Raw genomic sequence first — 61,931 nt, forward strand, 5'->3', positions numbered from 1 at the left:
TTTTCAGTTATCAATATGGAGAGTTAAAGGGCCTCATTTAAAAAATATTAAACCAATTTTGCATTCCTAATACATATCTCATTTGATTCCACTGTATTATTATTCTAACATATCGCTGAATCGAGTGGCTAATTCTGGTGAGGATTTCTCCATCTGTCCTAATGAGGAATATTCTTTTCTTGTGATGTCTTTGTGTAGTTTGGATATCAGAATAAGGTTGGGAAGTGTTCACTTCTCTTCTGGAAGAGTTGATGTTGAATTGTCCTTATTCTTTCCTTGAATGTTTGCTAGGATTCACCAGTGCATGTGTCTCTGCCTAGGATTTTCTGTGTTGGAAGATTTTTACCACAAATACAATTCCTTTAATGGATAAAAGGGTGCTCAAGTTATGAGTGAGCTTTGTTAGTTTGTATCTTTCAAGGAATTTATCCATTTCATTTGTTATTTCTTAACATCTGTAGGACACGTAATGATGTCCTCTTGTTCATTCCTGATATTTTTATTTATGTCTTCATTTTTTTCCAGGCGTTTATTAATATTGTTAATATCTTCAAAACACCAACTTTAAGTTTTATTGATTTCTCTTATTGTTTTTGTTTTTTAATTTATTGCTTTCTATGAACATTTATTATTTCTCTTCTACTTACCTTACATTTACTTTCTTTTTCTTTTTCTGTGTTCTTAAGGCGGAAGCTTAGACTAGGGATTGGATAGGGGTTAGAGACCTTCCTCATTCCCAGTATAAGCGTTTATTGTCCTTCATGCTCTCTCTATACCACAGTAGTTATACCCCACCAATTCTGGTATTTGTGCTTTTATTTGTATTCAGTTCAAAATATTTTTCTAATTTATTTATAATTCCTTAATTTCTTTTTCACCTGTGTGTTATTTAGAAGTATGTTTAACATTTCCAGGTATTTAAATTTTTTTCTCAGTATATTTTTCTACATATTTTAAATTAATTTTGGGGGGATGGTGCAGAGAACATACCTTGGATCATCTCACTTGTTTTAACTTTGATGAGATTTGTTTCAGCATGTCGTCTATTTTGATGAATATTTTATGTCCACTCGAAAATACTGAATATTCTGTTGTTGGATGATGTTTCTATCCTACAAATGTCAATTGGGTCAAACTGGTTGAAACTGTTGTTGAAATCTTTTATATCCTTAGCTCATCTTTATGCACTTACTTCACATCTCACTGAGAGGTGAGTGTTGAAGTCTCCAATTCTAGGTGTGAAAATTCCTATTTTTACTTGCATTTCTATGGTTTGTGTTTTACATGTTTTTGAAGATCTGTTGTTTAATTGCTGTGCCCTCTTGATGTAGCAAGTCCTTTCTCATTCTGTAATGTCCCTCTTAATCCCTGGCAATGTTTCTTGCTCTGAAATCTACATGGTGTCACATGAGTACAGTCTCTTCAGCTTCTTTTGTGTAGAGTTTGCATGATTAACTTGCTCCATCCTTTTGCTTTTAACTCATCTATGCCTTAATATTTAATGTGAGTTTCTGGTAGATTGTGTAAAGTTGGTGCCAGTCTTTCTAAAAAAAAATAAAAAATACTCGTCTGAAAATGTCTACCTTTATTTTGCGTCTTTTCACTCGTCTGCCTTTAGTATTTAATGACACGATTGGCGTGGAATCTAGCTTTCTGCTCTTTATTTTCCATTTGTATTAGCTCTTCTTTGTTCCTCCTTTCCTGACTTCTGTGGGGTTGAGTATTTTTATGACCCTATTTGCCTGTCGGTTATTCATGGCCGTTCTCGTTCAGTTTAATTTTTGGCACTCGCTTCAGGGCCTCGGTGTCATCTTGAACCCATTATAGTCCTTCTCGACATTGTGCCAGTTTTTGTGTTATTAATGACCTTCATTTTCTTTCCCACTTTTCCTATTGTTTTACAATATTTTACTTTCATGTGCTGTGTACTCTACAATGCACTGTTGCTGGTTTTGCTTTGGATAAGTTGTTATCTTTCAAGGGGACGACGACATGTCAGGAAAGAATCTTTTATACACACCGTCAGTTTTATTACTTTGAGCTTTCTTCCTTGCTCTGTGTAGATGGTTTCCCATCTGATAACATCTCTTCTGCCTGAAGAACTTCCTTGAACATTTTTTGTAGCACAGATCTTCTGGAGGTAAATCCTTTCAACTTTTGTTTGTCTGGAAAAGTCTAGTTCTCCTTCTTTTTGGTAATAGCTTTAATAATCTGTAAGTCATCCACTTAAAGTGTGAATTCACAGGGTTTTAGTATAGTCACAGGGTTATGCAGCTGTCACCGTAAATTTAGAACATTTCTGTCACCCCAAAAAGAAGCCCTATGCCGTTAGCTGACACTTCTCACTTGCCCTGTCCTAAGCCTGCGGTGCGGCAAACTCTCATCTACTTTCTTAAGTCGCCTTTTCTGGCCATTTTATAAAAATGGAGTCATACAGTATATGACCTTCTTTCTTTCTTCCTTTCTTTTTTTTTTAAGATTTTATTTATTTATTTGACAGAGAGAGATCACAAGTAGGCCGAGAGGCAGGCAGAGAGAGGGGGCGAAGTAGGCTCCCTGCTGAGCAGAGAGCCCGATGCGGGGCTCGATCCCAGGACCCTGAGATCACGTCCTGAGCCAAAGGCAGAGGCTTAACCCTCTGAGCCACCCAGGCGCCCTAGTATATAACCTTCTATGTCTGGCTTCTTTCATCCTGTCCTGTTTGCAAGGTCCACCCATACTGTAGCCTGTATCCCCATCTCTCTCCTACTAACTGCTAAATGATGTTCCATTGTACGGCTAGACCATGTCTGATCTGTCCGTCTGTCAGATGAATATTCGTGTTGCTCCACTTTCTGGCTGCTGTGAACTTTGTGTGGATGTGGTACATCCTGGGGTACATCCTAGGAATGGGAAGGCTGAGTCGTATGGTGAGTGTTACACGGTGTGAGGACATGGCAGACCGTTTCCGAAGCAGCTACACCACCCGCAGTGCACGAGGGCTCTGATTTACCTGCCGCCTGACTTGTTATTTACTAGGTTTTAAAAATACTTATTTTAGGGCGCCTGGGTGGCTCCGTCGGTTAGGCGTCTGCCTTCAGCTCAGGTCATGATCCCGGGGTCATGGGATTGAGTCCCACATCGGGTTCCCTGCTCACAGGGGAGTCTGCTTCTCCCTCTGGCCCTCCTCCCTGCTCATGCTCTCTCTCTCCAATAAATAAAATCTTTTTTAAAAAAATAAAATTAAAAATGTATTTTAAAAATACTTCTTATAGCAGCCATCATCCTGGATGTGAGGTGGTCAGCTCCTTCATTCCTGCAAGATATGTTTGCTAAGGATAGAATTCTAACTTGGTAGGTGGTTGGTTTGGTTTGGTCTAGTTTTTCCAGCACTTTGAAGTCGTTGCTCCACTGTCTTCTAGCTTCCTTCATTCTCGTCCTGTTCCTCTGAGTGTCATGTGCTTCCTACTCTCCTTGGTTCTGTTGAAGGTTTTTTTCCAGTTCTGGTGTCCATCAGTTTGACTATGGTGTGTCTACACTTCCTCTTCCTGTTTGGGGAACTGTGAGCTCCTTAAATCAGTGAGTTGTTGTGTTTCACTAATTTTGAACAGTTGTTGATGTTTTCTTTCTTTATGTATTTCTTCTCCCTGTTCTCTTGTTTTACTCTGGGACTCCACCCCTGCCTTCTCTTCCAGGCTGCTTGATTCTGCCCGACATGGTTAGAGACTCTGTTTTCTCTCTTCTCCTTCGTTTCACATTGGACAGTATCCTGTCTTCAAGTTCTTGGAGACTTCCCTCAGCAGTGTCAATTCTGTGGGTGAGCCAGCCAAAGGAATTCTTCACCTCTGAGGTCAGGATCATTGTTTGCAATGTCTCCATTCGAATCTTTCTCATAGTTCCCATTTCTTGGCTGGTTCCTGTCCCTTCAGTCATCACGTCCTTCCTTTCCGTTAGACCCTTGAGCATATTAGTCACAGTTCTTTAAATGTTCCGTCTGGTAGCGGCAATGACTCCTCACCTCTGAGTCTAGTTCTTCTGGTTGCTTGACAGTGGGTGGTTTTCCTTGTATTTTGTTGTGTTTTTCTGTGTCTTGTAATTTTTTATTGAGTATCAGTCATTGTCTGTAGAGGAACAGTAGAAAATATTTGAGGAAAATATCTAAGCACAGGTATGGATACATCTCTTCTCGAGTTCGTGTGTGGGTTTGAGTCGACCCAGGAAATTGCTGACCGGGGTTCGGGCTTTGTAGTTTTTGTCAGTATGTCCTGGCTGACAGGGGTTCAGATCCCTCATGGCGGGCTGCCAGCACACTGCAGGCTCACACGGCCACAGGCTCTAGTCCGTGTCTCTGCCGCATCTCAGCTTCCAACACGCCCTGCACAACTGCGCCGCAGAAGGGGCTGTCTCTGCGGCCTTGCCCCTCCCCCAGCTAGACTGCCATTGCTTGTTATTTACTGTGAGGCTTGTTTTGAGGAAAGGGGGTCTCGATTTCTTCTGTGTAGCCTTAGATGAATTGAGGCATCTGTTCCTGAACTTGGACGGTCAGCCTTCTGAGGATCCCTGCCCTCCTCCCCAGCAGCCAAGCTCTGTCCGTGTCAAGGGGCTTCTGTCTTCCTCCCCAGGGGCAGGGGTTTGGGGTTTTGCCTCTTACCCTAGAGGCATGGATACTTTTCTAGATCCTGGGGCCAGAAGGAAGGAGGGATCTTGCTTTTATCCTTATCCCAGTGACCTTGTAGACAAGAGGGCTTGCTGCCCTTCTCCCAGTGGCTTAAGACTTTTGCAATATGGGTTCTGGTGGTGGGGAGAGTCTTGTGCCTGTCCCAGGCAACAGACAGCCTCTTGCAGATCCACACCACATGGGGAGCCCCTCCAGCTTCTGCCCTGCCCTCAACCTCTCTTGTGTCTGGACTTGAGCAATTCCCAGCCGACCTGCCAGCTCACATCCGGCCCTTGGAATCATGTTAAACTTGGAGCTGAGTTCTTCTTACCTATTTCTTTCTCCTGTGCTCCGCCTAAGGCTGCCTTAGGGGCCTTAACTCTTTAACTTGAGTTAAAGGCTTGAGGAAAGATTGGATTTTATAAATTATGGCTGGGACATTCTCTTGTGATTTTTTACATCATAAGCAGAGGAGATTTTTTCATGATTTTAAAATCATTTTTTCCTTCTTTTAAATTATCTCCTTTGATAGTTACCCATTTATCTTGTGAGATCATAGTATTTTTATCGAGTTTCATGATCTCCTGATACAGTGAAGTTATTAACTTTTTAATTGAATTTACTGCACACACTGTTTCAGCTTGGTTTTAGCTCCTTAATTGCATGGCATCTGTAATAGAGAGATGTAAATTTTTAATGTGTTGGAATCTGCTGGCTTTTCCTGTTGCGAATTCCTTTCATCTTCACTAAGCCTAGGGAGGCCACTCTCTCTAGAGATTTGAGAAATGCTCGTTTCTACTTTCCCTGTTTTGATTTTCATCCTCAGGTCTCTTCAATCCGCTTGGAGTTTCGTTGGGAAGCAGGATCCAGAGATCTACTTTTCTTTGACAGTTAGCCAACGGAGCCACTCTTTTGGCGTCCTCTCCCTGCCCTTACCTCGGAACATAATGTACGTGGACTATAACGTGGGGCCTATTTTCTGAACCGTGTGATGTTTCTCAGTCATGCGGTGGTTCGTGAGGTTGGGGTTTATCTGGCTTAGTAAAATTACATGATTTTGGCTAGAGACACTAGTTTCTGTTACAAAAAGTTTGCTGTATTTCTGCCAGGCCCTTGTTGCTGGTCTGTCTGGGTACCGTGGCCACAACTCTCTCAGGGGTCACTGAGTGAGTCCATTTTTCTTCGCTGCTGCTGCTGTGTGGCCGCTTGCCGGGCCTCTGAGTTCCTCGGCAGCCTGAGCCTGAACAGGATGTCGTCTGACCCCCCTCCCCAGGCCGTGAGGTCAGGCGGCGCCCCAGCGGGTGTCACAGTGGGCATCACAGCTGACGCCCCAGCGCCCCATCGCCAAATGGATGTGCAGCATAGATGAGGTTAGCTCGCGCAGGCCCAGAGACACAGGCAAGTCCTCTGGTTCCGACAATCCCTCTCCTGCTATGGCACCTCGTCTCTCCCGCTCACCCGTGGCCTCGGGGGGCCTCCCTGGGACCAGCTGGCTGAGGAAGAAGGATGCAGACCTCACTGGCAGGTGGTTCTGCCTGACATGCACGGGTCGCCCATGGTGGGTGCAATACCTTGGGTGCTAATGTCTGTATTAACTTTCTGTTGTTGCCAAAATGAATTGCCGCCCATCCAGTAGCTTCCATCAACCCAGACTTGCTGACTCACGGTTCCTCAGCCGGAAGTCTGGGATGGGGCTAAGCCCGAGTGTGGCCTGCTGCTGTCCTTTCTGGAGGTCCTGGGGGCAGGGTGGGGGGCGTCTGTGTCCTTGCTCACTCGGTTGTCAGCAGAGCTCGGCTCTGTGGCATTGGACCGTGAGGTTGATTTCCCTGTGCTGTGTGACCCAAAGGCTCTGCCTGCCCAGAAGCTGTGTCGCCCCCTGACTTGGGGCACCTTCTTCCGTGTCCAGGCCACTGGTGATGGTCCACATCTTCCTCCCCTGCACCTTTTGAGCCTTTTCTAGGAAAGAGTCTGCCTTTAGGATCTTTGTGATCGGATGGGACCGCAGACTGCATCTCAGAGTCTTAACCTGAGCACATCTGTGAGATCGCCCTGTCACATAAAGGAACCTGTTCACATGTTACAGGGTTAGGACGTGGATCATATCGGGGGACCCACACCTGCTCCCTCGCAGAGTGTCCCTGGGTGATCAAAACCCAAATGCTGCCCCTCCTTCCTAAATCAATACAGGTTTTCTGTTGGGACGTGTTTCTAAGAAATCTTGTATTTAAAAAAACATATTCGAGAACAAATGTTTTCTGTGGATAAAATGGCAGGGAGCTAAAAATTTCGGATTTACTGTAACAATGGAAATAGTCCACAAAAATCTCACTACAAAAGGCACTCTATAACTCTCCATCCATTTTTAATCGACAGATATACAATGTGTACTGCTTCATCAAACTGAAATGTGAGCCGTGTCCATCGTAGGGGGTTCTGGGACCTTTACAGGTGGCAGAAGCAGACAGACAAGTGTCTGCCTCAGAGACACCTCAAGTGTCTGCCGAGCCCTGGCCTCGCACCTGGCTCGACTCTCGGGGCTGTGTGCTCCGCGCCTTGCTGAACCAGGACACTGGCTCCGGGGTCAGATCTCAGAGCCCATGCGGCATCCCCAGCGAGCACATACACTGGGTCAGGAGGCAGGTGTTTCCTGATGCTGCCCTGAGCAACTGTCCTTTTTCCTAAAGAGGAAACCCTGTCCGTGCAGAGCTGTCCTGCGTGGTGGCTTGGTGCGGCCAGCCCCCAGGCCGCCGTCACGACCACCTTGTCCTGCCATTGCCGCTCCTCCCTTGCCCTTCTCACGTCCGGGCTTCCATCAGACGACACCCCCCCACCCACGCACACACAACTGTAACCATGAGCCCCCGTCCTCAAGCAGACCTGTTCTCCCAGCTCCGATGGACACCAACACGCGTTACATTCCTCCCTAAATTAGATTTGCAAAGTCCTTGTCCTGAGGCATTTGCCATGAATGAAGGTTTCCAGAATTTCTCCTCTGGCTGTGACAGGGTCACAGTGTCTCCAGGCGTTAGGCTCCCGCAGGGTCTGCTGTCCGTCCTGGCTGTCAAACCCGTCTTTCTTTACAGCCCCTGCGAGGCCCTCCAGCCCAGGTCCCTGTGGCTGCCCTTCAGGCACAGTCCAGGACCAGGCCTGCGGACCAGTGAGGCCTCTGTCTGAGCTCGTGGTCCTGGTGAGCTGTGTGACAATTTCCTGACGCCAGGGGACACATGTAGGCTGTGCAGGGGGCAGGCCTAATGTGGTGCCTTTCAGCAATAAAATGCAAAAGTCCTTTGAAACGCACAGACCCTCTTCCAGAGCCCAGCAGAGCTTGCAAGAGACACGGGACTCGCTGTAATTCAGGCTGGATGTCTCTGGACAGGAGAACCAGCGCTGCTTCTGTCCATCTGTCTATCTACCTTCTCATCTGCCTACGTGTCTATCATCGAATTACTGATTTAGGTGCCCCGTTTTCTGTCCATTTCTGCCCGGAGGGCAAAAAGGAACAAGCCTGAATCTCACTACTTTCTGGGGCTGTTCCTCCGACTTTAGGGGCTTCCCTGTTTCAGGTCACTTTGCTCTTGTCTCAGGCTTGGGCTGGGGGCTCAGAGGTTGGGTCCCATCCTCAGCCAAGGCCTCCAGAGGGGTCCCGGGCCGAGCAATGGCCCCAGACCACAGCCCCCGTCCTCCATTGGGCTCGGGTGTGGACACACAGGCAGAAGCTCACCCCAGAGGCCGCACTTTGAACCCCATACATCAGTGGCTTCCAGGTTTGGGAGTCGGAGAAGCTGGGAATGAGTAAGGAGACGGATGTCATTTCAACTCTTTCTCTATCTGGGGCGTAGTGCAAGAAGCCGGCACGGCAGGTACCGAATGGCACCTGCTGACGGATGTGGCATCCCCAGGCCGCGGTTTCTGGGGGGAGCCAGGCTTGGGGGTAGGTCGCCCAGGCTTCTGAGAACAGGGTGCTGACGAAGTTGTTGACCTTCTGGCTGCCGAGAGAGGATATTACTGGGTAAAGCAGCCTCACTCCCTCAGGGAGGCCAGTTCTGCCGGCCGAGTGGAGTCCGGGGCCAGGAGGGGCTCTGCCGGGGCTGGCCCGCTGGCCTGAAAACCTGCCCTTCTTCCTTGAGGCCCTGACTCCTGAGGTCCCTTGCTGGGACCTGGTCTTCCCCTTGGGTGGCTTGGCCTGGGCCTGAGACCACAGCTGCCAGGGATGTTTGTCTCCAGGCCCTGCTGCTATGGCCGCGCCCAGAGGGACCCAGGCAGATGCAGGCTTTTGTCTCCTGCCCTGAACTCCTTAATTCTGGTACTTTTCTTTTTTTTTTTTTTTTTGAGAGAGAGAGACAGTGAGAGAGAGAATGAGCGAGGAGAAGGTCAGAGAGCGAAGCAGACTCCCCATGGAGCTGGGAGCCCGATGTGGGACTCGATCCCGGGACTCCAGGATCACGCCCTGAGCCGGAGGCAGTCGTCCAACCAACTGCGCCACCCAGGCGTCCCAATTCTGGTACTTTTCATGCAGAACCCTGCAGTAGATGAAACTCAGCCTGAATACAGGTTACGCAGGAGGCCAGTGGGCCTCAGCCGGTGAGACACATCCCCACTGGGGGAGCATAGGACGTTGTCGGGGGCTGGGGGGCATGCCTCGGGACGCCAGACAGAGGCTTTCTTCAGCGGGGAGCTGGCTGAGTCCCACCCGCTCCCACCCGCCTGCTCCCACCTGCCAGGAGCGAGGCCCCCACCCCCACCCCAGCCCCTGCCGTGGCGCTTCGCCCCATGTGGACAGCTCTGGGCGCCACCGCAGGGAAAGGGAAGCTGTCCCCCTGCCCTCCACCCCATCCAGATTATACAGAGATCCTTTCAAATGGCCATTTTACTTTTTATATTGGACGATTTGCCAAAACCCAGGGCTCCCTTGTGCTGTGGGCACCAGCGATACAGCTGCAATCTCTGCAGCGATGACTCCGCCTCAAAGACACTTCCACAGCCTCCCGCCGGAGGTCGCAGGGAACACGTAGATTCACATTTATATGTATTTTGTCGTAAAGATGTGAGAAAAGGATGACTCACAGGCCTTCAACAAGCAAAAACAAGCTTTCCTTTGGGGGCGATGCGTATTTCCTGATGCCGTGGGGCGGGGAGTGCAGGAGAGAGCAAGGGCCGTAGGGAGCTTCGGTGGACGTGGGGGCCACTGGCACGTTTCCAAGCAGGTGTCTACGGGCCTCACCGCGCTGTTTTCTGGTGCCTCCCCCTCCAGGAGGCTTGCTTTCTCCCTGGTGGCTGTGCGGCAGGCGCCCGCCCACCCTCCTCCTCGGCGCCACAGCGCTCCGCTCTCCATGGTCCTGCTGTGGGTCCTTCCACAGGGTTCCAGGTCTCCTTCCCAGGCTCCTGCGTCCGGCAGCTTGGGGGGGGTGGGGGGTGGAGGGGCTCTCCCTGCGCCTGCTCTGCCGTCCTCGCTGGCGCTGGCGAGGTCTGTGATCTACGATCTACCTCCGCGTCTTGGCTGGTTTTCCCTCCTTGCTCCTCGCTCAGAGTCAGTCCCGCTCCCCTACTTCCTGGCCGGGCGTTTCCCCTCCATTTTATTGAGAAGTAACTGGCAGCCTGGTCGTTTGGTTGGATGCCAGACGTGGTGGATTTTGTATGCTGGGGCTGGATTTTGTTTGTATTCCTTTAAACTTTTTTTTAAGATTTTATTTGTTTGTTTAGAGAACATGACGGGGGGAGGGGGCAGAGAGGAGAAAAGCAGACCCCCTGCTGAGCAGGGAGCCCTCCAATCCCACGACCCTGAGATCGTGACCCGAGCTGAAACCAGGGGTCGGACGCTTAACCCACTGAGCCCCCCAGGCACCCCTCCTGTAAATATTTTTGAGCTTGGTCCTGGGCCCCAGCTGGGTTTGGGAAGAGGTGGCCCCCTTGGACAGAGGCAGAGAGCTTTCGGGCAGGCTAGGCTGGCCCGCTCCGGAGGTGGCGTGTTCATGTCTGCTCCCCAGTGCCCGAGCATCACCAGCCTGGACTGTCTGCAGCAAGGGGGGTCCGGTTGTGCTGTCTCTCTCGGGAACGGCAGGCCTGGGGCTCTGTCAGACATGGTGCTGGGTCCTTGGGGGACACGCTCCCTCTGGACCCTGGTTTCCTCACCCCAACACCTGGCATTTGGGTCGGTGATCTGAGATTCTTCCCCGTGCTGGAAATATGTTTACATGTCGCCACTTTAAATGGCCGTCCGTCAGGTGACCAGCCCAGCAGAAGCCAAACTGTGCACTGATGCGGTATTCTGATTCTGTTCTTTCTGGAACACTCGCGTTGCCGTCCAGAAACCATTTCCGTGCTCAGTGGCCCACTTTGGAGAGTCATAACCGCTGCCCTTTTATACTTCCTGGTATTAATGTGATGGAAACCTTCCTCCCCAGACTGAATCAGGCAAACGCAAAGCCACACAGAAAGTGGCTTCTGCAAAAGGCATCTTTCCTGGGTGGGCCGGTCCCTGCAGCACCAGAGGTGAGGACCCTTTCCCCCAACAGGTGGCTGGTGACGGCGGCCGTTGAACATGACGCCTGCCGCCTGCCTGGGAAGGGAGCCAGCAAACGTCAAGTCCCACGTGTGGTTTAGATGACGACCATCTCGACTGTGATTGTGATAGTCATTGTTCTCATGTAATGGTCCATACAAGTGTAAGATGTTTCCTTTGACTGAGAAACTGCCGCCTCCAGGAAGGCAGGGTAAACCTGCCCTTCCCTGGTCCTCCCATCCCACAAGGAAACACTCTGGATATGGGGTCAGAAGTAGGCGGAGAAGGCAGGCCAGCGAGGGACCTCGGGCCCGGAAAGACACCGCGGTGAGGTCCCCAGGTCTTCGCTGGGGCTGCAGGATCAGAAACCCCAGCAGACGCAGGCAGGACGCACGGCACGAGGCGCCTGCCCTCTCTGGCCCACGGGCCGGCAGACCAGGTGGGCAGCGCGGTTTTACCGGACAGGAAGCCCAGCGGGGGCAGGAGCCCGTGGGAGGCCACCGGGCGCCAGCGAGCAGGGAAAACAGACGAAACCACGGGGAAGCAGCACCCTCGCTGCTGGGGGGCGCGCAGCCTCCGAACATCTCCGCGGCGCCTCACGGAACGACCCTTCCTCAAGCGTGGGCGACCCCAGCGTCACACCACGGGAGAACTGTGGGAGCGTCACGTATCGGAGAACCAAGGCTGCTCGTCACGCCGCGTGCGCGTGCTGAGCGGCCCTGGGGTGGTGGCCGAGCCCACACTCGGCCGGACGCCCTCCGGTATGAGCGGGTCCCCACACCCGGGAACGCCGCACGTCCGTGCGCGGAGCCTGACCAGATCCCAGAGATACGCCGATCCCAGGAGGTCACATACCGCCGAGTCCCTTTCTGGAAGGTTCCTGAAATGACGGAATGTAGAGACGCAGGCAGACTCGCGGTGGCCCGGGGCTGAGGAGGGCTAGGGCAGGCGCGGGCTTACAGGACACACGAGGGGTCCTGGGGAGACACGGTCATCGTCCTGGGGCACTTCTGCGCTGTGGTTTCTCAGGACGCGGCCCCCGGGAAGCTGCGTGGATGCACGAGGGCTCTCTCTGTGTCACCCACACGGCCGCGTGTACGCGATTCACACGGGAAAGTTTACGTCCAGGCTGGAGTTTCACTCGCTCGCGGGTGGGCCTGCACTCCGGCCGTGAACCGTAGAACTTTCCACGGAAAGGGAACGTGTCGGAACCCGCTGAGAGGACTGGGGACCGTGACTCCCCGGCAGGTTCACAGGGAAGAGGCGGGGGTGTTGGAGTCAGGACGGAGGTGGTGTGGCCCACACCAAGTCACTTCTCAGAGATGCCAGCCAGCTGGGGGAGCGCTGGCGTCCTTGTGGGGTGGAGGGCGTCCCCTGCCATGTGGGGTGCCTCCCTGGCTGCCCTAGCCGCTCACGGGGAGTCTGCTGGCCTTGGCGGCAGTGGTCCCGTCCTGGAGCCACAAAATCTGCTCCTGCCCTCCGTGGACAGGGAAGCTCCCCGTGGTGACGTTGCTTGGACTCTTGACCTCGGCCTCTGGCTCCTAGAAAATGCACTTCCCAGGGGAGCTGAGGCCTCAGCCTCCACCCCGGCCATTCCGTGGACCCTCCGTGTGTCCTGTGGCCCCCTCGTGGTGAGCTGCGGGAAAGAGCCCAGCGGGCTGGAGTGTCTGCCATGTTTCGGGGCTGTCCCAGGGCTCACGCTGACAGTGCGTCTGTCCCCCCCACCCCCGGGTGCCCAGACTCCACGTGCTGCTCCCCACCCGCTCCAGACGCTCCCCTAGCCCCCTGGCCCTGGCCCCCAGCACAACTCCTGCCTCGACGTGTCCAGGTGTGGATCAGGTTCTGGGACCAGCTCGTCCGTCCAGCCGCCTGGCCAGCTGCTCTCCCGCTCTGGGGTCTTTACGTTTTCTGGAGAAAGCGGCTTTGGATGGGAGAGCTGTGTGTCATCCGGGTTACCCCAGGGCCCAGAGCTGGCTGTCTCTGCGCCCCTCTGTCAGGCTCATCTGAGGGCCCAGCCTGGGGAGGGGGCACCCTGACACACTTCCCCCAGGGCCAAGGGCCCCTCTGACACTGGCGTCTGCCCACTGCCCACGCCCACGGGCGTGCGGGTATCTGTCTGACTGCCAACAGAAGTCCGCCCTCAGCTCGGGGGTTCCCTGTAGGGTTCCACAGGGTGACTCTGACCCCTCCCCGCTGCCTGCCTCCTCGCTCCCCCCACCTTGGGCTTCCGTGGAAATGATAAGCGTCAGAAGCACAAGCATCAGGTTCAAACTGTCTTCTTTGTAGGTAAAGTGTGAGCAGAGCATGGGCTCCACGTTGGAGAAATCCTGGAGGTCGGCAGGGACCTGGTGGCGGTGGGGCGGACCCCACAGTTTCCTCGTCAGCTCGGAGGCTGGAGGGTTACTGCCTTGGAGAGCAGTTGACGGGCACAGAGCTTGTCTCCCTTTCCAGATGCTCTGAACGTAAGAGCGCTTCCTGGGAGACAGCAGAGTGAGCCCCTCTATTTACTGCCCCCTCGGAGACCCCAAGACCTGGGGCGCAGACTGCGCTATTAACTGGTCCTTCAGTGACTCCCCAACAAAGTGCGACAGGCGCGGCCTGTGGCAGATGTGCACTGGTCTGCGGGGAGCCAGAGCCTGACGGTGACCCTGCCTCGTACCCCCAGGCCCCTGCGTCTCCCAAGTGGGTTCGCGACTCTTGTCTGGAGGCGGACTAATTCAGCAAGTATCTGAAATGCCCGCGTTGTCACGTGGACTCTGCCCCTTTCAGCCGTGGCAGGCGGCCCTCGGCGCCGCAGGGACCCCACCAGTACGTGGACACTGGACGATCGGACTGAGCCCTGCGACGGGAAGCCGTGGGTTTCACGGTTGTTGCGCTTGGACACTCAAGCATGTTGGCTGGGGGCCCACCCGTGGCCTGGTTGGGCTGGTGCAGCCCCAGGGGTGGCCTGCTGACCCTCCACCCCTAGCCCCTGCTTCCAGCACTCACCGGTTCCTCTGGGAAGGGGTGAGTGCTCCAGCCGGAGCAGCCAGCAAAGGCCACGGGCCCCCCAGCCCCCTGTGTCTCCCTCCGGCCGCCTCTTCTGTCTCCCAGGAAGAAAGCGGGGTGGAAACAGGAAGGAAGCGGGGTGTGTGCCCCGAACGTGACCCTTCCAGCTTCTGCTTTACCGGGTGTGGGCACGGAGGGGAAGGCATGGGGTGTGCAGAGGCACTAGGGCGGAGCAGGACACCCCAGAGCCCTCTGGGTGCCGCCTTTGCGCCTGTCCCGGTGCAGGCAGAGGCTTCATCCTACCGACTCACCTCGGAGGGATCCACCAGGAGATCATTAGCACAAACAGGATATGGGGCGTGAAAGTCCCCTTTCCTTCCTGCTGGCGGTAATCCCATCAAGGGCTGGGGGGGTGGGGGGCGGCCCAGGAATCCCTGCTTGGATGTAGACCAGTCCCATCCCACTGCCTTCAAGGGAAGGGGGAGGGGGTTAGTTTTTCCCACTCATTTCCATAGTAATAAAGTTGCCAGGTTCCTTATTTGCCCCCAAACTGGTGTTGGAGGAAAATACTAACTCTACCTTTGGGGAGAGGTCAGGGAGGGCTCAGTGCCCCTCGATGCATGGAAAATTCTCAGTGCAGGTTGTCCAGAGCACGGCGGGGGCGGCCAGCAGGGATCCCGAGCCCAGGCCGGAGCCGACCGTCTGTGCTGAGCCGGGTGGAAGCGTGTTCCCGACAGAGCAAAAGGCACGGTGGGCAGTGGGGGCGGCCAGGAGGAGGGCTCAGGGCTCGGAGGGCATGGGTGGGAAGGAAGGGACCCCCAGGCTGCCGTGCAGGCTCAGGGCTGTGCCACAGGTGTCTGTCGGGAACCCGCTCCGTCTTGCCCCACGGTCACTTCCGTCCTCACACACCGGTGGTGCCGGACCTACAGAGTTTCATCTCAAAATACGTAAAAAAGAGGCGCCTGGCTGGGCTCAGCTGGTTGGGCGGCTGCCTTCGGTTCAGGTCGTGATCACAGGGTCCTGGGATCGAGTCCCGCGTCTGCCTCCTCAGTCGGTGAGGAACCTGCTTCTGCCTCTCCCTCTGCCTGCCCCCCCCCTGCTCCTGCTCTCACTCTCAAATAAGTAAAATCTTAAAAAGAAAATGCGTAAAAAAACCACCACCCCATCTACGGAAGACATGGAGTATCTGCGTAGTGGGGGTGGAAGGCAGCCTGGGCGGACTGAGCCGGAGACTGGGAATTCGCGGGCACCTGGTGCGGGCAGCAGGGAGACGTAGCGGTCTTGACCAGGGGAGGCAGGAGGACAGGGCTGTCACCGGGGACTGGGGTCCCCCTGGGGGGCGTCGAGCCGAGAGACGCCACCAAGCCAGAGAACAGGAAAAGGAAGGGTTTTCCCCGCAACAAGGAAGGAGAGCACCGGGGCGCCCTCTCGAGGCGACAACCACACCGCGGGGGCGGGGGTGTGAGCCGAGGGGCAGCGAGTCCCCAGGGCCTTGCGTGGACGGCACTCAGCGTGGAAGCGGGCAGAAGGCGTCCGAAGGTGACCGAGCGCAGGGCCGCGTCACGAGGCCCGCCCGGGTTGGGGCCGGTGGTCTGGCTCCGGCGGGTCCCGGACCTGAGGGCTCACAGGGTCTGGATGCTGCACGGCTGGTCCAGGATCCGTCTTCCCTTCGGAACCAGCCCTGGGGGTCGTGCCCGAGCCACTGTCCCTCGTGTGACGAGGTTCTCTCCTGCCTCACGTGGCTGCTTGTTCTCTGCTCCCGCGGGACGGCCGGGGGCCTGAAATGACTTATGTCCCGAAAGCTACGTCTGTCTGTCTGTCCCCGGGACCCCCTAAGTCTCTGCCCACGGGGCCAGAACGGTGGTTTAGCCCAGGCTGTGGAGAACAGCCTGCAGGCAGGACCACCGGGCCCTTCGAGGGGTTCCCTTGAGCAGTCTGCAGGGAACCTGCCAACGGGCGGCCTGGGCTCCCTCCCACCACAGAAACACTGCCCTGGCCCCCCACAAGCTTTTCTTTTTAAAATTTGATTTATTTGTTTGGAGAGAGAGAGCAGGAGAGCAGGAGGAAGGTGGAGGGAGAGGGAGAAACAGGCTCCCCTCTGAGCAGGGAGGTCAAGGCAGGGCTTGATCCTAGGACCCTGAGACCATGACCTGAGCTGAAACTAAGAGTCGGACGCTCCGCCAACTGAGCCACCCAGGCGACCCCCCCAGTGCTCCCCCCAAGAGCTTTTGATGACCAAGGCAGGAACTGGGGGGCTTTTAACTTTCTGTCCTTTTCCTCTCCCAAATGGAAACCCGCCAGTCCACATCTCCTGACCACCCCCCCCACAAATGCCGTGGCAGAGGCCACGCCGTGGACAATGGGACACTAGCTCATGTGGCCAGTCGGAGCAGCCAGGACCCTTCTTCTTCCAAAGCTGCTGCTTCATCCATTTCCCTGAGCAGCGCCGCGTCGGCCACGCTTCAGGCTCCTGTTGTCCGTGGTCAGCACCCAGGCGTCGCCCGGACACGAGGGGGTCCTGCAGCTGATAAGAAGCCCCGGGACAGCCCCGCAGCAGCGGCCTGTGGGGCTGGGGGCCTGCATGTGGGCCTGCCCTCAGCAGACGCAGCTGTGTGGCTTTGCCGGCGGGAATACTGACCCAGGGGTCTCTCGGCGCCACCGGTGAAGACGTGAAGGGAAACGTCCTTGCAATTGGGCAGAAAACCCTTTACACAGAGCTGGAAAATCTGCAAAATGGCCCCAGGCTGACTCTGCAAATGTAACCGGGAGCCTAGGCCTCGGCCCCTCCCTTCTGCCAGGCGTGTACTTCATCTCTGGGCAGGGGCCCCGGGGCAGAAAGGGAGCAGAGGACCAGCCATTGGGCTTGGGCGGAGGGACAGAGGGTCTGCTGGGATCTTTTCTGAGGCCACAGCAGTGCCGAGGTGACCCCAAACGTCCCAATGTCTCTGACCGGCTTCACTCCCCGTCTTGGAGGAGTCTGCCATCTGGCTCTGCTCCCCAGGCCGACGTGAGGCCTCTGCCTGACGAGCCTCCTCATTCGGTGTCGCCTGCGCGGGCCTTCTCCGTGGACTCCCGTCTGGGGCTTTGTCAAGTCCGTGTCCCGAGGCCTCAGGGAGGACAAAGGCTGCGGGGACTCACGCGGAGAGCACGTCCCTAGAAGTGACAGTGTCCCAGCCTGCATCCAGGCTGAACTTTGACCCCACTGGAGGCACCTTCCTGGCCTGTGAGCTGGGGTGGGCAGGCAGGTGCTACCGGGCACCTCTGGGACACCGTCCTGGTGTCTGAAGTGCAGGATGGAAGCTTTGAGGGCCAGGGGCATCAAGGCTTCATCAAGATGTGGACGCGGCCTGCTCCACACTCAGACCTGGGCAACCCCGGGGAAGGAAACGCAGCCCCAGGCCTGGGGAGACGGAGGGAATTCCCAGGGCGGTGCTGGGCGATGCATGGGCAGGCCCAGGGCAGGGTGCCGCCCGGGGTGGGGGGGGGGGCTGGGCCTGTGCAGTCTCCCCTGTGTTGGCTCAGGGCGAGGGCATACGTTCACCTGGGGCAAAATTCTTGGGTCCCCTGGAGGGGTTGGGCCGTCCCGGCCTCCACCCCATTGTCCGAGAAGCTCCTGGTTCACGCCCGCCATTGCCTCTGGGGTGACATACTCAGGTATGAAACTGGACCTTAACGTTGGGTCCGCAGCCTCTCATTCCAAAGAGGCAGAAAGAACACCCTGCGGGCCCTCCTAGTGCGCCTGGCAGGGCACCGGCGGTGCGAGTGGCCCGTCACAGTTGCGCACGGAGCACAGAGGGCCTCTTTGGTCTGGGGCCGGGGACCGGGCATGCCGTCTGGACACCTTCCTCCGGGCTCGACACCAGCCTTGGCCCTCCCCTCCCCCGCTGCACGTGGCCCAAGCTCCACCCGAGGCCGCGGGAGGCCAGTCCGTTCACCATCCCTGTTTTCCCTCCAGGCCAGCAAGGAAATGTAGTGGAGCCGCTGGAGGCCCTGCCTGCCCAAGCTTGGTGTGAACAGCCCAGCCCAGACGCGGCCCGCCCGGGCACCCCTGGGGCCGCCCTCACCATGTCCAAGAAGGGCATGGGCGCCCGAGGCAAGGGGGACAAGGCGGAGCTCCTCGCTGCTCTCCAGGCCGCCAACGAGGACCTGCGGGCCAAGCTCACCGACATCCAGATTGAGCTGCAGCAGGAGAAGGGCAAGGTGGGCCCCGAACCCCCCCTTCCCTCTTCTCCACCCCTTCCCAGCCCCAGCGTCTGCCTGCCTGGTCCCAGGGTCCTCAGGGGCTCTCAGGGCCGTTGGGAAGGACAGGCATCCGGGGGTCGGGGGTAGTGTGAGGTGGGGGACCGCCCTGGTTCAGTGCCTGGGCCAATGGGACCTCGGCCAGTGGCGCCATCCTGGGAAATGTAGGGAAATGTCCCCTGAATGGGCGGTAGGACGACCGCTGCAGGGATAACGGGCACAGACTGAGCAAAGCGCTTCCAGGGCCTCAGGAACGCGGCGGGCAGCCCCGGGGAGTGGCGATGGCCTGGGGCAGGCCTGAGATGGCACCACCCAGACGTCCGGCACTTGGGGTCCTCGAGGCCCACGCGGAAGGCGGGGCTTGTGCTGGGGGAGTGGGGTTCTGGTCCGGGACCGCCTGCTCCGGGCCAGGCCAGGCCTGGGTGGGAGGCTTCCCACGGACCCGCTGTCCTCCACGTCCGAACCTCTGCCCCCGCCCCCACCAAGGCCTCCTGCGAGTGTGGAAGCGGGTGGGTCCGGAGGGGTCCGGCCCGGGCCGAGCTCTTCCGGGAGGCCGTGGGGACGCGGGCAGGTCTCTACCAGCTGCGTGACCCCACCCGGTTCCACCCTGGCCCAGGAGCCGTGGTAACCGCGGAGGTTCAGACCCCGCGTGCATCAGCCCGGTGACCGGACAGGCCGCGCCCGCCGGTTCCCGTGCCGTCTGCGGGCGGAGTGTGGCCCGTGGTGGCCGCTCACCGTCCGGCCGGAGCTCCCCGCTCTGGAGAAAGGCGGCAGGAGCCGGGCCGTCGGCGCAGGGAGGGCCCCGGGGGGCTGCGGCTCCGACGCCGCAGGCTGCTGTCCCGGCGACCACGTGGCCGCTCCGTGGCCGGGCCTCCTCGGTGGGCCCGCGGGGGGTCGGAGCCTGCGGGGCCAGTGCTGGGACCAGGGAGTCGGGGAGCGCCGAGGCCAGCAGCCGCTCCGGGCCGGCGGCCCCCGAGTCAGCAGGGCCAGCACGGGGGGGCGCAGACAGGCGGCCTGGGGCGAGCCTGGGGCGAAGGCGCAAACACCCCGTGGCCCAGGACGGAAGGTGCCCCGCGTGCCGCGTAGTCCTCGAGGTCGTCCCACCCCGAGGCCGAGCCTCAGACCTGCACGCGGGTCGGCGCGGGGCCCAGGCCCTTCGTGAGAGAGTGGCCCGGCGCGCAGGCGCAGATGCAGGCGCAGGCGCAGATGCAGGCGCAGGCGCAGGCACGAGGACGCGGGCCTGACGCTCACACATGCGCACTCCCGCGCGTCAGGGCGGCGCTGTGCTCCTGCGCGTGCGCTGGGGCGCCGGGCGGGGGACGGGGCGTGCGCTCCTGGGGCGTCCGCAGCGCCCGAAGCGGGCCGGGTTGGAGCTCGCGTCCCCTCACCGCCGTGCGAGGGCCCTGGAGCTGGCGGCCGAGGTGCTGCGGCGGGGCCTTTTGTCACTTCTGTCCCGGAAGGACTGACCTCTTGGCACCAAGGTCAGAGGAAGCAAAGAAAAGGCCGCAGTCCGCGCTCGAGTTCTGGGTTCGCGGCCGCGGGACGGTAGCAGCCCGCACCAGGTGCTCCGCGGGGCCGGGGACGGGTCAGAGGCTCCGCCCACACGGACCTGCCTGCGGCATCTGGGCGGTTCCCAACCTCGGGGGCCAAGGGCAGGGGTGGCGGGAGCCAGCGGGGGTCTGCGCGGCCGAGGCCCCGAGCGCGGAAGCTGGGTCCGAGAGCGTGTGCGTGTCCAGAGCACGGCACCCCCAGACAGCCCGGTCACCTGGCTGAGACCGCGGGGAGCTCCCCCTGAGCTCTTCTCTCTGCAGGGGTGAGGCCCCTGAGGCTGCGGTTTGCAGACTTGCTGCGCGGCAGGGCCTGTGACTCCTGTTAGAAATGGGGCCGGCGGGGCTCCCCTTTGCTGGCAGGAGCCCTTCCCCGTGCACTCGAGGGGATGCTCTGAAGCCCACGGCCTTGGGCATCACGGCCCGGAGCCGCCTTCCCTGCCGTCTCAGCCGCTGGCTGCCGGCGTCCCCCGTGGCCCTAGGCTGCGGTCAGCCTGCGGGTGCAGGGAACAGAGCCCCACGGGCCCCAGGAGAAGGTGCCAGTCCCGGAGAGCTGGGTCTCCTCCAGTCCAGGAACACGCAGGTGGCGGCAGGGTAGTGGCTCTTCACCATCGTCCCCCTTCCTGCCCCTGTTGCTGGTCTGGAAGGTGGGAAGGAGCAGCCGAGGGCACCCCGGCCGTTCAGACCCGGGGACGTTCTTTGCGCCTTCCCTCCCCCACCGCTGGCTCCCACTGCTGCTTCCAAGCCAGACCCGTACCTTCCTGCCAAGCATCATTAAAACATTCAGGTGTTTTTTTGCTTAAGTGTGTTGGTGTGTGTTTGTGTGTGTGTCTGTAGACGATACCCACCACCCAGAACCGACACGGGCCACTGTCCTTCGCGATTCAAATAGAAAGTTCTAGACCCTCGCAGACACACCGGCGTTCCTGTCTCCTCCCGCTTGGGGCTGGCCTCCAGGACGGGCGTGAGGAGAGCAGGCTCCAACGTGGGCTCAGGTCAGGGAGCTGCTTGGCTGTCCCTAGCACGCCGGTGGGGCTCATGGCTTCTTTCTTTCTTTTTAAGATTTATCTAATTATTTGAGAGAGTGGGCGAGCGTGCTGGAGGAGAAGCAGGGGAGAGGGAGAGACCAGCAGGGCCGCCCCGCCCCGCTGAGCAGGGAGCCCTACTTGGGGCTCGATCTCACGACTCTGAGATCATGACCTCAGCTGAAACCAAGAGTCGAACGCTTAACTGTGCCACCCAGGCTCCCCCAGGGTTCAGAGCACACGTCCTCACCCCCACCGGGGCCTTGAGCTGGGAGCAGGATAATCGGAGGGCGGAACGTCCCTCGGGCCTCTTTCCAGTTCCCGCCTGCGCTCTCCCGTCTCCCCCAGCAGCCAGGTCCGTCAGTGAAACGGGCCAGCGATCCTGAGCTGGTGTCCCCCGCTCCGTCTGCTCAGCCCAACGCGACCCTCACCACACAAAGCTGCCGGTGCTGGGGCCTTAGTCATTCCGACGTGGGGGATGGAAAACACGAATCCGATCATCGTGATCGTCAGCCGCTCTGTCCTTATCGACCCTGAAGTCTTTTATGTGCCACGGTTAACGTCACCATTGCAGCAGCGGGGGACAAATTTGCATAACCAGATCTGGACCATGGGACTGATTTCTGTCTGGTTTTGGCACCTTCCAGATGCTTGGGGAGGAGGGCTGGATCTGGACCTCAGCCTGGACGTCTGGGGACAGCCAGCAGGACCCGACCCACTCGCAAGCCCGGCTGCGTGGCGGGTGTGTGCCGGAGGCCATGGCGCGGGTCGCCCCCCTTGAGCAGGAATCCCCAGCACAGTCCCGGAGCGGGGACACCACGGTTTGGGACTGTGACTTGCCGGGGTAGACGAGGTGCCCGGAAAGCCTGGGAACCTGCGTGAGCTCAGCACCTCGGTTTTCAGGCAGCTGGTCAACCTCTCGTGGGGTACTTGGGGGTTGACTTGACAGTTAAGAATGAGACACGTTAAATCGAAGAGGACTGTCCTGCGGCCACCCTCGGTCGGGAGACTGAAGTGGGGCCATCTCTGGCAAAGAACCTTCCGGAAAGAGGGAGCTGGCCCCGCAGGGAGAGGAGCTCACTCGGAAGGCGTCGTGGGAGCCGCGTGGAAATGAACTCAGCGTCCGATAAGCAGAGTGGGGTGCTGGGGGTGTGAACGTGGACAGGAGGTGAAAACAAGCCTGGTGCTGAAGGTCACCCATCGCCACCACAACGCCAAGGCTCCAGCCCAGCCCAAACACGGAGCAGCCCCACGGCCCGCACTCATGGGGTCCTGCCCCCATGGTGCCCCCCTGCTCACAAGCACCGCTGTGGCCTGCGGGAAGGACTGGACACGACACGCTTCTACCTGCTCGAAGGACGCTGGCCTCCTTTAACTGGGAAGGAGTTTCTGAAACACGGGGTGCCTGTGTGACCCCCAGGCCGTACCTCAGTGAACGGAGACACTGAGGAACGGGAAGCAGGCATCTGGGCGAGGTAAACCCAGACAAGAAGGCATGGCGGCAGTGGTGCAATCAAGGAGGGCCTCTCAGAAGAGGTGGCCCAGGCCAGAGACCAGAATGACTGGACAGAGTAGGCCAAGGCGGGTTCGTGGGAGCTCCTTGTGGACAGGGCTTACCTGATGCAGCGGCAGGAATGGTGGCCCCGAGTTCAGGCCACGGAGGGCTGTGTAGGTGGGGGTAGGAGGGGCCCGATAGTGTAGCGCGTGGACCACGACATTGGCAGAGCACAGGGGGGCCTAACGCAGATCAGGACCCACTAGGGGATTGTGCGGTGTCCTGGTCATGAGGTTGGGGTAGTTGACACTGTAGGTCATGCTGGAACATGGGACGGTTGCAATCTCCCCCCGGTTAGGGAAGGCCGTGGGGTGGGGAGGGACGGCAGGCCCCGCAGCCAGCGCGGTCCAGCACACCCGCCGTGCAGGCCTGGCTCCGAGGGAGCGGTGGCGTCTGCGTGACAACCGTGGAAGGTGTGGGAGTCGATAATGGGAGTCATGTCCACATCGCCAAATCCCCGTTGTTTCCAAGCCTTCCATGGGGAAGGGTCTTCCCCTCCTCCAGGCCGGAAACACCAAGTGCCCCTCACAGGGTGCGGCAGGCTCCCGCGGCAGCTGCAAGCTTTTCCTCCTGGTCGGGCGAGAGACCGCAGTCTCCGCGGAAATACAGCCACTTGGGACTTGGCAGACAAAACGGGGCAGGAAAGACCCAGAGCTGAACCAGATAGCGAGCCGGAGGGAAGATGCCTTCTCAGAGCCAGGACCTTGAGGAACAAGGACCGAGACAGGGCGTTCCAGAAACTGGCCTAACATGGGCAAAGGCCGCAAGCAGCTGACGTGGGAAGTAAGCGGTGCACGTTCAGCTCCACGAAGGAGGCCTCCCTGTCCGTCGGTCCGAGGTGGCGCCGCTGTTGGCTGGACTGTAAGGGAGCGGGCCTCATGCCTCCATAGCCTGTCTCTGGGGAGGATCCCGAATTAAAGAGAAAGGTCTGGTCCTTTCCCATAGGAAGCCAGCCTGCGTGGAGGTGGCCACGACCCCTGAAGCCGGGTCCCAGCGGTGCTGTGTGCCCATGTGATTTAAAATTCCATAAACCTCGAGCAAATGTGTGGTGTTCGAGAGCCGTAAACGTTCTGTGGCCCCGTAAAGGGTTATGGCTGCTTCCAAGCACACACAAGCGTGGAACGGCGTGCCTGGGCCCCTGGTGAGAAGAGACCCCGGGCTTGTGGCTGTGTGGCCGGCGGGTCGGGCCTGCTGCGCCACGGTCTGAGCGCAGGACCCTCCCGCAGGCTCCGGGCGGCGCCTTGGGGGCTCTTTGCAGATGCAGTTATGTTCTCGGCGGGTGACATCAGTGACGGATCTTGGCTGCGGATACAGCGCGTCCCGGGCCCACGCTCCTCGTGCAGCAGGACTCCGGGTGCCTCTGTCTCCATCCTGTCCGGAGCAGGTTGGCGGGAGACTGGCCTCAGGGCGTCCCAGCCCGGCCCCTGTCGCTCTGCAGTTCCAGCAGATCGGTCCCTCTTGGGGACGTCCGGTCAGGACTGTGGATGGCGGCCACCCAGTCCTGTGAGCGTCTGCATGGGTCAGGGGCCGGATGCGGGCCATCCTCGTGGGGCTGTGGTCTGGCCTGAGGGGAGACCTTGGCCTTGACCAAGGAGTGGAGACGGTAGTGCCTGTCACCGTGGCCGTGTGTGTCCACAGCAGGTCTCAGCCACTGGGATGGCTGGCTGGTGGGGAGGTCCTTTGGGGCCAGCGCCCCCTCCTCAGGGAAAGCCTGGCTCGGCCTGGGGTGGGACTTGGGGGGTCAGGCGGGTTTTTGTGAGGACTGTGGGCAGCACGGAATGTAGTTTTTTTCTGAACAAGGCCCGAGGACGGCCAGGCCACGGGAGCCAACCACGCAGACAAGGCACCACCATGATAGACTGGGAAGGGAGCAGGGAAAATGCGGGGAAACACCCGTTCTCAGGACTCTCACTGGCAGGAAGGGTGTGAACACAGCAGCTCCCGGGTTCCGAGGGACCGCGTGTCTCACGTGGATAGAAGCGGAACGCAGGGATGTTCTCCCCCGCCGCCCCGGCTTCCTCGAGAACCAGGTTCTGCGTGTGAGGGGAGCAGAGGCACGGAAGCTGCCCCGGGAAGTCGAACAGAAGCCTGGGCTGGAGGCGGAAACCGAGCTGGAAATGGGAAGTGCCGGTGGGAAGCTCGAGGCATCTCCTCTCGCATACGCACGGGGAGGCCGATTCTGCCCGACTGGAGGCCTGCAGCCGGGACCAGCCGGGGGCTGCGGCAGCCCGGGGTCCTGCCGGGACGCCGAAATAGCACTGTCCCTTGAAAGAAGACAGGGTGCCTGGGGCACAGGCTGGGGCCGGCGGTGAGCCACAGGATCGCCTGACCTGCGGGGAGCCTGGGACGGCCAGGGTCACGGCGCGTCCGAAGGCTTCGGGGCTGGCTCGCACGGGCCGCAAAGGACGCTCTGAGCCTCAGGGGGATGAGAGCAGCGGCAAACGGAACCCCGCCAGCTACGCGCAAACCCACACGTTCCTGACCAAACAAGTAATCGGGCTCCTGCCGGGCCGACGGGGAGCCTGGTCCCTTGAAAGTGGGTGAATGGAAAGAATGAACCGAAACGGCGACCTGCCCCCCCAGGGAGCCCGTCGAGTGGCGCGGAGACCCACCCCAGATGCAGAAACCGCTCAGCCCGCGACGTCTGCGAAGGCGAAGCCGTGGCCCCACGAGCCACGAGTCAAGAGCTCCGCCGCTAAGCCACCAGCAACCGCGTCAGCCGGACGTCGATGAGGTCCTGGGGGGCCGCGGTCTGCGGCCGAGGCAGCTGCGGATCTCAGGGAAGCGTCGCTACCCGCTACCTCGGCAGGACCGTCTCCTTAACTTTCAAAGCTGCCCTGTGTTTCCGGGGCAGATCGGAGTCGCCCAGAACCGGTGGGACCCAGCGGGCAGGCCACGCACATCTCCACAGTTGTCGGTGCTCATCTGGGGACAGGAGCCTGGGACGCCTCCTGCCCATCGCCTCCCCACGGCCTGCGTGCTCGGGGCCGCAGGCCACATCCCCGCCATCGCACGCCTCCGGCCCGGGGAGCCGTGCGGTTGAGGCCACAGCACATGGGGAGGAATTTACGGGCCCCGTGGATGGAGCGTCAGGGGAACGCCCGCTGCCGGAGACCCAAGGGGGTGGAAGGCCGAGGTGGGGGCCGAGGGCATCTCTGGGGCACCCTCGGAGCCCAAGGAAGCAGCGGGGCTGGTCTTCCCATCCAGTGTGTCTTGCTCAGAATTGCGGTGAGAGCCTGTGTCTCCTGGGAGCGCCGTGTGCACTTGTGGGGGCTGTCGCGGAGGACCCGGCTCCGAAGGGGACCCCGGCCAACCTGCCCACGGCTTGTTGGAACGTGTGGGGCTGGGCACTTGGCGTGGGTCTGGGTTTTCACCAGGCCCTTCCCGCATGCAGCAGGGATGGTCACAGGCACTGGACAGAAGGGCAAGTACGCGGCAGGTGTGGGTGCCGTTGTCTCTGAATCGGCCTAGAGCCAGTGAGAGCCAGACCCTGCAGGGCCCCGAGCACCCCCTCCACCAGCTTCCTGCTGCGACAAATACCAGCTCTGTGACCACCTGTGACCACCCGTGGCCACCACATGACCACACTGCTCTTCCCTCTTTGCCCATGTAAGAGGCTGGCTGGCTCCCTATGTCCAGCTGCAAGCCCCCGACCCCACCGTGGGGGCTGAAATGGCTCGGGAGCGGCCCCCTTGAGAGCACAGATTGCTGATTGCCCCCCACACGGCTGAGAACCACCATTGACATCTTCGCCTCGAACTGGAGAAGGGCAGCGCCCCTTCAGTGGGAAAGGAGCGAGCCCTCGCACTAGGCTTCAGCAACGGCCCCTCCTCTGGCCGGAACCGGGACGGCCGGGCAGATACTCGCTCGGTCCTGCTAGCGCCCAGAGGCCTGCAAGGCTGAGACAGAGTTCGGTCACTAGAATTGGTACAGCACTGCGGGGTCTGAGCCATCCCGAGGGCAGCTCAGGGTAGACCCCACTGCGCACTGGACCACCAGCCGGGAGCCCCAGCTGAGTGCGTCCGGTCACATGCGTGTCCTGATGGGAGGTAAGCGTACGGCGGGTGTGGGGCGTGTGACCTCCCGGTCTGCGTGGGTCCCAGGGATGCTCGCTCTGGCGCGGACGGACACCACGGTCCTGCAGAGAGGGATGAATAAGGCACTGGGGGGGAGGCTGCTGTGAGAAGGGGACGCAGAGTGGCGGGTTGGCGTGCGGAGTTAGGGCTGGGCATCTGGGGGCTGCTGGCCACGGTCTGGGGGATGGGCAGTGGGTCTGCCCAGGGTGGAGGGTCAGAGCTTGTCACCCTGGGGAAAAGAACCCAGAGTTGCGAGCTGGGGTGCCAGGGTCGTGGGCGGGGGGGGATGGAACTTCCCAGATGGCACCGTGGGGGTTGTCTGCTCACCGAGGCGCTCCAGCTCTGCCTTTGCCCTTAACGCCCCCAAAGCAGAGAAGGGGGCTGGGCCACCCATCTGCCCATGCGGACGCTTCCTCCTATGGACGGTGGATGGTGGGGGGGAGCTGGAGCCGTAGCTAAGTGGGGAGCAGGGGCGCCCATTCTGGAGCTGGGCTTGGGGTCCACAGGAAAGAAGGGGGGGCTCAAGGATGCTGGCCCCGCATGAGGTGCAGCGGAGCCTGGAGGCCAGGGCGGAAGCGAAACACCAGCCACAGCGGGACCTGGGGCGGGTCAGCCGCTGCCTCACCCCATGCTCGTTCTGAGCCCCAATTTCTTGCCGCATGTGGGTGGTGAGGGCCCTGAGCCAAGACTGACGTTCTAGATGAAAACAAGAGATTCAGTCAAAAATCTGAGCATTTCCAAAATCTAGACAGACCGATGGCCTCAAGTCGCCTCCCATCGGCCAAGAACATCGCAGGCGTTAAGTGCAGCGCCCTGTCCTCTGGGCCAGAGGCCCCTGCCCACGCGCGTCCCGCACCTTCTTCCCTGCGGCTCATGGGCGAGGCGGCCGGGCCTGGCGGGGGGTAGGCAGCGGAGCGGGTCCGTGTGGACCCACGTGTCTGTGATCTTCCTTTCCAGGCTCCCGGTGCTTCCAGCCTCCGGCTGCCGAGGACGCCTGGCACGCTCTCCGCCCGCCCGGCTCGTCCGTGAGGACGCGTCTCAGGGGGAGATCGTTCCCAGCCGCACAGGGAGGAACACCGAACTCCCGCCGCGAGCCCCGGTGCGCGGGCCGGGACGTGACCAGCGGGCGGCGGCGCTCCTGTCTTTCAGGTGAGCCGGGTGGAGAGGGAGAAGAACCAGGAGCTGCGGCAGGTGCGGGAGCACGAGCAGCACAAGAACGCGGTGCTGCTCACCGAGCTCAAGACCAAGCTGCACGAGGAGAAGATGAAGGAGCTGCAGGCCGTGCGGGAGGCGCTGCTGCGGCAGCACGAGGCCGAGCTGCTGAGGGTCGTCAAGGTCAAGGACAACGAGAACCAGCGGCTGCAGGCGCTGCTGCACGCCCTGCGGGACGGCGCCCCCGACAAGGCCAAGGTCGTGCTGCTGTCGGAGGCGAAGGAGGAGGCCAAGAAGGGGTTCGAGGCGGAGAAGATGAAGATGCAGCAGGAGATCTCGGAGCTCAAGGGGGCCAAGAGGCAGGTGGAGGAGGCGCTGACCATCGTGGTCCAGGCCGACAAGATCAAGGCCGCAGAGATCCGCAGCGTGTACCATCTCCACCAGGAGGAGATCTCCCGCATCAAGAAGGAGTGTGAGCGGGAGATCCGCAGGCTGGTATGTGCTCCCGGGGCACGGGGTGCGGGGAGGGGCACGTGGGGCGTGGGCGTGAGCGCAGGGTCCAGAGAGGTGAAGGTCACGGCCCCCAGGGGCCGTCCTGGTGTCGGTGCCGTGTGGGAAGGCACGCTCTGTGTCTGGACTATGGGGAGTCAGCCTCTTGTCCGGTCAGGAGTGGCCGGATTTCGGCCGCTTCCCTGGGGCGTCGGGATGGCTCCAGACACCCGCTGTCCGTGGTTGGCGCCCCGAGAGTCGGCGTCCTCAGAGACCCAGAGCAAGGAGCTAAAGAGAATATTCAGGGTATGGGAGGGCTTGTGCCTGACTGTCCTCATCCCTTGGAGCTTGACCTCCTTGGTATTTGGGGGAAATGGCTCTACCTTAGAGCCCCGTGTTCCCTGCCATGGGCTGGGGACGAGCCGGCTCTGCTGCTGGTCACACTCCGGACCCCTGGGACCCCCTGAGTGCGATGCCGCCATCTCTCCAAGCAGCTCGGCCGGGCACCTCTGCCCCCTTCCCTGGGCTCCACTTTAAGCCTGCCCCGGGCCATGCCGCCATGTTGTATTTCCCAGACGGGGTCCAGCCGCTCTCCAGACCCGGGCCCCAAGGGGGAACGCAAGCCTTGTGAGCCAAACACAGCTCTGCAGCCATGTGCACATGGGGGCCAAAACACCCCCAGCCCGGACAGCCGTCCTCCTTTCCCGGGCTGTCCCCCACTCCGTGACCCCCACAACTCTAAGCCATGCGTCGGTGCCGCCGTGAGCCACCAAGACCCTTGAGGGAAGTGTGGGCTTCCTTACGCGACAGGCCGGTCCCTCCTGTCTTCTTCTGCCCGGGAAAGGGGGGGATGCCAGTGACCATCTGGAGGAAGGTGGGACGGGACGGTTAGTGCCCACTGTGTGTCTGCAGGCCTGTGGCCCGTCTCCTCAGCTGGGCGCCTGTAACACAACCAGACGATCCCTGTGGTGCCCACCACAGCCCCCGCCCTGGGATGGACGCCCCCAGGGGCAGCTGCCGACAGCTCTTTTAGCTGATTCTTCTGGACTTTGTGCCAAATTCTCAAAAACATGCTTATATTTATAATTTTTTAAAAGGTTTTATTTATGTATTTATTTAGTCAGAGAGAGAGAGCGTGAGCACAAGCAGGCAGAGAGGCAAAGGCAGGGAGAGGGAAGCAGGCTCCCCACTGAGCAAGGATCCCGATGCGGGACTCAATCCAGGGACCCTGAGATCATGACTTGAGCCGAGGGCAGAGGCTTAACCACTGAGCCACGCAGGCACCCACAAAGTTCTACTTCTTGAAATCTCAGTTTTTACTCCCCCTTTGCCTGCCCCGGACCCTGGCCCCCTTCCGCTCTGCTCCTGCTTACTCCTACGTTGTCCCGGCGGCTCTTCACCGGAGGACTCGGCTTCTGTTAGCGAGGGGCCGATGCAGAGAGGTGTGGGCACTGTCAGGGGAGACCCGTCCAGTGGTGACCCCAGCGGGTGCTCACTGAGGCCCTGTGGAAGGGGCGGGTGACGGCCCCGGGACAGCAGGGTGGCCCCTGGGGGGCAAGGCCCAGCCATGGCCGATTCAGCCCAGCTGAGGAGGTGGGAGCACAGGGCCAGCGTCCTGGGCCCAGAGCCCAGGGTATTCAGGGACACGAGAAGGCCCCAGGGGGCACTCGAGTGAAATCCGTGTCGACAAGACGGCTGCCGGGTGCGTGCTCCTCACACAAGACCCACCGCGCCCGCGGCCCTGTCACCGTCTTGCACTTCCCTTGGCCGTGGAGCTCACCTTCTCATCTGCTTGTTTCTCTCCGTGCCTGTTTGTGATTCGGCCTGAATTCCCGGGAGGGCGTCTCCGCCCCGAGCACAGTCACGCATTGCCCTCCTTCCCGAGACGCCCCTCCTGGAGCCCCCCACCCGCCCGCGGGCCTGCCTTCCCCCGCCCCGGCCACCAGCCCGACCTCCCGCCGCCTGGGAGCCCCCGCCGCTCCTGGGCCCCGTCCTCCCCTGGCCTCCTCTTTGCTGGCGCTGGTTCCCACTTCTGCCGGGATGCGATCTCCAGCGGCGTCCCGGGCCCCGGGTGCGGAGAGAACTTCCGGAGACTGTGCGTGTTTCCTACGAGACTTGGATTCCGCTCTCATGCTCGAGGCTTCTGGGTCGGGGACTGGGGGGCGGAGAAGTTTTCCATCAGGAATTCGAGGGCATCTCTGCGTTGTCTTTTAACTGCCGGCATGGCCACCAGGAAGCTGGAGGCCGCTGTGGCTCCTGACCTTCCCCGATCGTGGGCCCCCCGGAGCCGCGGTGCCCCCGGCATTGCGGGCGCCGCGTGGGGCTCCCGGGCAGACGGGCTGTAGGAGGTTCTGCGCCGTGTCGGGGGCCTCTCTTTGTTTTCTTCCCCCCCCCCCCCAGGAGCTGGAGTCAGGGCAAGAAGGCGGAACAATGGCACCAAACACAGCAGGCTGGAAAGGAAGGTGTAAAGCTGTCTTTTTTGCAGGTGCTGTGCCTGTAGGAAATCCTAAGCAATTCACCCCAAAACCCCAGAACCATTAAGACAGTTCTGCACATTTTTAGGATCAAGATCAAAATGCAGAGATTGGTTGTATTTTTATTCACGAGCAACAAACAGTCCAGAACGAATTTTTTTTTAAGATTTTATTTATTTGAGAAAGAGAAAGACAGCATGCATGGAGAGAGGGGCAGAGGGAAAGGGAGAAGCAGAGCCCCGTGGAGTGTGCAGCCCGAGGACGAGGGGCTCAATCCCCAGACCTGGAGATCATGACCCGAGCCTCAGTCAAGAGTGGGACGTTAGGTCGACAGAGCCGACCAGGAACCCATTAGGGTATTTTACACGCAGGTTCCCAGGTCCCGCTACGGTATTTTACACGCAGGTTCCCAGGCGCCCCATGTCGTGGTTCTGGTTCTGTGCACTGCGCAGAGCCTGCTCTGGACGGCAGGGGCGAGTCAGGGTGTGCGGAATGTCCTCGCCCCTCCACAAGGGCCATTCTTCCAGCCTCAGCATCCTTTCCTGGGGACCAGCCACCCCAAGGGCTGCCTCGGTTCCCGTACACCTTCTGTAACTGGGAAAGAGGGTGTGGAGGGGATGGGCCTGGGGGTGCTACGAGGGCGGGAGTGAAGGGTGTGTGTGCTGGAGAAGAAGGGGTGAGGAGGAGCTCCCAGGAGTGAGGGGGTGTGGGGTGGGGGCTGCTATGGGGGAAGGGCAGGGGATGTAGGAGCTCCCAGGGGTGAGGGGGTATGGCTGTGCTGTGGGGAGGGGAGGGAAGGGGGGAGCTGCGGGTGTGGGTTGGGACTGCAGGTGGGTGGGGACGGCTCATCTGGAAGCTGGCCAGTCCCAGTCAGGATTTGGGGTCTTCCCTTGAAACTTTGGGAGTGACGCCACCGGACTCCATTTTCAGCGAGGACAGTAGTTGTGAGGGACGGGCTGTAGCAGGCACAGGCGTGCACACAGGGAGGACACCTAGAAGCCACTACAGAGGTTTGGGAGAGAGTAGGTGTTGGCAGGGTGACCGGCGGCTCCTGACTCACGCCCCCATTTCACCGGAAAGCCCTTGTCCTGTCCCTTGGGGAGGGCTGGTCATCTGGGTGTTTGCGGTTGCACAAGACGGGGACAGATGACATTCCCAGGTGCTCTCTGTGAAGAGAGAACCCACGGGCCTCTGGCAGGGAAATGGGGTGCTGGGCCACTAGGGAGCAGGACTGCAGCCCCAGTGCCATGCTGCCCACCACTGCTTCCCCGGCCGGCCTGGGCATCGTACGGAGACATGTGCCACAGTCGGAAGCAGTGCCCTTTAGACCTGGGGGCCCCACAGGACCAGCCAGAGTTTTCTCTCCACCTCATGCAGCGGCATGTCCCCCCTTCCCAGGTGGGCATTCGGGTGGGAACCGTAGGGTCCTGTCTGGGCGTCTGCTGCCCATGGACACTGATGGACACCGACACTGCTGTGTGCCGAGCCCCCCGGCGTTAGGGGGACCCCCTGGGACACTGTCTCTGAACTCAGAGTGACTTCCCACCCTGATGATCAAATCCCACTCCCGTGTGAAGGCGCCTGTCCTTGAATTTCCTCTGTGGGCCCGTCACCCTGCTTGGCCGCAGCACATGGTATGGTTGGGCGACATCTTAGGGAGGTTTGCCTTTTGGTCGAAGCCGTCTGCTTGCGCAGCTCATTTCAGTGGGATCTTTGTGTAGGACTCATTTTCTGGGGTCCTGACGGAAGAATGGTGATGTGTTCTAAGTGTTGCGTATGAGTGTCATTAGACCCCAGAACACGGCTGCTTAACGATACAACTATATTTCACTGGTCCCTTTGTTTTCACTAATTCCGGGTGTTTCTTTGTGCTCCAGTAAATGGGAATTTAGCAATTAAGGATTTCTTTTATTCTGTTCAGTTCATCGCTTGCCTGCAAATTCTGTGATCCAGGCTAATGAGACATCTCACGTCTTTGTCCCAAGCTGACCTCAGCAGATGGCCGGTTTATGAGCTTAGTTAGCCCGAAACGGCAAGCCAAGCGCCAAGATATCCCATCCTGTTCCGCTGTTTGCAAATTAGTTTTAAACTGAGTCGTTTCGTAAATCGAGAACTGTTTGTAAGGACCCCTTGCCACGCCCGAGTCCGTCCGTCCCTCTCTCTGAAGAAGGGGGCGTGGGGTGTGTCTGCCTCCCCATGGGGAGCGGCCCATCCCGCAGCGGCCAGGTGAGGGGCCCAGAGGCAGGTGGCAGCCGCGTGCAGAGAGCCTTCTCACTGCCTCAGGAGGCTGAGCGCTTCAGGGAGAGTGGGGAGGGCCGTAGACCCCTCACGGCCACTCGCCTGCTGGCCTGAAGAGGCCTGGGTGGGCCGGACACTCCTGACTTCCAGTCTGGAGCTGACTTGTCCGGAGACCCCCTCCTCCAAGCCTTAACTTAAAGCAAGATACACGAAAAATGCAGCATTGCCTGCAAGCCAGCGGGCAGCATCTTGGTCTGTCCACGCCTCGGGGCAAGGACAGGCAGGGTGCAGAAGGACCAGAACATCGACTCTTTCTGGGAGGGGTGACCCTCAGAGAGGAGAGGGAAGAGGCAGCGAGAAACTTCCGCTTCTCATACCCTCAGCTGCCCTGTTGTAGGACGGACCTTGCTCCTCCCCGTCTCCTATGGATGGGGTCCCAGGAACTCGGCGATTCCCCGGCCCTGCCCAACACACGGCAGAAGGCAGGAGCTAGAGGGGGCTTCTCTGGACCTGCCAGCCAGTGCCAGCCTCCAGGAGCCCCCGCAGTCCAGCACCACAAGGGGTGGGACACTGGGAGGGGTTCCCAGAGTCCAGAAGGAGACTCAGCTGCACCAGCTTGAACTGGACCAGCAGAGCAGAGGCCAGTCCGGCCGGGGGTGGGATGGAGGGAGTCACGCCGCGGCCAGAGCAGTGGGGCTGCGCTGTGGCACCTGCTTTGCATCCCGTCGTGGCGCCCAGAGACACATGGGCAGGGCCCCTCCCGTGGGGACCCTCCTGACACTGGCTCCGAGTGCCGCCGTGTGTGTCTATGGTAACTGCAGACCTGTACTCTGCCTGCCTGTGTGATTGTGTTCTGTTCTCCTTGTAGATGGAGGAGATAAGATTTAAAGACAGAGCAGTCTTCGTGCTGGAGAGAGAGTTAGGGGTTCAAGCCGGGCATGCTCAGAGACTGCAGCTCCAAAAAGAGGCTCTAGATGAGCAGCTGTCGCAGGTCAAAGAGGCTGACCGGCACCTGGGCAGCCCCAGACGGGAGCTTCCTCACGCAGGCGGTGCAGGAGACGCCTCAGACCACTCGGGAAGCCCTGTAAGCACCTCCCCACGCTCCCCCCGCGACCCGAGTCACAGACAGCACTGCGCCTGGCTCTGCGGGCCTGATTGGGCGGCTCCCCAGGGAGTTGAGAGCCTCGGTCCAGAGTCCAGAACCAGAACCTCCCGCCCCAGGGACGCTGACTGTGTCTGCCGGACCCCAGGCCCCCCGCTTCTCCAGCTTGGCTGGGTGGGCAGACACACTTCTGCCTCCTTGCTTCCTGGCTGGCGTGGCACAGCACTGGCCTTCACTCGACCGCCCGCCCCCCAGGGTCCCCCGAGGCCTCCAGCCGGAGCCTGCCTGCAGCTGCCAGGAGCCCAGGCAGCTGACGGTCCTTGCTTGCTGGTCCCGGTTCCCGCCCCGGGCGAGAGGGACGAGGCTGCACCATTTCCGTCTCCACGTGCACGGGCTCCTGACTGTCCATTCGCCCGCACCCCGCCCGTCACGCCCACCCACTTTTTGTGTGACCACGTCACCCTTCTGCTCCTCTTCAGGCTGCCGAGATAGCGTGGGGTGGGGGGCAGCCCGCAGCCGCACAGCTGTGACGTCATCACTGCTCATTGCTGCTCCTGATTCAGAGCCCGCTGGAGTGGTTCTTGGCAATCCGGGGTGGGGGGCTCTAAGTTCCATGGACCCTCAGTGCAGGTCCTGCGGGCCTGCCCCTAGCCTCTCCTGCACCTACTGAATGAGGAACCGTTCCTCTGTCCTCCCCGGACATGCCTTTGTTTGCTCTGAGGACAAACTGTTTGAGCTGAGCCAGCCCGAGGACAACGACATTTCAAGAATAGAACATGTTTTTTTTATAATTTTATTATAAATCGCTTAACTGAATTGAATCTTGCTCTACCACTCAATGGATTGTGTGAACTCCAGAGAGACTCTGAAACTGGATCAGAATGTTTTGATTGATTTTTGAATGAGGTTCCAGAGGTTTCAAAAGTGACCTCGTAGAACCTCAGTGTGAGGGAGCACGCTTCCTGGGAAGCCATCTTTGCAAAGTCTCAGGTTGAACATCTCCTCCTATGCTCACACGATCATACGAGGGAAGCTGCGAGCCTGCCTCCCGCACACGCAGGCCCTCCCGACAGGGGCAGCCCTCAGCAGCCCCAAGGGAGGCGGCAGCACCCGCCCACACCTGCGTGCCCGCCTTTGCACGCCCTTGCCTTTCACTGCATATTCCGGACATCCTGCTCCTTCGCTCTGCCCCCACTGTGCGGTCGGCGGTGGCCGCGGTGGTCAGCAGCGGTCCCCTGTCCCTGGGGGGGTCTGCCCCTACCCACCCCCCACGTGCGATCACGAGCTATAAAGGCGCAGAACTGCTTTGTTCTCCGCGGTGACTGGGATCTGCAGAGGTTTCTGCGCGTGTGTCTGCGAACAGTTGTTTGCAGTTGATTTTTGTTTTAGGAACAGCAGTTGGATGAAAAGGACGCTCGGCGCTTCCAGCTTAAGATCGCGGAGTTGAGTGCGATCGTCCGGAAGCTGGAGGACCGAAACGCCTTGCTTTCGGAGGAAAGGAATGAGCTGGTGAGTGGCAGTGGGGCAGGGCCACGGGGTATCTGTGTCCCATGGGTCTGTGGCTGCTTGGGGGGGCAGGGTGCCCCCTTTCCTTGTGGAAAGGAGTGATGGTGCCAAGGACAGGGCTTGCGTACAGGCCTCTCAGCTGTTTCAGTAAAGTTTTATGAACAAAACCTGGTTGAGGGGCCACATGTGGGCCTTGGGCGTCGGTTGGTTGATCCCTGCTCCATATTATTGAGCAGAAGTACCCGAGCGAGGCCCGTCCCTCGCCGAGGAGCCATCACGATTACGGCTAACGGGCACCGGAATTTCAGGTGGCCCGTGTCTGAGTGGGGCTCCTCTAGGGGCCCTGAAGGGTCATGTGCCAGGTGAGGCTCCTGTGGCTCTTACTGGCAAAATAGAGGCTTGGCCCCAGACGGCGTGGCTGGAGCCAAAGCTGTTCTGGTCAGTTTGCCGACTCCGTACGGGGACCGTTGGTTCCATGTCACACTTGCGGTCGCGCGGTGTCATTAATTTTGTCTTTCAGTTAAAGCGCTTGAGGGAAGCAGAGAGTCAGTACAAGCCGCTGCTGGAGAAGAACAAGCGACTTTCCCGGAAGAATGAGGATCTGTCCCACACTCTGCGGCGGGTGGAGAACAAGTTAAAGTTTGTCACCCAGGAGAACATAGAAATGGTAAGGGGCCCTGCCTGGTGCGGTGGGCTGGGAGGGTGCGCACGCCCGGCTCCAGACTCAGGGCAGCGAAGGAACCCACGGGGCTGGCTGGGAGAGGAGGCGGCAGGTGAGGCTGTGAGCGTGGAGGGACGAGGCTGTGGGCATCTGCCTGGGCGGGACCGGGAGGTCACTGGGCAGGCCGGCCCCAGGCCTGCTGCTGGTGGAACACCAGGAGTTCCCCGGCCTCTGCTGACTCTGAAAATCTCGGGCTCAGGTGGGAGGAGCCCCAGGACACCTGCGTGGAGGGACGCACCGCTGCAGACCAGCTGGGCGCAGGCCGGCGCCACCGGGGGGGGGGGCCTAGTCGTGCAGTGGGGATGGTTAGCCGGTGTCTCCTGGGTGCCTTCTTACTTTAGCCGGTCCTTCACCGCGGTTGGGGGATGGGGGAAGGCCGGGGTGCAGCCCCTCCCCGCACCCGGCTGCAGAAGTGCCTCCTTCCCACGCTCAGCTCGGAAGCGGCGGGGTGCGGGGACGGGCGGCTCACGCCGCCGCCTCGTCCCGGGGCGCAGACTCCCCCGGACCCTGCCGCCCGCCGCCCGCCGCCCCGGCCCGAGCCAAGGCGCTCCTGGTCCCCGGCGGACGGGGAGGCGCGGCTGCGCGGGGCGAGCCCCGCTGGCAGGGAGGACCCGCTCGGGGCCGCCGACCAGCCCGCAGCCCGCCCCGCGTGACCGCGTCTGGCTGGCTTTGCAGCGGCAGAGGGCCGGCATCATCAGGAGGCCCAGCTCCCTGAACGACCTGGACCAAAGCCAGGACGAAAGAGAAGTGGACTTCCTGAAAATGCAGATCGTGGAGCAGCAGAACCTCATAGACGAGCTTTCCAAGGTGCCCGCGCCCCTCCCGCCCTCGGCCCCGCCCCTCGCCGAGGGCCACGCCCACGCCCACGCCCTCCTCTCCCTTCTTCCTCGGCCTTGACCCGCCCCTCTCGCACGCCCCTCCCCTCTTCTCGCGCCCCTCAGCTCGCGTCACTCGGTCCGTCCTTTCCCACCCACGGGCTCCCCGCCCCGTCTCCCTCAGCCCCTCCCCTCTCCTCCCTCGGCCCCGCCCCTCCCGTCTCTCTCTCTCTCTCTCTCTCTCTCTCTCTCTCTGCTCCTCCCCTCTCCTCCCTCGGCCCCACCCCCATCTCCCTCGGGCCCCACCCCTCCGCTCACCTACCTGGGCTCCTTGCCCTCCAGCCCCGTCTGTGGGATGGAGAGCCCAGCAGGCCTGTCCCCCCGCCCTTCCCTGGGGCTGCACCGCGGCCATGCCCGAGTGGCCCTCTAAAGCCGCGTCGTCTCCTCCCTGCTTCGGACCCCGGGGTTCAAGGGCAATGATGCCGCAGTGTTAGCTCCTGGGACCCTGGGACCGAGCAGCGCAACCTTTTCTCAGTCTGGAGGCCAGAATCCGGTCCAGGTGCAGCAGGGCCACGCCCCCTGCGCCGGAGCCAGGCCAGGGTCCATCCTTTGCTGCAGGAAAGCTTGGGGCCTCCCGGATCTGGGCCTGACTCTGCAAGGCTGCTTTGTGTCCCTCCCCTTCTCTCCTGAGGGCCTGTGCCCTAATCCAGGATAGTCTCCCCTCCAGATCCCTGATTCAATCATGTCTGCAGAGATCCTTTTCCAGATAAAGTCCAGGCCCAGGTGCTGGGCACTAGGACGTGGACAGGCTCTTCGGGGCCCACCCGGCCGGCGACACTGCCCTGTCCCTGTAGGGCACGGTTTTGCAAAAAGTCCTGCACCAAACCTTCCTGCAGTCCCTCTGCTTGGGGCCTTCTGCTTCTTGTTGCTGTCCCCTCGGATCATTTCAGAGCAAGTCGCCTTGGTCCTTCTGTGACCTCTGGGTGCCGCAGAAGGGACAGCAGCATCTCTCCTGCCGGTGTGGCTTATGGCCCAGAAGTGCTGGCCTGGCTTGTCTTGTTGTCGTTTTTAGTAAGTTCTACGCCCGATGTGGGGCTTGAACTCAAGACCCTGAGATCGAGTCACATGCTCTGCTGACTGAGCTGGCCGGGCCCCAAGGCCTGTTTCATTTTGATGACTGAAGTTGTCTCCAAAGTAACAGGAGGCCCCACAGCCCAGTGTGGGCTGCAGGGCGGGTCTCGCCAGCTCAGCCTTCCCTGACCGTGCCTGAGAGCTGCCCTCTTGTCTCGTTCAGCCGCACAGTGGCTGCGCATCCCCCTGTGTAGAGGATCTGTGGGGAGTGGGGGCGTTCAGGAAAAGGAGGAAATCCTGGTCAGTTGCAATCGTAGGTTATTGCCGTTTCCGAAAGGCCGAGGGCCCCCAGGTGCTCCTGTAGGTTCTCGGTGCCCTTGGGAGGTCAGCTTAGGGAGGGAGGGGGGACCATGAGAGTCAGGTCAGATGCTCCCTCTCCAGGCAGTGGGAGGTGGCCGAGTTTGGGACAGCCACAGGCTCTGGGTCCCTGGGGAGCAGGTCTGTGCGCCCAGCTCTGTCACAGCTCTTCTCTCTGCAGACACTTGAGACTGCCGGCTACGTGAAGAGTGTGCTAGTAAGTAACTCCTACATTCACCCCAGTTTCCCAGCACACTTGTCCTTGGAACCCCTCCTGCTGGTGGCTCCTTCTAGTCCAGACAGGGCAGCCGTGCCAACATAGGCTACCTGCCCAAAGGCTTTGCCCATTTGTTAGGGTCAGATAGATGCCCCATGTGACCATCGGGGAGGCCCGCAGGAACCAGGACCCAGCTTTGCCCATTCTTCAGGGACGGCTGGCATCCCTGGAGCGCTCAACCCCACCACGGGTTTCCTCCCTGCTGCTGTGATCCAGCAGTCCAAGCGTGGCCGGCACATGGTCAGGGTCATGGAAACGCAGTTCAGCTCCCTGGGGAGACACGGGTGTTCGGTCCCCTCCCATGTCTGCAGGGTCTGTCTCCACCGTGTGGGGAGGGCACTTCCCCAGACATCTGCTCAGAGAGCACGGAGCAGGGCTGGGCTCGGGCCCTTTTGGGTTCCTGTTTTTGTGTGTGTTCTGCTCAGAGCCCGCCTCCCGGCCACACACCGTGAAGGAGGCTGGAGCACTGAGCAGTGTGTGGTCACGGCCCCCCACGTGGGCCAAGCGGAAGCCCCACGCCGTCTGCCCCTCCATCTCTGTGGCCACGCAGACAGCAGCCCACCTAGAAACTGCCCTCCCGGTCCATTCCAGAGACCATGCGGGAACGCGAAGGGAGTTGGTCACCCCTCAGAAAACCTTTTCCACTGGTTTTTGCAGGAGCGCGATAAGCTTTTGAGATATCGGAAGCAAAGAAAGAAAATGGCCAAACTCCCCAAGGTAAAGGAGACGATGCTGACCCGTGTGTGCACAGAATGTGTGTTTTTAAAGCCGCTTAACACTAGGGAGTTTCTCTCTGGAGGTGAAAAGGAAATATTTACTATTTCTAAAAATTGTTACTGCACCATAACCAACACGAACCTCAAATCAATACTCTTGTTTATAATTTTAAATTTAAAAATCCTACGTTGTTGCTTTTAAATTTCCCAGGTAGCCCACGATCCATGACCGCAGGAGGGAGGGGTTCGCCCCAACTCCCGCCTTCCCCTGCGGGCCTGGGAGTTAGAATCCCCAGGTGGCCGCGGGGCTCCCAGGCCTGCCTCGCCACCGCCACCGCGTGGTCCCCCGTCACCACTGCAGGCTGTGGTGCCCTGTCTGCCGCCCCCACGGGGCCCCTCCCAGGCAGACCTGTGCCCCTAGAGAGTCTGAAGCCCAATCCTTTTCCATAAATGTGTGTTTTTTATTAAAGGAGATTCCGGAGGTATTCCCAGAGAATGTTAACTTGTGCTCTGCTTTATGCAACACGAGTGTGTTTTCTCGGGCTTTTGAACGCTCAAGGGTGTTCCCCGCGCAGCCTGGGAGAGAACTCCTCAGGCACGGACGCCGGCCCATTTGGCCCCCAGAGTGTTGGGGGCCCTCTCTCCTCGGGATTGTCGCAGATTTGTAGATTGTAGAGATTTCCTGGGGGCCTGGGAGCCAGAGGGAGGAGGCCTGCCCACCCTCTCCATCTGGGCCCCCGCTGTGCGGTTGCTTCCAGGAGGCAGGACCGGGGAGGAGCCGGGCAATTAGGGTACAGGCCAGGAGCCACCCAGATGGGCTCAGCAGCCCAGGACGGGATGTTGGTTGACAAAGGTGTGGACCGTTGGCCACGCGGCGAGGGGTGACCATCATGAGCTGGACCGTGAAGGGGTCCGGTGGGATTTCGGCACAAGAAGGACCCAGGAGGCTCCTGTGACTGTCGGGCCAGGAGTTCAGGAAAGTGTCAGGGACACAGCAGGAGGGACTTGGATAGAGAGAGTGGATGGTGGACATGGGGTGAGGAGGGGACACAGGTCTGTGTCTGGACTAACCCAGTTCCTTTGGGTCAGAAGCCGGTTGTGGTGGAGACCTTCTTTGGGTACGATGAAGAGGCTTCCCTGGAGTCCGACGGCTCCTCCATCTCCTACCAGACGGACAGGACAGACCAGACCCCCTGTACGCCCGACGATGACCTGGAGGAGGTAACCTCCCGCGGGGGGTTCTGGACAGGACGGAGCGGGGCCTCGAGGCTATGGGTGTCAGGGTCGGGGGTCTGGATACTGGGGTTTTGCTGTGGGGGCTGCCCCCTGGAGCGGTGGGCTCCATGGCCCTCCCAGGCTGTGCCCCCTGGCCCCGTGGCCTGTGATTCTGCGCGGTGAGAAGTGCCTCCCGTTGCCACCCTCGCTTCGCAGGCCCCGGCCGGGTTTCAGCTCGCTGCTATGCTCCTGCCCTTCCACGCGTAGGGACATACAGCTCTGCCTCTCGGAGGGCTGCCCCGGGCTCTGGAGCACCCAGTATGGGGAGGCTGGCACCAAGGCCAAGTGCCAAGCCGAGAGGTACACAGAACAGGTAGTGCAGAATAGTGTCATCTTGGACAGACACACAGCCCGTCTGTCCCCGTCTGTCCTGCCCGCCAGTCCTTCTGGGAAGCAACGGGCCTCAGGTGCAGGCAGCCGGCTGAGCCCTGTGTGCGGGAAGAAGCTTGGTTTGTTCTCGATGGCCTGGCCCCGGTGGCTGAAGGACAAGGAGTGGCCCTGAGAGGCCCCAGGGGACACTAAGGCCCCAGGTAGTGCCTCCCCGGGCAGATCAGGGCAGGTGGCCCCATGGCCGTGGACCCGCTTAGAGACCTCAGACATCATTGTACGGCTTCTGCCAGCAGCCTTGGGGATAAGGAGCACAGGGGAGCTGCGGCCGGGTGAGGGATCCTGGGCCTGGCCCCTCTCAGACACGGCCAGCCTCCACAGCAGACCTAGGCCTTGCCCTCAGAGCAACAGCTGTGGGGCCCCGGGGACCCTTACAGGCAGCAGCGATCTCCTGGCTTCTCCCTGGGGCAGCAGGTGTCTTTGTAGCCAGAAGGAGGCATCTGGGAATCCGCGCGGGAAGGTGGAGGTGGGGAGGAGATGCATTCCCAGGGCCAGGTCTTACCGGACACGTTTGGGGGGCCAGGTGGGGTCCCCGCCGAGCCCCTGGCCTGGCTGCTGGCCCCTGAGGCTCACCCTGGCCTCAGTGTAGCCAGCTGGGCCTTTCCCCCGGGGGGGCTCCGGGGCTCACCTCCCCGGGCCCCCGGCAACGCTGCATCTCTGTGCACCTGCGCAGGGCGTGGCCAAGGAGGAGACGGAGCTGCGCTTCCGGCAGCTGACCATGGAGTACCAGGCTCTGCAGCGGGCCTACGCCTTGCTGCAGGAGCAGGTCGGAGGGACGCTGGACGCAGAGCGAGAAGTTAAGGTCTAACTGACTTCTACTCCACGATGTTCCGGCTCCCGCTGGGCTCCTCCCCGCTTGACCCCCCGCCGTGGCAGGGACACCTGTGGCGCTTCACCTTCCAGGCTGATCCCTCCCTCCCTCGGCTCTTGCTGGGCCTGTTGGAGCTCCCGAGGCGACTGGGAACCCGTGTTTGCGCGGCAGCACTGGGTCGGCCTGCCGGTGGGTGGGCCTCCCCCGGAGCGGTCCCCGGCGTAGGTGTGAGTGATGGTCCCCAGAGAGCCACGCGTGTCCCCTCTGCGGACCATGGCTGGCGGGCAAGGGGAGGTCTGCTTCCTTGTGCACCTGCCCACGGCGCTCTTGGGGGGCTCTCCCAGAGCGGAGGCTCAGAGATGGGGAAGGGCCAGCATTTCTGCTCGGTTCTTGAAATCTGCCGCGGTCATTCACTCACCCCGTCCACCTGAGCTCGGCTGCTATGCTCACCTTGCCCCTGGGCCTCCCCAGCCAGGCCCTGCTGGGAGCAGGTACATGTCCCCCTCCTGCCCCTGCTTCCCTGAGCCCTGGGCCACCGAAGGCAGGAACACGGGGCTGACGGGTGCCCTCGCTGGCCACCAGGGGAGGCCATGGCAGGGGGCTGTGCCCGTCTTCCCCTGAACCCCCACCCACGCTCCCTGACATGTAGCCTGCCGTGCCCGGGCTCTGAGGGGACGCCCTGCGTAAGGAGGTCGGCTGCACTCTGTACACGGAAGGGCTCTCCTGCCCAGCTGCCCTGGCACCTGGGGGCCATCTCTGACCCCAGCCACACAGGGCACGGCGCCAATCAGCTGGTTCCGAGACTCCAGCTGGCCGGCTGGGCATGGACTCTTGGAAGCAGGGCACAGTGTCAGTGGGGTCCCCTTCCGTCTCCTCGCTGCCTGGAGTCCCTGGACCTACTCCCTGTGAGCAAACAGATCTCCCTCCAACTTTCCTTGTGTCATGATGGCCCTAATAGGGAGGCCAGAGGAGGGGAAGGAGAACCAGGGTCCGCTAACGTCTCTGAAGGGGAACCCAGGGCCAGGCCAGGGGATACTCGGCCCTCCTCAGCTCGAGGGACCCCTGACCCAGTGCCCAGCTGGCCCAGATGCTCTCATCTGCCCAGAGGTGTTTCCAGGGAACAGGGGTGCCCATTGGAATGAAGGGCCCTGTGGCCCAGACCTCCCGAGAGCAAATTAAGTCTGGGGGGGAGGGTGGTGGCCTGGACAGTCTGGGGCCTTGCCTGCCCCTGGGCAGTGGAGGGTGGGCTTCTGCGGGAGGTGGGGGAGGAGGGAGTCATGTGCACGCGCGACAAGCAGAGGGCACCCGTGCGGGAGGGGATGGGCCGAGCGCGGAGCTGTGTGTGTGTCCTTCCGGAGGGCCAGAGCCCAGGATGCGGCCCAGTGGCCGGTGCCCCACAGGCCTCCACGACCCTCCTCAGCCCTTTCATCCTGCCTACAGAGATGTTCCTGACAGTCCCTCAGAATGAGTCTGTAGGGCGTCCCCATAACCCGAGAGAGTCCGCTTGCCACAAGCCTCCTGGTGCTTCCCTCCACCCAGAGCCTTCCCTGCAAATTCGTGGACCGCCCCCTCTCCCTTAGCGGAGGGGAGAGCCCGCTGGAAGCCTCCCGCCCTGCGGGGCGTCCTGGCTGAGAGAGGAAGTTTGACGTATCCCTGCTCCCATCCTACAGACCCGTGAGCAGCTGCAAGCAGAGGTGCAGAGAGCCCAGGCACGGATAGAAGATCTGGAGCAGGCCCTGGCCAAGCAGGGGCAGGTGAGGCTCGAGCGGGGCCAGGCGCCCACCAACACGGAGGGCACCCGAGGGACACGGGCAGTCCACAGGTGTATGGGGGAGCGGCACCCGCAGACAGGCACCCCACTAGGAAATGCCAACCCTCGAAGGAGCACAGATCACAGGAAAGGCCCAGCGCGCCTTGACGAGGGGCCTGCGTAGGCCCCGTCTCTCCCCCAGCTCAGGGCCAGGGCTGCCCCTGGAGACCGCCGGTCACTCTGTCACCCGTACGCCCATCGCCACCTCTGGGCTCTTCACATCCTGGGGGGAGGTGTCTGTTGCCTGCCACCATGAGCCTCCGTCCTGCTGGACGGCGCAGCCCCAGGTGGACCCAGGAGGAGGCTGGAGGACGGCCGCGGTGGGCCGGGAGGGTCCGCGTGGGAAAGCGCCCGGGTCACCATCCAGCCGGCGCAGCCCACAGTGTTCCTCGATGCATTCACCACTGCGTGGACGGCGAGAGGGACGAGAGGACGACCCGAGCAGCATGGGGTCGTGTTGCCCACACCCCTCTGAGCGCGCGTGGCCCCAGATTCCGCGCTGGGCGCCTGTAAGCTGTTTACCCAAACCACGCAGGGCTGGCTTGCCCCCGGCCCCGTGCGCTCGGGCTGCAGGACCCGTGCTCAGAGGCGGGGCTGAGCACAGACTTCACGGACCCTGCCTGGACCTCATGAGGTGGGTGCCTGAGCCCCACGGCAGCCGTCCGTGCAGGACAGCAGTGGCGGGGTAGCCGGGGCACAAGCAGGAAGAAGTGTGGCTGCCTTTCCGTGGCCGCCAGCCCTCCCACTTGCCAGGTGACTTTGCCGAAGAACCTGGAAAGAAGGGGAGCGTGCGGGGCAGCAGGCCTTCCTCCTGACCCCTCGCCGAGGAGGCTGCTTGTGGAAGCATCCCAGCTGACCTGACCTTGTGGCTGCGTCGGGGGTGGGGGGCGTCTACACACGTCTGTCACCAGAGCACAGAAGCCGGCCTCCATCCGTGCATCTGAGCACGAACAGACGGGACACGCCCTGAGGGTCCCAGGCTCCTGCTGGTTCTGTGTCAAGGTCCTTGGACCCCGGACACCCACATGGCTCCACGTGCCCCTGGTGCCTGGCGTGGGTGGGTGTGGGCTGGGAGGGCTGGCGTGTGGTGGTGCGGGGTCCCATGGAAGCAGGGCTGCCTCCGTCTGCTCTCGTCCGGGCCCCTCCTGGGGAGATCGCAGGCTTTCGTTCACGGCACGACAGGAGCCACAGGAGCGGTGGCCAGAAGCCCGCTGCAGAGGCTGGGGTTGCCTCCTCTGCTCTGCTGAACCGTGGTTTAAATGTGAGCTTTGCGCGGATTCTGCGGCATTAATTTCTCCAATTTAATTCCATTTTCAAGGACATGAAGTGGATTGAAGAGAAGCAGGCCCTGTATCGGAGGAACCAAGAACTTGTGGAGAAGGTGCGCTCCGCGTCCCGAGAAAGCAGCTCCCACACCCTGTGCTCCCAGGAACTCTCTTCCGGACAGAGGTCCTCGGAGGGGCCACAGAGACGGCCCACCCGCTGCTGTGTGTCTGGCCTCACCTGAGCTCTCCAGGCCGTGGCCCTGGCCGTGGGCTCTCCTGGCTTCTGGTTAACAGGAGGCCCTAAAACGCCGTCGGCCCTGCACCCCACCCCAGCTGGGGCTCTGTGGGCTGGAGGATTTTACGTGATGGGCCAGAAAACACGGTGCCCACTGGTCTGCTCCTGCTAGCAGCCTGGGCTCTTGCCCAGAGCTGCCTCACTTGCCCTTCTCTGGGCCGGTGAGACGCCCGTTCTGCATACAACTCCCTCATTCAGCCCGATCTGGGGGGGGGGGGGGCTTCTCAGAGGACACCTGCACAGCTTGGGACAGTCCCCAGTGGGTGGCGCCCCAGAGCTGCTGGCACTGGACGGTCAGACCAAGGTGGGAGCCAGGCTCTGGTTCCGAGGCAGAAAGGCTGCCGGGGCCACCGTCCTGCCGCGTGCCGTCCTTCCCCACCAGCCATGGGCCTCGTCCTGGGCCAAGCACGGGCAGCCACAGCCCTTCTAGAGAAGAGCCAGGCCTGCATGTCCTCACAGGCCCAAGGGGTGCCACCATGTCTGTGCTCCATGCAGACCTGTAGCTCCCAGCCAAGCCCTGAGCCACAGCCCAGTCCCACTGGGGGCTGTTAGGTCTGGATCGTGCATGATGCCCACGTGCTTCCTATGGACCGTCCACAGGTTCCTAAATCACGGCAGCTGTGTCTGTGGTGCTCTCATGCACACACGCACACTTGTGTAATGTTCATGGGCACACTCGTGTGTGCACAATCACATGCACACTTGAATGCTCCCCTGTCCGTATACCACGCCCATAAACGCTTCCATGTGCACAAAATACATAAATGCTTGTGTGCACGCGTGACCCCACACGCGTCTGCACACACGTCCGTGTACACGCATGACCCTCACACGCGTCTCACATTCGTGTGCACACATGCTGCTCACATGCACACTTAAGCGCTTGTGTGCACACGTAGGTACTCATGTGCATGTGCAAACACTGTACACACTTGTAGTGCTCCGTGCACACTTTAAACCTGCACCTTTCTCTGGCTACCACGTGCACGGGTCGGCGCTGCCTGCGGCCTTGGCTGTGCGTGAGCCCGCATGCCGTGGAGAGAACCTGCCCCCGACGGCACCTGGACGGCTGCCGGGCCCTGACCCATGTCCAGTACCCCTGAGCATCCCAGCAGGGCATTCAGCTCCCCAAATTCGGTTCAGGGGGCATGGGCCAGACCATCTGGCCCCGTGGACGTCCTTGTGGTATGCTCTTCCCTGCCCTCACGAGGCCATGTGCCCTGGACACCTCAGCGGTGCACCCTCGATGGGCCCTTCTCCTCCCCTGTGTCTGCTCAGATGGCTGGACTGGGCTCAGGGCCGTCCCAGGGCCATCTACAGCTCCTCGCCCCTGTACTGCTCCCTGTGCCCGCCTGCCCTGATGAGCCAACTCTGGCTGGAGCGCGGGCTCTGGGCGCCCGGGTGGGTCGGCTGTCCCCACGGATGGCCGGAAGCTGTCAGGAAAGCCGGGAGGGGACCTCGCGTGACCTCAGTGTCTCATCTACCTTTTATTTTACAGATTAAACAAATGGAAATGGAAGAGGGTCGGTTAAAACACGAGGTTCAGGATGCGAGAGACCAAAACGAGCTACTGGAGTTCCGGATCCTGGAACTTGAGGTGCGCCGTGGGCGTGGGCACCGGGTGCGCGGGGCAGAGCCGCTGTGACGGAGGGAGGCGCTCGGCCTTCCTGACCTGGGCCCTCGCTCACAACCCCAAGGGGGTGGGCGAAAAGGAGGCGCCTCTCTGAACAAGGGCCACGGAAGACCTCCCAGAACGAGCGAGACGTGAGTGTCCGCTTCCAGACCCGTTGAGCCGCAGGACGATGGCTGCGCCCTGTGGTCACCCCACGGGGTGGCTGCCCCCGACCGCGGTGGCCAGCTAGTGGACGCTTGCTCCTTGCTCATTTAAGCGGCCAAGTGAGGGCAGCTGGGGGCCACGCAGTGACCAGGTGCCCTTCTGGCTGTCCTGGGCCCCTGTCCTCCTCTGTGACCTTGGCCTCCTGCAGAGGAGGAAGCGGGAGCCAGGCTCCCTCAGGGAAGCGTCCAGCCATACGTACAAGGACGGCCGTGTAGCCGCCGTCACCTTCCACTGTCACTCCTGGCCAGGAGGGCGTCTCCGAAGCCAGAGGGCAGCTGGGGGGCATGGTCCACCGGTGAGGACGTGACCGGGGCTGGCATCTGCCCTGCTGGCTGCCCTCGTGACTCTGGGGCTGCCTCCTCAGTCCCAGCCACCTTCAGGACCCCCGGGGACGAGGAGGTCATGAACCTTGTGGCGGGAGGGTGTGTGTGCGTGTGTGTGCACACATGCCCACCCCTTGGCCTCCGGGGCTCCTGCGTGTGGCCTTGGGTCGGGGGCCGCCCTGCCAGCCAACAACCGGTTGCTCCGGTCGGCCCACGGAGGACATGACTCCCTGAGCCTCCTGACAGCCCCAGGATTCACGGCGGACCATCAGGTCAGCAGCAGGGGTGGGGATGGAGGAGCCGGGCCTGCCAGGCTGGGGGGCCCCGCTGCCGCCAGTGTCTGCGCAGGGGCCCTCTCTGTCCCTGGGCTTGTTTCCCAAATGCCCCCCACATTCGCTGGCCTCTGCACCTCCGCCCTGTCCCTGGGTGGCCCCCAGCCCAGCCCCCACGCCCAGCCCCCTGCTCTCTGTCCTAGGAGAGGGAGCGGAAGTCCCCAGCCATCAACTTCCACCACACCCCCTTCGCAGAGGGGAAGAGCCCCCTCCAAGCCTACTGCGAAGCTGAAGGCGCGACGGTAAACCCCGCCCCCTCCCACCCCTGCACTGTGTGCCACAGCCCCCACCCCCAGCCCCACAAGCCCCTGCGGTCCCAGCACCCCCGCCACGGGCACTCACCTCCTGGTGTCCCTCTCTGCCTCTAGGACATCCTGGTCTCGGAGCTGATGAAGCAGCTGGACATCCTGGGGGATAATGCCGTAAGTGTACGTCGCTCTCCTGACTTGTGCATGCCTGCTCGTGCCAGTCCCCACCCCGTCAGCCCCCCAGCACCCAGGGACCTCCGTGCGTCCCGTTGCCGGTCTGCCACGGCTGCCCCGCCTGCCTGCACCCTCCCCGAGGCCACAACTGCTTGGGGCAGCCCCTGGAATCTGGGAGGAATCCTGCCCCATTCTCATGGTCCTGCACCCGGCTGGGTGGTGACTCACCCAGAAGCACGGGGTTCAGGGCCTCTGCTCGGCCAGGATGGGGAGCCCTCTGCTGCGCACACCCGGTCCGCCGGCCATCATGCTCCCGGCCGTATGTTCTCAGTTTCTGGAATGCTGGTCGGTCTTTAAGCCTTTCCACACCTTGGTGGGGGTGGGGGCGGGGGTGGGGGCGGGGGTCCTTCCAGTGCCTGAGATATCCCAGGCTCTTAGCGGTTCCCACGTCCTTGGTTTTGGGGGAAGGGCAGAGACCATAAATGATCTGCAAATCTCATGTAGGGCACCGTTCCAGTTTCTTCAGCAAACTCTCAAAGAACGCTGATCACTGTGTGACTGTGCTGCTTCCTCCTCCACCCGCCCCTTCCTCCCCCCTTTACCCTCCAGCGCCATCCGTCCATCCGTCCATCCGTCCATCTCCCATCCGTCACCCCCCGCCCACACTCTGTCCTCCACCCCCCCGCCTTCCCACCCGTCTTCCGTCTGCCCTTTGTCCGCCGTCTCGTACTTGTTGAGGCTTTGCCCAATGAGCAGCTCAATGGCGCTAAAAGCAGCCCCACTGCACCACCCAGAACTTCTTTTCTCCAAGGTGTACTAATACGCAGAGGCTACAGCTAGTCCTAAGACACCTTGGGCTCCCCATCTGCTCCCTGCTTTTAAGAAAGCCAGGCCCCGAGTCAGATTCGTGTCCTTCGTGAAGCAGGAGGAGGCAGAGCAGAGGAGCCGCTCATGCACACACGCAGCCTCACTCACGCGCGCGTGCCGCAGCCCAGGGGCTCGCTCGTCGCCCTGGGACTCGTTCTTCCCGGCCGCTGCGACATGCGCAGGGCCCTGTGCTGACAGGGGCACTTCTCTCCTTGCCCACACTTTCCGGAGGGTGGGGCAGGGCTCCGCTGGTGGCATCTGCCCCTCCCCCAGACCCCCTGCTCCGTCTGGGCTGTAGGCTGCAGAGGCGTTAGCCAATAGCCAGGAAGGGGTCCTGCCCGGAGTTTTCAGGCCCCGTCGCAGGGACCGTACTGGTTAACCTTTTGATTCACAGCTGGAGAAACGGAGGCCCAAGAGGACACCTGCCCAGGGTCCTAGAGTGGATGTGGGCAGAGGCTCGCTCTGTCCAGTTCAGTTCAGGGCCCCTCCCCAGCCCTGTAGCTCCCTACTCAATAGCTCCAATGGGCTCTGGTGGAGCCATCAGGGGGCCTCAGAGCACGGAGACAGGGGCTCTCGGGGACTGGAGGACACACCTTCAGGTTTTACGCTCAGGGGACCCTGGGGAAAGCTTGGCACTTCCTACTGATGGGCCTGGAGGGTGTCCCTATCTCTTCAGTGGTCACAGGGGGCATATGCGTGTGCTTCACAAGCACCCCATGCCCGGGGACTGTGCCCCGTGGAGCCCGAGCCCGGAAGTTCATTCCTGGAGCTTGCAGCGGCCGGGCTCCTGAGGCAGCAGCACAGAGACCCCGTGCCCTGCTGCCCTCACAGCCAGTTCTGTGGCTGCCATGCACAGCCCGCCGCCTCCAAACTGGCTGCGGGGGTGCCGCAACCCCAGACCTCGTGTGCTCGGGAGGCAGGGCCCTTGGAGTTGAGCAGAGGCTGGCGGGGCAGAGCGGACCCCCATCCTCCCTGGCAGAGCACCCCTCCCCGCAGCTGTACCTGGGCTGCAGAGGGATGGGTCCCCGGGGGAAGGCAGAGCAGACGGCATCTGCCCAGGCCGGGGCCTTGGGACATCATCACCTCCTGGCCAGGCTGCTCACCCAATGGTGAGCCCCCGAGCCAAGTGCAGCCATATTCTAGTAGGTTCTCCCTGAGGCCACTTGCTCAGCCCTCCCTGGTCCCTGTCTGCGTCAGGGAGGGAGCGCACTGGCCCCTGACGGGCTCCCCCAGAAACAGGCAGCGTGAGGAGCGCCTGGCCAGCCCAGCTCTGGGCTGAGTGTGGGTGCACTGTGCCCCAAAAGCAGAGCTTGTCTCTGTGCCTACAGCGTTTAGTCACTGTCCCTGCCTTGGCTGACTGCTACAGGGCTAGGGGACAGTGAGAGACCCCTGCCCTTGAGGGCCAAAGTTCACAGCCCAGATGGAGGGCTTTCTGAGCAGACAGGTTCTGGGCTCTAGGGTGGTGTCCCCAGCTCTGTGATCCAGCAGACTCTGCCTCCTCTGGTCTCTGATTCCCATGCTCCCCCCTACCCAAGTTGGGCCCTGCAGCGGGGACAGCCTGGCTGCCACCCAGCTACCGACGCAGGTGGCGGTCAGGGTCTGAGGGAGTGAAGGGCTTGTAGCCTCCAAGGAAGCCCCTTGGTCCCAAGGCCAAACTCAGCCAGAGACCACCCAGGTGGGCCCCTGGAAGAGGTGTAAACACACCCTGCAGAGAAGAGACAGAGACCCCAGGGATGGGGCCATCACTGCACACTCCTACGCAGGTTTTAGCCATTAACACAGCCTGCATATGTGGAGAGCCGGCTTTCAACCAAGGTGTGGACCAGGGACAGTGGGTGTGTGTACATTGCCACTGCCCTGCACCCCCCTCGCCCTCAGCAGGCCACCTACAGGGTCCTGGTCACCAGTCCTGGGGCGACAGGTGGGGCAGAACAGAGAGAGCACGTCAGAGTCAAGTCAGGGTCAACGGGGTAGAGAGTAAAGGGCCTTCAGGACCCTAGGAGGCCATTTCACTCAGAGTGACCTAACCTGTGGCCCCAGCCCCCTGTGCCTCTCCATCAGGTTCACTTCATGCCCCCCCCCATGCACCCTCCCTGCCGGGCACCCCAGAGCACCCCCCGCCAGGCACCCCCCCACACCCCTCACCAGTACCCCATGCACCCCAGCAGGCCCCCCCTGCCCTCAGTATTTCAGTCCACTGCCTTGGCAAGCCCCCTCCCCCGCCGACTGTCCCCGTGTCTGCTTTGGTGCAGAATCTGACCAATGAGGAGCAAGTGGTCGTCATACAAGCTAGGACCGTCCTGACCTTGGCTGAAAAGGTAACAGCACCTGTGTGGCCGCTCTTGGGACAGGGCCGGGGCAGCTGGGCGAGGGAGCAGTCCCTGGAGGAGGCACTCCTGGGCTGGGGGGTGGGGGGAGAGTCAACGAATCCTGTTGGCCTTGGGAGGTCCCGCACATGCAGGGGTCAGACCCACCACCCTCTCTGCGGGTAACAGATCAGTCAGGCTTTGTCTCAAGGCGCACTCTGCCTCAGTTTCTCCCTCTAAAGGTCAGGCAGTGGAGTGGGTCTGTATACCACTGGCTTTCTGTTCACCCCACCAGAACCCTCCCCGGGGGCTGCTTAGCTGACCTGGGCTCCTTACCTGCAGCTGGTTCCTAGCCACCAACCCCCCAGCCAGAGCCTGCCTGGGAGGCCTGCTGTCAGCAACTAGTCCTGGGCCCCCAGCGGGAAGGGGAGAGGGAGTCCCGGCAAGCAGGGGTGCAGGGCATGGGATTGAGGGAAGACCTCTGCTGGCTGAGTGCTCTGTCCCCTGTCCCACCGAACCCCTGCTCACACCCCTTCTCTCCCTGGCGAGTGAGGGACAGACCTCCTGGACAGCACGTGGGGGTGTCTGGACGCTGGGCACCCGGAGCTCGCCACGCCAACCCAGCCCCCACTCCCAGGCTGTCTGTGGCACCTGGGGGACGGTGGGATGGCTTTGGTGCCTGCGTGGCCACCCGCAAGGTCACCATCTCCTGCTCTTCCGGTTTGTGTCCAGTGGCTCCAGCAGATTGAGGAGACGGAGTCAGCCCTGCACCAGAAGATGGTTGACCTAGAGACCGAGAAGGTCGGTGGGCGTCTCGCCTCGTGTGTGCAGTGTCTGGCCTCGTGTGTGCAGCGTCTGGCCTCGTGTGTGCAGCGTCTGGCCTCGTGTGTGCAGCGTCTGGCCTCGTGTGTGCAGCGTCTCGCCTCATGTGTGCAGCGTCTCGCCTCGTGTGTGCAGCGTCTGGCCTCGTGTGTGCAGCGTCTGGCCTCGTGTGTGCAGCGTCTGGCCTCGTGTGTGCAGCGTCTGGCCTCGTGTGTGCAGCGTCTCGCCTCGTGTGTGCAGCGTCTGGCCTCGTGTGTGCAGCACGGCGACAGCAGGCGGGCGCCCGGGGCTGAGACGCAGGCCCCCTTGTGTTTCAGGAGCTGTTCAGCAAGCAGAAGGGCTACCTGGACGAGGAGCTGGACTACAGGAAGCAGAGCTTGGACCAGGCTCACAAGGTGAGGGAGGCGCGCCCGCCGCTGCGGGGGGCGCGGGCTGCAGAGTCCCGGCAGGAGCGGGGGAAGCGCTCCCGCTGGCTGCCGTCTCTCGGGGCCTGGGTCCAGCGGGACCGCCTGGTGTCCGCCTCTGGTTGCTGAGGCCCAGGGAGGCCTGACTGCTCCGGCAGCAAACACTTCGCCCGTGGATGTGGAGCTCACAGGGATCTTTAAAACGAGTCGAGAAATAGGATTCATGGACACATAACGTGTTTATAAATTAATCGAACATGGTTGACTGTTTGTAAAAAGCGTTCTCTGGGGCCTCCTGTGTGTGTGTCCCTGCTACTCTGAGGCGCGTACCTTGTGCCTGTCTGCACGCCTGCCTGGCCTGTGGGAAACACTCGCTGATACACTCGTCCCGACTGGGGGTGAGCACGGAGATCTGGGAGTCCTCGGGGACACACCTGTGCCCTGGGACGCAGTCCTCACTGACACAGGTTTGACAACGAGAAGTCCCATTAGTGCTTCAGGCTGCCTTTGTTTCAAGAGGGTGAACTGAGACCTGGCACCACGTCCTTGCTGCTCTGATTAGTCTGGCCAAGGGGCATCCCGGGGGGCTTCCTGGAGGAGGGACGCCCACACTTCTTCCCAGTGGTCAGTTACACCCCGCGTGCGTGCTGCCTCCCAGCACGTGCTTCCCGGCCCACCTTGTGTCCCTCTAGACGGCCAGTCCTTGAGGTCAGGGCACGTCTGGCACCAACTCAGGGAAAGCTTCCAGGGGCCCTCGTGAGGCGAGGGGTCTGGAATAGACTGTGCGGCGAGAGGGACGCTGGAGGCCAAGGACGTCCCCTGTGGTAAGTAGAGGTACGAGTACCCACCTTCTGGAGTGTTAGCAGAGTGAGGTCACTGTGTGGAGAGCACGTGGGTCACCAGCAAGTCCTACCCAGCCGGGAAGCTGACGGTGTGATGTCTCCATTAACCCCATCCGGCCCACACGGGTGCCGGTGCCGGTGCTGGTGCTGGCAGCCCACTCAGCAGCCAGTGGCAGCGGGACACCTGCGGGACACCTGCAGGCACGGCCACAGAGACGGTGGTGGAGGGCAGTGGCCTCAGAGAGCCGAACGGGCACTGATGGACCTTCCCAGAAATACGGGCCATGTCCCTGCTTCCAGTCCACGGTGCTGGGTGGGAAGGATACCAGGGAGCAGCCGGATGCCCGTCCCCACCGCTGCCCCCTGTGCTCCAGTCCTGAGACCCAGACGCAGGCACGGAGGGGACAGCTCATCCCTGGGCCCTGGGCGTTCCTAAAGGCACAACTCAGGAATATGTGCATCGGTGCCAGAAAGACAGGCCATTGTGGGGGGCATCAAAGTGGGCTGTATGTCTCACATGTGCACACACAGACACACGTGCACCCACACACGCACATGTACACACACACACGCACACACACACACACGCACGTGTACCCCAGAGAGTGGGGTGCCCTCAGGGGGCTGCAGGGCTGCGGACACCTGCCTGGGCTTCACCTCCTCCCTGCTCTGAGGACACAGGCTGTGGCAGGGGTTGTGAAGGGGAAGTGAAGGTCCCACACATGGGGCCACTCTCAGGGTGCTGCTGGCTCCCGGGTGGCGCTCTGCTGGGGGGAAGGCCGCTGCCCCTCTCTCATTTCCAGCTTTGCGTGAAGCCTTTGTGGTGCCCGCACTCAGCACCCCCACCGGCATGATATTTGCTTGTAAATGCCCGAGCATCTCCCAACTGCTGAGCTCTTCTGCTGTCCAGAGGGGCGGCCCGGGTGTGAGCCGGTGGGGGCAGCTGGAGACAGTTTACTTTGCAGCCGTCAAGACCAATAAAATGTGAGGCCGCAAGGGTTTTTTTTCATTCCCTGAAATGCCCACGAAACCTGAAAGCACTTTTCATAATGATTTTGCCTGAAGAAAACACCCTTCTCTTCTGAAGAAGTTACATTTTTGATGGGAGGTTGGGTTTTTGTAGTGTAGGAATTTGGTTTTTCCAAAGATTGTTCAGGAAAATCTCCAGGGGAAAAAGCTTTAAAAGTGTTCCAGATCCGACTGGTAAACCCCTAGGAACTTATAGCAAGGTGTGCATTTAGTCCGCTGAGCTGCAGCACACGGGTCCTTCTGCATTGGTTCATGGTGGTTTCTTTTTGAGAGGGCAGGGGGGTGAGGCCCATGCCCCATACCCCACGCAGTTCTTTTCTTGTCCCCAGGGCCCCCTAGCGGCCGCTCTCCGGCCCAGGCACCCGTGGCCCCTGCTCCGCCTCCCTCATCAGCCTCGGCTTCAGCCCCGGCTTGGGAGCCCCAGCATCCGGCCCCCACTCAGCCGGTCAGCTTCTCTGCTTCCCTCGGGCCGTGTTCTCGCGGCAGAGGATCTGTGGGACTACGGGTCCTTCCCCGGAGGCCTGCAGTGGGCGCTGTGGCCCCTACCTGTGGGGAAGCACATGTTCGGGGACCAGCAGCATGGGGCATGACGGGCTCTCTGCATCTGAGCCCTCAGGGGCAGGGTGAGGCCTGGACTCCAGAGCCCCCTGCAGGGTCTGGACCCCAGCTGTCCCCAGCAGGACTCCATGCACATTGCCCGAGCCCACTTGTCTCCCGACCTGGGGCCGATAAGAACAGTTGCCTCGGGGAAGGGGTGGGCACTGGACAGCTCTGCAGGGCTGGGGTCCTCTCCCAGGCTGCGCAGGGCACACCAGGCCCAGGGGTATAAGTTCTCGGGATTCGGAGAGTGGAGGTGGTAATGTGGGCACACAGGGCCCTGCGGCCAGCGAAGATGAGACCGCGTCCGAGGCAGTGAGGAGCAGCCAAGAGGAAGGGCCGCGCTCCCAGAGCCCAGAGGCTGGTCTCAAATGCAGTGTGGCAGGACGCGCTCCCTCTGAGGCCGCAGGGGAGGGTCCTTCATGCCTCCTTCGGCTCCCGGGGGCTCCAGGTGTGCCCCAGCCTTTGTCTCTTCACGTGGCTTTTCCCCCATGTCTTTTGTGACTGCGTCCAATTCCCCTCTCCTTGTAAGGACACGAGCCATTGGATCATTGGATGCCGCCCCCCATCCAGCATGATTCCGTCCTAGCGTGAAGACAGCAGCAGGCACCCTAGTTCTAAATATTGAGGCCACATTCATGAGATCCAGGGGTCAGGACCTGACTATATCTTCTTGGGGACATGACTGACCCACCATATGTGGCGTGGAGGACCACAGAGTGGCCGGCCTCCCCTGGGGAGAGGCTAGAAGTCAAGGCCCTCCCGCACTTCTGTCCTTACATCAGACAGAACCCTTGTGAGCGCTGCCGTTCTTCCTTCTGTGGGGCTCGTAAACCCAGGGTTTGAGGAAGGCCATAAGCAGGGGGAGAGGCCTTCCCTCTGCTGCCATTCCTCCGGCCCCCTTTGGGGCCGTCCCCCTACTCAGGTTTCGAATATCTGCTTACCCACTTTCCAGATATCAGTGTGAGCTAAGACTCTACCTCCAAAGTTTCCTTGCACATGTCAAAGCCCGTGTAGAAGTGAACGCGCTTGTGGTAATGACTCCTGGGCTGGGTGTCCACTCGGCAGGTCGTGTAAGCCGGCCGAGGAGGAAACAGCCCCCGCTGTGGGGTGGTGTGGAGGCGCTGGCACCCCCAGCAATCACCCCCAGGAATCACCCCCAGGAATCACGGGGCTCCCTTTGGCCAGCAGGCCAGACTGACGTGTCCCCTCCCACCCCAGCACATCCTGGAGTTGGAAGCCATGCTGTACGACGCCCTGCAGCAGGAGGCCGGGGCCAAGGTGGCCGAGATCCTGTCGGAGGAGGAGCGTGAGAAGCTCAAGGCGGCCGTGGAGCAGTGGAAGCGGCAGGTGATGAGCGAGCTGCGGGAGCGCGACGCCCAGATCCTGCGGGAGCGCATGGAGCTGCTGCAGCTGGCCCAGCAGGTGCGCGGGGGCGGGGCCGGGAGCTCCGTGGGCGGAGTCCCAAGGCCACGCCCCCAGGGCAGCCCCCGGCTCCAGTGGCCACGCCCTCCCAGGACACGCCCTTGAACCACTCTGCCCGCCCTGGCAGACCAGCCTCTGGCTGGCACGTCCCCTCTCTTGGGACCGCTGGCTGCGAGGTTTCTAAAGTGCCTCCTCCTTTGACACTAAAGGCACGACTAAAGCATGGTCTGGGAACCGCGTCGTGGGCGGGAGCTGACCGTGGCCGCCTTTTGACCTTGGGCACTTTAGGACTTCAGGCTAATCCCGCTGGTTTCCTTCTACCAGCAAGTGAGGGACCCTGGCGCACTGGACAGCCTCTGCTCCCCCGGGTGCACCCGTGGGGCCTGGAAAAGCCTCCGCAGATGTGTTCCGTGTTCAGAGCACCCCAGATACCCGGCCCCACTTGCAAAGTCACATAAGCTAGTGACCCCGGCATTACTGTGAATGTTAGGGTAGCGTCTGGCCAGAGCATCAGCCTAGCGCCGGAAAACTCGCTGCGAGATTCAGGTGGTCAGTGTGGGGACCGCACCTGGGGGCCCGTCCTTACCATCAGACAGGCTGCTTCCAGGGTCCAGGCATCCAGGTCCAGTGAGGACGCGTGAATTTGCATCCTGTGAGCCTGGTCTACCAACGGAAATACTAGGGGCGTCACCTTCACAAGGGGGTCCCTCCTGGGACGGCTTCCTGACCTGTGGTGGCTTCATGCTGCCGGTGACATCTGGGAAGGGTGTGAATCGATTTCTGGGGTGTCCAGCATATGGTTTCTGATCTGAAGTTGTGGGGGTGGGAGGAACAGAGCAGCTGACTGCGGAAAGCTATGTCCATCAGGGAAACCGAGGTGAGCCACGCCGCTGCCCTGCTCCACCACGGCTGCCGGTGGTGTGCTGTCTCGGACAGAGGACAGTGCGGGCTGGCCGCGGCCCTGCGGCTCGTCCGCCATGTAAACGGACGAACACCTTGATTTCCCAAATACTCTGATGAGTGAAGGTTTTCCTCTTTTACCATTGCAGAGAATTAAAGAGTTAGAAGAAAGAATAGAAGGTCAGAAGAGGCAAATAAAGGAGCTGGAGGAAAAGGTAACATGCATGCGTGTTCGGGGTCTGTTTTGTGCATGGGGAGGGGTGCTGGTTCGTGTGCTCCCAGCCTTGGGGTGATGGTGATCAGGAAGCCGAGCTGCCTTGCAGGGGCTGCATCTCTCCCAGACTCCGTTTCCCCAGCTGCAGCAGTGGGAACTGGGGCCCGCGACCTAGGGTCCTTTTAGGGCTGGAGGTCGTGCCGACCTGTGGGATTCCCCCACATTCATCAAGCATTTGGTCTAAAAGTCAAGTTCCTGAAATGCTGGCTTCTCTTCTTGAAAGCAGGTTGTCTGTCCAACACCGGTCTCTGGTTTCTGGCCCTTAATGCACCTGCTTTGGGGTTTAGGACACTCAGGGGCTGGCGTGCAGGGAGTTGGGGGCCTGGGACAGACCAGCTGGCTCTTTTCCCGGACCCCCAGCCCTGTCAGGCGTGGAGTCGTGGGCACTCTGTCCGCTCAGTCCAATTCCACCCTCCCCAAATCGAGGTGCCTGGAGTGTGCCTGGAGGGAACCCTGCCTCTTTCCATGGGGTTTGCTTAGTTTAGGGGCCATTTTCTCTGTGACTTAGGGTTGTTTTCGTATCTCCGTGGTCACACTGATGTTTGCTTAGAGTGCATCTCACCAAATGACTGGCTCCGCACTGGGCACTGAGCAAAGTGGCCCGTGGAGCAATTGCCCTACCTTGGCTCTTCTGGAAAGAGCAGGAGGCCACTGCTTGCACGGGCGCTCCGTGAGCCGCGTGGTCCAAGGAGGAGGCCGCAGAGGCCCCGTGCCCACGGGGGAGAGTGGCCCCTTCCAGAGGCCGCCCAGCACCCCCTACCCACCCCTGCTGCCCAGGGACAACACCTGCCCCTTCCCTGGGCCCTTTACTGTCGTCTGCCTGGCGGTCGTCATGGTGACTGTGTAACCTCCTGGTGCCCGTGAGTGCCCGTGAGTGCCCGTGAGTGCCGTGAGCAGCCCCCAGACTTGTGCAGGCTGGGAACAGGGAGGTGTTCCTGCAAATAGGATTGGTGGCCCTGTGGACGCTGATGCGTGGGGAAGCCTCCACCAGGCCCGGAGGGGCAGGGCAACATGCTCAGGGTCTCTCCCCGCACATAAACCTGGTTCCCTTTGCGTCTTAACCTGAGAACATTGTGTGCACGGTCCACTTGGATTTTAAACACCAGGTGTGAATTCCTGTAACGTGAATTCCTGTAACGCCGCTGTCGGAGCTCCTCCCGCATCTGAGTGGGCGGTCCCCCGTCCCCAAACCCCGGGTGAGGCTTCCGGGTGGCATCTCTGCAGGCTGCTGGCTCTCCACCGCTTACCGTGGGACGGGGCCGACGTCTTGTCTGGGTGCTGGGTTGGCCCGGCCTCGTCTTCCGCCAGCAGCTCCGCAGAGGAGGCAGCACAGGCGGCTGGTGGGGGCGCGTGTGCGGGGCGCGGGGCGCACGGTCCTCACGCAGCGGGACCCACGAGCAGGGCCGCTCCCGGGCCTGGCGGAGGTGCGTCTCGTCCTGTCTGTGATCGCGGCCTTTCTCGCCAAAGCTCTACAAACTCTTTTTCTCTCTTTCTCCCTCCATGTCTCTGCCCCCCACCCCCGCCCCTTTTCAGTTTCTATTTTTGTTCTTATTTTTCTCCTTAGCTTTCATTCTGTGGTCATAGCGCGCCTGGCCCCGACATGGTGAGTATCTCATCGGCTGGCGCCACCGGCGAGGGTCCCGTCCGCCCCCCAGGGGCCCGTGGGGCCCCCGCACTCCAGCTGCCCAAGTGCTATTGGAAGCCCCAGATGTGTCCAGAAGGCTGTTCCAAATCCAGGGCCAGGATTCGGGGTCGGTCGGGGGCACCTGCCTCTCTCGAGGGGGCAGGAGCGTGGAGGACCCTTCACGAGGCACCGAGCCCACGGCAGAGGCGTGCGCGCACTCGGCTTCCCTGCTTCTGTGGCCTCGGCGGAGGCAGTGCTGGAGAGCACAGTCCTCTTGCCTTTCTTGTCCTTTTCCGCTGCTGCTGAGGACAAGCTGGGCTGACTCTGAAGAGCCCCCCAGAAATGCCCAGGCTTCCGCGGCGCGCGGGTCTCATCCACAGACGTGCGACCAGCCGCCCAGTCGCCGTGTCATTACTGTGGCGTTAGACCAGGGCCACATGCTAGTCCTGACCCCTGCTTCCTTCCAACGTAAGAGGATAGGACCAGCCGCACTGGCCTCACCATCCCGCCCAGCCCATGGCCTGCCCTTCCAAGGATGTCTGAGGGGCTCCCTGAGGGGCAGCAGCGTACTCTCCTGTTCTCCGAGCCCACCCGTACCCCGTCCCTGCAGCCCTGTCCTCTCCGGAGAACCCTTCCCGACGTGTGTCCGGCATCTTGTGTCTTCCAGCCCCCAGAGGAGCCAGACCCCTTTCCTCCAGTGGGACCAGAGGCCAGCAGGTGCCTGGGCAGCAAAACAAGATGCTACGTCCCATTCCTGAAGCCCCAAGAGGATCTGGTCTCTGGGGACCCCGTCCCGTTGAGGAAGAGGGAGAAAGGGGGGCTTTGAGCACCTCTGAGTGGGCACCGGTCCACTCTGCTGAGCCAGACTCAGAACTTGTTTCTTGACTGGGCATCCTCTGGGAGTGGCCTGATCCTGCCTTTGGACCCTGGGTCCCCCCTCGGGACACAGCCTCCTGATCCTGGTGACAAGGATGCACACATTCCCTGTGGAGCAGGTGCTGAGAGCTGCTTCTGTGCAGGGCCGCCCACAAGCCGACACCCCCCTCCGCCCCACCCACCCCCCTCAGTCGCTCACAAAGCTTGGACGAGCCCTTCGGGAAGAACACAGGCAGCCCAGAGAGGACCCAGGGAAGCCTGTGGCCACGGCGGTGACCTCCATCCAGGGAAGCCCAGGTGGGTCACAGGGCACGTTCCGAGGACAGCATCCCCTGGTCCCGCAGGTGGCGTGTGAAGCCCCGCTCGCTGGGTCCTGCGCACCTGCTGGCCGGCACGCCCCTGCCTGGTTTGAAGACGCTGTTGGCTCGGGAGCTGGAGGGACTCCTGCGCACACCGAGCCGCCACCGGCTTCCAGCCCGCCCTGAGCCGCATGGAGGAACGCGGTGGGGCTGACCAGACTGAGGAGCGTGACGGTGGGAGGTGGGACGAGCGAGCGCCCCAGCCCACCGGAGAGGGGCCTGGGTTTCCTGGACGGCAGAGCCCCAGGCCCTGTGGGCCCCGGCACCTGGCGCACTGCCCCCCACGACCACCTGGAGGCCGTGAGCTGCGGAGGAGCTGAAGGCGCTCGAGGGCCACGCCCACGCCAGGGCCACCACGCACCGGGAGTCCTGCGGACATGACAAGGGAGCCCGACGTCCAGGTGGGGAGCAGGTGAGTGCCCTGGTCTCGGAGACCCATTTTCCCTCCCCACTGTTTGGGGTCCTTGTCAGTCTGCTGGGACCCGCCCTGCAGCAGGAGCCCTGCGTGACCGTCCAGGCCCACTTCTCTCCACCACCCGGGACCGGAATCTGCTCCCTGAGCGGGGGCGTCCCTCCGTGGGCTCCTTAGGGGCCCTCATGTGCTGAACCTCCGTGGGCTCCTTGCCCAGATCCAGGACTTCTCCCCCAGGCCTCTGAGCGTCCCTGAGCTTCCAGGTTCAAGGGTGGCCTCATCTCCCAGCAGGGAAGAACTGTCCCAATGAGCTCCAGCCCCTGTGGGGTCTGCTGGGCAGCCCTGCCCACCCGAGCCCCCGAAACTCCAGGAAAGGGACGTCCCCTTCTCCTGAGCTGTGGCCCCCAGGCCCCTCCCCTTCAGGCACAGTCAGGAGTTTGGCCTCCTGGCCCCTGACTTCTGTCCCTGCCTGTCCCCCACCCTGCCCCCCAGGCTAGGAGGCCACAGGAGGGTTGGGCCCAGGAGGGGCGCTCCAGGGCTGAGGCCTCTGTTTCCAGCAGAGTCTCCTGAGTGAGGTGTTGCTGGAGGCTGAACCGTCCACGTGTTCTTGACCGCATATCGGCCATGGTGGCCCCACGCGGGGCTGCAGATGCCCCAGAGCTGCGAGCAGGACCTTCCTGTGGGGGGATCTAGAACCAGGACAGCAGAGACTCTGGGAGCAGGTGCTGGGCTGATACAGCTGCCCCTGGGAACAGGGCCTTCAGGCTGGCCCTCGGTGGCCTCAGGGCCTGGACGGGGCTCCCAGGAAGCACACACTGGGGCGCCCTTCCCTCGGGGCTGGCGGGGTGCAGCGGCAGCAGCAGACACACCGCAGGGCTTCCCCCTCGTGGGAGTCAGAAACCCTTACTGGTGTGCAGGCCCAGAGGGAAGCACACCTCCCCTCTGCCCAGCTGC

General features: G+C 61.2%; 1 protein-coding gene across 17 annotated transcripts; it reads left to right on the top strand.

Annotated features, from left to right (window-relative positions):
• The first annotated feature begins 18,083 nt into the window (after positions 1 to 18,083).
• On the top strand, positions 18,084 to 60,368 carry JAKMIP3 (Janus kinase and microtubule interacting protein 3). 17 transcript variants are annotated; one of them, XM_044236705.1, is made up of 22 exons: positions 18,084 to 18,323; positions 27,715 to 28,212; positions 33,787 to 34,002; positions 35,410 to 35,529; positions 36,047 to 36,193; positions 36,923 to 37,054; positions 38,672 to 38,707; positions 39,425 to 39,484; positions 40,573 to 40,704; positions 41,819 to 41,947; positions 43,627 to 43,710; positions 45,085 to 45,147; positions 46,825 to 46,923; positions 47,962 to 48,060; positions 48,187 to 48,246; positions 51,360 to 51,425; positions 52,146 to 52,214; positions 52,553 to 52,630; positions 56,329 to 56,532; positions 57,582 to 57,647; positions 59,271 to 59,309; positions 59,998 to 60,368. In XM_044236705.1, exons 1-22 carry the CDS (start codon positions 18,189 to 18,191, stop codon positions 60,154 to 60,156), a joined length of 2,691 nt encoding a protein of 896 aa, XP_044092640.1. In that variant the 5' UTR covers positions 18,084 to 18,188; the 3' UTR covers positions 60,157 to 60,368. The 17 variants fall into 17 exon arrangements, with proteins under 17 accessions (XP_044092640.1, XP_044092642.1, XP_044092641.1 ...); XM_044236707.1 differs by having other exon boundaries at positions 48,187 to 48,240; XM_044236706.1 differs by having other exon boundaries at positions 40,576 to 40,704.
• The last annotated feature ends 1,563 nt before the right edge of the window (positions 60,369 to 61,931 follow it).

The sequence above is a fragment of the Neovison vison genome, chromosome 2 (genome assembly GCF_020171115.1).
Source record: "Neovison vison isolate M4711 chromosome 2, ASM_NN_V1, whole genome shotgun sequence".
In the NCBI taxonomy this organism is placed as follows: domain Eukaryota; kingdom Metazoa; phylum Chordata; class Mammalia; order Carnivora; family Mustelidae; genus Neogale; species Neogale vison.

Bases quoted from the DNA above. Each gene is read 5' to 3' on its own strand.
- JAKMIP3 (XM_044236705.1), top strand. From the start codon at position 18,189: ATGTCCAAGAAGGGCATGGGCGCCCGAGGCAAGGGGGACAAGGCGGAG. The intron at 46,924-47,961 runs GTGCGCCGTGGG...TCTCTGTCCTAG, and splicing joins TCCGGATCCTGGAACTTGAG to GAGAGGGAGCGGAAGTCCCC. The intron at 59,310-59,997 runs GTGAGTATCTCA...TGTGTCTTCCAG, and splicing joins GCGCGCCTGGCCCCGACATG to CCCCCAGAGGAGCCAGACCC.